Source organism: Columba livia, chromosome Z (assembly GCF_036013475.1).
Source record: "Columba livia isolate bColLiv1 breed racing homer chromosome Z, bColLiv1.pat.W.v2, whole genome shotgun sequence".
Lineage (NCBI taxonomy): Eukaryota > Metazoa > Chordata > Aves > Columbiformes > Columbidae > Columba > Columba livia.
Genome location: NC_088642.1, coordinates 33615353 through 33687441, shown reverse-complemented (window position 1 = coordinate 33687441; position 72089 = coordinate 33615353).

Here is a 72089-nt window from a genome sequence, read left to right as displayed (position 1 = left end):
CAGGAGTGTACAGCATTGTTTTCATCTATTAATGTCTCAGTTGTTAGGGGAGAATGATAATTAACTTTTTCAGGCAACATCTCTCCTCTTCTAGTGAGAGAAAGAATTTAGATGATATCTTTTTATATTAGGATTTTTTGGTGTGTTTTCAAATCAAAATACGATTCTAATGAGTAACTTAGGATCTAATGGGATCTCTCAAAACTTAGAAATCTACTATGCTCAGAATGAGCCAAATTTCAGGACAGGTCTGTGAATTGTATTTTACTTCACTTACTTCCTTTGGAATTCACCTTACATTTTGCAGTTAGAAGATGAGGACTGCCTTGCTCACCATGAGAAGTTTTCCTCATCAAATTCTCCCTGTAGAAGAGAACTCTCTGAACTACTCTTGAAAGATGCTTGACCATATTCTTTAAATTCAAAAGAGAGGATATTGAAACTCTTGTCATGAAGCTATTAATAGGTACTAGACTCTCTGAAGCTTGGAGATGGAGAAATTGGTTCAGTGGGTAGCTGGAGCCTGAGTGTTCTCACCTCCCTGTGCTGGTTTGTATGGATGCTTGCTGCTCTTCCAGAACAGGTTGTGAAGGCAGAAAGTGGCAACAGTCCACAACATTAAGCTTGCTGAAGTCCTTCAAAGGTAGAAAGGACTACAGGTAGCCGGGAACTCTGGGGAAAGTGCAGTTCCCTGCTTTAATATTTGAACACCACAAAAAGATAGCAGAAGGTCCTGGCACGGGAAAAACAGAATGAGTGGTCCAGCTGTCAGCATCTAGGAGTACAGGGTAGTCTAATGTACAGGTGTGTATCACCATGGAAGTGTGAGATTTTTAGTTTGCCGCTAACTATGAAGAAACTGCTGTAGGACAATATGTCACATGTATTGTGTAGCTAGTTGAGATGTGTTTTGTAATGCACATTTTTGGAAAGAAGATTAATTCCTAATGTAATATTTAAACAACATAGATCTTCTGTGAAGCTTTTCACATAGTAATAAAAGGAAGAAGACGTGCCAGATGGAACAAGTGTAAGTGACATCCATTAAAAATCTGTGTTTAGACTATACTTTATTCTAAAGGCACAGTAAAATTTAGTTCCGTACACATCATGTTTTGAAACTATGTATGCAGATCTTGTATTCATTTAGATATAACCTATTGTTATAAGTATTGTTTTAGCATGTTTCACAACTACTTGACTTTACAACTAAAATTATATAATAGGAATGCAGTTAACATGATTTCAGAGTCTGGATACACTCACTCAAGGCATTCTTGTTAAAGTAAAAATATATTTTACAAACTCTTTCTATATGAATATTGTTGTTATTCTGAATTCTTTTAAGGGCTTTTAAAACTACTTTATGTTTGAATTTTATTTTTTTTTTTTTAATTTAAACAACTGAACTGAGAGGGGGAAAGATGACTTTGTTGGGCTATTACATGCTTCAAAATCCATGGTAAAAGGAAAAAAGTTTTAGCATTAGGTAATTTAAGTCTAGAATTGAAAAAATTAGGCTGATTAAGAGCATTTATTTTACTTTTGTTGAGTGCATATTCTGAGTAATCTAAGTAATAACTGTTCAACTCACACTAAACCTGGCAGTCACATGATGTCCATTTTCTAGGCTGCATAGAAAGTGCCTCCTTTAGATGCTCCAACATGGTTCACAGTGAAAATGAGCTGGTGTCAAAGAGAGAACAAGGAATGGGCTGCCCAGAGCACATTATTTTTCAGTTTATAGTCTATAGGCATGCAAGAATTGAGAACGATTGTTTATGAGCACTAGAATTTGTGTAAACTCATGAAGGTAAAATCTAAATCTTTATGTGCAAGATTTTCAGTATTACATAGTAATAATCTTCAAACAAGACACACAGTATGCACAAAACCACCTTTGTGTGGCTCATTATGATTAGTAGAGTTCACAAACTCAAAAATTAATGACGACAGTGGCCAAATGAATTTAATCAGCATTTGCAAACTGATACTTCTCAATTTAGAAGATTTAGCTAGACAGTGGTACAATTATAGCGTTCAAATTGGCTGTGATTTTTTTTTTAAGTGCTGTAATTAAAACTCAGTGCTTTAGCTAACAGTATTTTAATCTATATATTGAGATTCATCTACTCAGAAGTGATACATGCAGAGTAAAGTAAACATATATTGTTCAGCCAGGATGGAAGCTAAGATTTAGGTGGAAAGCTCTATGGCTGCTTGAACAATTGTTTCCTTATAGTCACTTGAAATTTAAGAGCAAATGAAAGCACAAGTTACTGTGAACTCTGTCTTTATGGGAACAACAGGTGCTAGGAAATGAAGAAATGTATGAGTAGAAGCAGCATGCCAATATCTAGTCTGAGGTACCTTTCCAGCTAGTGAAACTCAAAGGCTGAAGGTTTTTCTCATAGAAGTAAGTATTAAATTTAATTTACTTGAAATGAAAGTTAAACTGTGGTATCATTAAAGGTGTTCTTCAATTTTTATTAATGGAACACCTGGGGAACCTTCGTGTATGAGCAAAGCACCCACCAACAGGTATTATGTATTGTTTATACCATGCCCCTTTCAATGTTAGGACATATTTATGCAGCCCAGCAGAAGATGACACACAAAGCTCTCAGGTGCTGAGATCTGAGCTAATTCACTTCTGGAAGCCATATACCTGATTGTCAGTGTGGCACTGACTCTGAAATACCAGCTTGGACATCAATGCAAGTGGTGATATGTCACCAGTAAGCAGCAAAGGGATTCTTGACCATGATTTCTTCCCTAGTGTTAGGGCCTAAGCCCTCTTTCAAAGCAGTGAAGTAGTTGGAACATTTGCTTGGGATATAAGAAACAAAATGAAACTAGTCAGGGAGCCTATGACAGCTCAACAAACAGGCTTACATGATGGAAAAAGAAATTTTCAGCTGCAGCTTTTAGCCCACACAGAGAAGAGCAAGTCTGTAACTCAAAACCTTTCAAAGTATCGTGGGCTGAAAGCACCTCTCAGGCAGGATGAGGCTTAAAATACATTTGCCCAGTTCTCAATGATGATAGTTCTGGTACATGCTGGAAAAACAAAGAAGCACAGACACTTGGCATGGTGGAGACCAACTTGAAAGCACTACTGAGACCTGAACCCTATCTACTGTGTTTCAGAGGTTTAAGAATGCCAGGAAAAGAAACAGAGAAGCACCGTTATTGGGGCAGAAGGCAGAAGGCAGTAGTGCCTCAGGTAACAACTGCTAACTGGCTTTAGATATGGAGAAGGTCAAAGACACTGGCCTGAAGCTAGGTGATTATTGGTGGTTTGTGTGGACCTTCTTCGTTTGAAAGCAGGAAACAGTGAAAATACTGACAACAAGGGCCTCCCAGGGGGAATGTATCCAGAGATGTTAAGCACCTCATGGGAGGCAGAGCCCAAGGTGAAGGGGGTGCGTGTAAGCCATCTGCCAGCCTGGATGTGTACAAGGTTTCCTGAGGGTGCCTGTCTCGTGCTGTGCGCCTCTGGTGCGGTCTTGACCTGGCAGTGGGACACGGGATGTGGCTGATGCAAGTGTGTCTGCACAGACTGTGCAAGGGTATCAGAACAAAAGCCATGACCCACTTGTTTTGCCCATCCCACTTAGCAAACAACCTCCTGCTTTCTCTCCGAGTGGTGTGGTTCTGTTCCTGTGGCTGCCCCACCCCAAGATGCTGGAAGGCAGTCCCCTGGCTCTGTGACAACATTCTGTAGCTGCTAACAAAGATGAATTAGTTATTTTTCTAAAAGAAAAATGATCTTATTATGATGTTAGTTTTATGTGAAGCAAACACTTATCATTCAAGATGCATTTTGAAGGTTCAACAAGTCGTCTAAAAAGACAGGTGTGCACTATTTTAGTGTGCTATTTTAGATACATAGTTCATAAAGTAAACTTACTACAAAAGGTAGATTTTAGTCTTTGTTTTCTTTCCATTATCTTTAGGTTTGGCCTGGCTTTAGCTTTTACATTTACTTTCCTTGCCCTTTTCTTTGCCCTTTACCCATTGGAGAGTGCTGAATTAAACAAGAAGAAAAATCAAAACCAAAACCAGAGGTTTTCTTACATAGCACTCTGTTATGCATGTAAAGTTTTGTTTTTTCCCCTCTCCCCATAAACCTCATTTGCTTGTAATTAATATCATGAGAACATAAACCTTCCTGCAATAAAATAAATTGCAGTTGTAATAATTTGAAGTGGTAAGACAGATAACATTAACATTGAGATAATTTTTATCTTTAGAAGGAAGAACATTTTAAACTCAGTATGTTCTAGATATGTAGCAGATTTTGAGTATGCTTGAAATGCTGTGTGACATCTTCTATTCAGTTTCTCTATCTCTACTTATATTTTTTTTTACACTTTTTTTTTTTTTTGACATTTCATTTTCTTGATGAGCTTGAGAAGAGCAGAACTCCATTTTGCATCAAGCATTTAGTGGAATTTGCTTTTCCCTATACACTCCTATGTTTCGTCCTAGAAGCACCCTAAAAATGAGAGATCTTGGGAAACCTTTCACCTCTGAGTTCCCGATCACCCTTTTCTTTCGGTGATGAAAAGTAGTTCACTGTAGACAGAGAGCCAAATTTGCCTTCCAGAAGTGTGCCAAGATAAAAGAGGGGAGGATGAATGGAAAGAGGGTATCGAATGATTATCACATGCTTACATGTCACACTTTATATCATGATAATTGACTGTATTTTTTAACTGCAACGTAGCTCTTGCTATATACAGGCTATACCAGTGTGCCGAAAGGCTAGCCGGCGGGGTAGACAACCGGCTTGGCTAAACAGGGAGATTCTGAATGAAATCAGAAATAAAAAGAGACTTTACCGACTGTGGAAAAAAGGGCTGGCTACTTATGAAGAATTTATGGAAATAGCTAGATCATGCAGAAAAAAGATCAGGGAAACAAAAGTGCAATTTGAAGTTAATTTGGCCAATTCTGTCAGGGATAATAAAAAGTCCTTCTTCAAATATGTTAATAACAAAAGGAGGGCCAAGGAAAACCTCCATTCTCTGTTGGACTCTGAGGGAAATATAGTTAACAAAGATGAGGAGAAAGCTGAGGTACTTAATACCTACTTTGCCTCAGTTTTTACCAGTAAGACAGGTGGCCCTCAGGACAACTCATCTCTGGAGGTGGTTGACAGAGATAGGAAGCCAAATAGGGCCCTTGTATTCCAGGAGGAAATAGCTGGTGATTTACTGAGCCATCTGGATCCTCACAAGTCTATGGGACCAGATGGGATCCATCCTAGGGTGATGAGGGAGCTAGCAGAAGAACTTGCCAAGCCGCTCTCCATCATCTTCCAACAGTCCTGGCTCACTGGGGAGGTCCCATATGATTGGAAATTGGCCAATGTTACCCCAGTCCACAAAAAGGGCTGCAGAGCTGACCCTGGCAACTACAGGCCTGTCAGCCTGACCTCAGTGCCTGGCAGGGTTATGGAGCAGATCATCCTGAATGGAATCACACAGCACCTTCAGGATGAACAAGGGATCAGACCCAGCCAGCATGGGTTTAGGAGGGGCAGGTCCTGTCTGACCAACCTGATCTCCTTTTATGATCAGGTGACCCAGCTGGTGGATGAGGGGAAAGCCGTGGATGTGGTCTATCTGGACTTCAGCAAGGCCTTTGACACTGTCTCCCATAACATACTCTTGCAAAAGCTGGTAGCCCATGGCTTGGACAAGTGTACTCTACGCTGGGTTAAGAACTGGCTGGAGGGCCGGGCCCAGAGAGTGCTGGTGAATGGGGCTGCATCCAGCTGGCGGCCAGTCACTAGTGGTGTTCCCCAGGGGTCAGTGTTGGGTCCAGTCCTGTTTAACATCTTTATTGATGATTTAGATGAGGGGATTGAGACCATCATCAGCAAATTTGCTGATGACACCAAGTTGGGAGGGAGTGTCGACCTGCTGGAAGGCAGGAGGGCTCTGCAGAGGGATCTGGATAGACTGGAAAAATGGGCTGATTCCAATGGGATGAAGTTCAATAAGGCCAAATGCCGGGTGCTGCACTTTGGTCACAACAACCCCCTGCAGCACTACAGGCTGGGCGCAGAGTGGCTGGAGAGCAGTCAGACAGAAAGGGACCTGGGGGTACTAATTGACAGGAAGCTCAACATGAGCCAACAGTGTGCCCAGGTGGCCAAGAAGGCCAACAGTATCCTGTCCTGTATCAAAAATAGCGTGGTCAGCAGGACAAGGGAAGTGATCCTTCCCCTGTACTCTGCATTGGTGAGGCCACACCTGGAGTATTGTGTTCAGTTCTGGGCCCCTCAGTTCAGGAAAGACATTGAAGTGCTGGAGCGGGTCCAGAGAAGAGCAACACGACTGGTGAAGGGACTTGAACATAAGACCTATGGGCAGAGGCTGAGAGAGCTAGGGTTGTTTAGTCTAGAGAAGAGGAGGCTTAGAGGTGACCTCATCACTCTCTATGACTACCTGAAGGGAAGTTATAGCCAGGTGGGGTTTGGTCTCTTCTCCCAGGCAGTTAGCAACAGGACAAGGGGGCATGAGCTTAAACTCTACCAGGGGAAACTGAGGCTGGATATTAGAAAGAAATTCTTTACAGAGAGAGTGGTCAGGCATTGGAATGGCCTGCCCAGGGAGGTAGTGGACTCGCCATCCCTGGAGGTTTTTAAACTGAGATTGGACATGGCACTTAGTGCCATGATCTAGTAAACGGACTAGAGTTGGACCAAGGGTTGGACTCGATGATCTCTGAGGTCTTTTCCAACCCAGTCGATTCTGTGATTCTGTGATATTTACAAACAGGAACTTAAGCTAAAATACTGAGACAAAGTATGAATATACTGGGGAACCTGATAGCATTTTGTGAGAAGTAACAAACCTCTACTATTTTTGCAGAGTTTTGACAGAGAAGGCAATTTGAGATGCTTTTCAAATTACTTAGTTTGTGGCTCCTGTGTGATTATATCATTGTGTAGTGACCACTGTCAGTATAGTCATGCTTCTCACTTACATGTTGTTCATCTTTTTTTGAATTATTTTGATGATCACTAGGGCTAGCATTTTGCATTCTGCAGATTGAGAAAGGCTGTCCAAGAACCTGAGCATGACTTGGAAGAGACATATTTACTTCACAGTCCAGGTATCTATCTTTCATTTACAGTTTAAAATAGGGACAGAATAAATCTCTACAACAGCCCAGGTATGAAGGAAGTCAAGTTTGCTAAAGCAGTACACTATGTAGCATTTTTGTAAGAGACAATTCTATACATTCTATATAATTCTATACAATTCTATATATGTGTGGACACACATGTGGATCCTTTTGCTTTGTAAATGCATATACTTGCACTTTATTTACAAAGCTTAGGCTAAAAATCACTATTATATGGATAGCTGTGTAGTATTACTATACCCGTCTGTGGATGAAGTTCACTGTTCTTTAGCAGAAGATATTTGTTTTACTTTCAACAGGACTTCAATCAGAAACATGATTATTGCTACTTTCATATAGTTGTTGTTGCATCAGTATCCAACGTAACTTAATTTTCCAGGTTTTTTTCTTCCTATTTAAGGTGGACGACAGAGTACATAACTCAATACTTGACTGGTCATTTTGGAACGTGGGCTTTAGCAACCTTGAGATTATTGTATTCCATTTGAGGTTGAAATACTGTGGTATTACAAAACATTAACCTTGTGTACTGACCATAAAATATGATCTACTGAATGTTTAAAAATGTTTATGGGTTTGAGTTTGAATACTAAGGCCTTATTCTATCTCCTGTTGTGTCCATTGAGCTGACATGCTGGTATACATGAGAGCCAAGTGGGATACTGTCCTTCTATTCTGTTCAGCTGAATTTTAAAGACTAAACAAGCAAAAAAAGTGTATCTATAGAGCATGTGGACCAGCAGTATTTTGCATCGGGCAGACCTGCAAGCTCTATCCATTGTTACTTTTTATAGTTGTAAGTTTTACATCAGCATAAATGCACTAAGTTTCCCTCAGCTGAAACTAGAAGGATGAACACATAGGTGAAGTACCAGGCATTTAAGACACATTAACCTGTCAGTGTCTTAACAAGAGAATATATAGTTTCTAGCATTAGCCACATCTTATGTAGCAAAGATAGATACTTGAAGTTTTGATCTGAAAGCATTTACATACATTAAAGCCTTACTAATTTGCACTTTTAAAATCTATGTGTCTTGTAATTTGTGCACAAAACCCAATGGCCTCTCTTCACATCTCTACAAGGATACAAATGAAGAAAGTTGTATTTTGATATCATTACAGATCACTAATACTAGTAATATTTTACATAACATTTTAATACAGTTTGAAGTTTTATTATAATCAATGAAACTAAAACTTACTTGACCCTCACAGATGGTGCATGTAGAATGCACTGTTGTTATATGTCTTTTTGCATTATTTCTTCCTCAAATAAGCAATTTTCAGTAGCTTTCCCTGTCTCAATTGTAGCAAGTGAGAATATAGGTAGAAGTTCACTGGTACTGTGCTCACTGTTGAAGAAGGAGGGTTCATCAGGGAGCCAGTTATGGCAAATTTCAGGAGGTGCTTAGAGCAGCCAGAGCCATCCTGCTGACAAATCAAGACTAGAGTTTGAATTTGCTGTGTAGGGGGTAGAGCTTCAGTTTAATGTCTCTTCCAGCACACTCTTTTGAGCCAACAATTACTTTGAACAACATACTGTCTGCAAACCCTGTTGCCTTATATTGTTCTATTTGCCCATTTCAGTCTCTTTGACACTTACCATTCTGAAGAGCTAATTTCTTCCTTAAATAAGGATGGAAACTAAAACAAGCAAACAAAAATACAAACCTGATTTCTTGTTAACTACTGGTGGTCTGTTCAGGCACACAGGAGTGAATGCTGATTACTAATAACTTTTTCTCACAGGGAATTTCTATAGCAGAAGGCAGACACCTAGTACTGATAATGCAGTACAAAGAAGAACAGATGAAAGGAAGTGCAATGTGATAAATTTTCCTCAACAGTGAATCTGAGTATGCCTAATTTCTGAAATGCAGTCCTTCAAGTAGTTTGGAATCTCTGGATATGAATTCTATTATTTTGTGAGTAGGATTTTTTTCTTTTATCAGGCTTTGCAGATGTGGAACATGATGCTAGAAATATTTGCTCTTAAACTTGTTAAACCCATGATTGCAGTGATGGAAAAAAAATTGTAAGGGGGCTCTCTCTCATGTATACTTTGACCAATGTTTTTATATTACCAAAAAAAAAAAAAAAAAAGGAAAAAAGAAAAAAAGAAAAGGATTTGCTTATACAGAGCTTAAAGTAGAGATTACTGTTCAGCATTTTTTTTTACTTCTGCCACTGAAATATGTAATTTTGTTTTCCAGTCATGGACATCTAAACATGCTATGGTTAAAGTGCACAATTTATGTAGTCTGATCATTCTATTTCCTATAAAGTTAAGTATCACTCACTGGAAACAACTAAATCCTGAATGGTGATTCACCACAGGGGTGAATTACTGCACTTGGATACATGGTGGCCAAGGTAGGTTGTCAAAGAAAAGGACGAAAACAGAACGAACAGATGAGTCATAGCTTTGCCAGAAAGACTCAAAAATCATTCAGAGTTTCGTGATCAGTTTAACAACCATTCTTGTGAGAAAACAAAACAGAGTTTCAATGCTATTCTGCTTTTTCCTTGCCTCTATTCTAATAATGTCTAAAATTGTAAATAAAGTTTTAGTCCCCATTGAATGAGCATATAGCTAGACAAAATTGCTACCCCGAGGAACTTAAATCTAATTTTAAGTTGTAGCAAATGAGTGAAGTGTATAGTGGGCAGGATGAGTGGAAAATTAAGCCAGCAAAATCATATAAGAAACTGTATGCACCCAGAAAAATCAAACAGAAGTATTATACAAACAGCTCTCTTCATAAGCAACAACAAATTTTTACACACATTACAGCAGAACATAGTTTCATTTTGACACTGGGAAGAGGAAGTGTTAACCTGGGACTTCAGTTTGCATAAATGTTCCTGGTCGTTGGGAGTGTGCCATAAGGCTGAGAAATGCTTTTGAGAACATCCCAGTAACAGCCTGTGAAAGCTGGTGTTACTGGGGCAGCATAAGGGACAGTGTCTGATCTGACACGATTTAAGAAGAAATATACCAGATCAAGCAGAGCTGGAGATGCCCCATAGGTGAGGATCGAAATCCAGAGTCAGTTGTGAGAAAGGGAAGCTGACAGGGTAGAGTAATATTTTTTTTATTTTTTAAAGAAAAAGTGGGTGATCTTGACAACCACAATGTTGCTATCAACAAAAACCTTGCAAGAATAGCTTATGTATGTGACATGTATGCCTATACACTTGTATTTTTTGCATGTTTTTCTGCAGTGATGGCATTTACAGCAGGAATAGTAATATCTCTGCTAGAACTTTGAGAGAAAAGATATCTGTGGAAAGCTTTTCATTCCAGTTTTACATTGTCTATGATAAATCATGAATTGCTTCCTGCGTTGCAATTGTTAAACATTTATATCACTTTAAAGTTATGTTTCCAAAAGCTGTCTATATTTTTAAACTAGTTTGGACTGATGAAAATATTGCTACAACTCAGACCTGTCTCTGAAGTTTACAGTGAAAGATAATTATATTAGCATTTCAAATATAAAAAATATCAATGCTGATCTTAGGCTACAGGTAGGTCTTCTCCTCTGTAAAAACCTGTATTACTACAGAAAAAGTTGAGTGGATGTTGGCATAACAGCTCTTGTCCTCCAAAAACGTCTATGCAGATGCCTGTGAGAGTTTCAGAACTTAGTTATGTTACTTGATCTCTGCTCCTCTGGAAAAAATAAATAACAGAAGTGTCTGAATGTGGATGTCAACCCAATATTTGCAGATGACCAAAGATTATTCTGGTCTTGCACAGGTAAAGTAAATGTTAATGAGCCAAGTAGCCATTCTGTTCCTCACTAACACACAGCAAAAGTACTTACGAATTGCATCATGCTGCCTGCATCCATTTTAATCTCAGTGTGTGAAAACATTTGCCAAGTTCATAACCAGTGTTACAGATTGACTTTCCTAAGAACTTGTTCTTGCATAACTCTGTGTGTGTATGTGTATGATTGCTTTGACTTCTAAAAGATCACCAGGAAGAGTTACAAGTTTTGATAAAGCCACAAAAGCAGAACATGTAGACCCACTCATGATGTTGTCAGCTGTCCCTTGATAGGTTTAATGAATGAAAAGGTACGTGTTGCAGATTCCAAAACCCCAACCAAAATGCAAATTTGTGTAGACATAGCTAACACAGATAAGCCTTGTTCTCCTGTATGAAATGGGAATAAGTTTCATGCTTAGAATTAAAGTATTTTTACAGATAATAGTATAGGAAATAATAAATTGAGCAAAGCCTTACGTAAAGTACTGTTCATATCTTACAGATCCTATCCTGATACTCCTATAAAGTTAAGCAGATACCCACTATGAATAAAAGGATCAAACTGAATGGCGAAAATGGCCCAATCCATCTTTGTAGTAGTGTAGCTAAGATTTCTATGCAAACATCATGTCATTTAATTAGCAACTTAGTCACTACAATAATTGCCAAATCAGTGATAAGTATTGGTTAGTGCAATCTACATACCTTTTATCATAAAACATTCTAATATATGTTTTTGACTATAAACACATAGATCATTCTTCTCTTGAGAAAATGAACAGTTTTCAAACAGCTGTAATTAACCATGTTTTATTTAAAGCTATTGATAGAACACTGTTTAATTATGGTAAAACATGCTGGGGTTTTTACTGCTTACAGTACAAAAAGCTTTTCATAGCTGATGCTCTCAGTAAATGTTTCTAATAATTCATTCAGATATAGAAAGAAGAGAGAATTTACTGGATTTTTAAATTAATCAAGAATACCTTTTCTAAGTGAATATGGAAAGTACATATTCCAGTGTTTTATTCTCTTGTTGCTGTGAATTTTCTCATGAAGATATCTAGTCTGAATAATTTCAAAATAAGGTTAACCGACTTGGCACTCAGTGCGAAGGTAAAATATAACAGGAAATTTCAGATATCATTATGTCCTTTGTATGATCAGGTTTTCAACAGCAGTAGACCAAATTAGGTAGGGCAGAGTTTTTGGTTTAGGAATAGAAATGCTGTACTAAAATGGGGCATCTAAGATTGCCTCTTGGCAATTGCAAGAGATGCAGGTTTGAACGTGTTGTGCTGAAAACTTTTTATTTTTAGGCTAAAATTCTCTTGGCTTCCTACATACATTGGTGAGTGTAGTGGGGAAACTCAAAGAGGTTTTATGTTGTGGTGAGATTTTTACCAGAACCACGTGCACTAGCTGAGGATTCTGCTGTGTGCATAGAAGTGCATATCCTTGCCATTTGTGTTGGAGTAGTCTCTCACTAGAAGGCAGTTGGTAAGAATCAGAGATACTGCCTCTGACATCTGACAGAGACACCTTTCTAGTTTCTTTATGGTGTCGATGACTTCTTTGGACTTGGGATTTCCTATTGGGAGCTCCTTGCAAATACAATCTATTTGAGGTGTTGACTTTCAGACTTATTTTTATTCTAAATGAAGATTGTGGGTTGCTTTGATGTGATATTAAAACATGATAGTAGAATTCCAATAATTTATTTGTGAGATCAGCTTATGATTACCACAAGAAGCCAATGTGATATTCATTGTTAAGATTCTCTATTCCCCAAGAAATTAAAATTATCTTGTTTTTTGAAGTTTACTTAAGCAAACTTATTTTTAATTGTACAAAACTGCTTTTACCCAGGTTTTTGTTAAATACGTTACAGATGTATTTTTTCAACTTATTTGCATGCTACATTAGCTAAATCAAATGGTGATCATTAGAGACTGTAGTGAAGACCAAAAGAATTATTGTTGTGGTTATCTGATACTTGCCTTTTGCAAAATGAGTCATGGAACAGCTAATAAAATTATAAAAACCTGGAAGAAATGAAGCTGTAATTGTGCCATGTAACATATGTCATCTATTTACAGTGTGTTACTAAACACCAGAAAGAACAGAAGGATGCAATCAGTGTTGTATCTTTGCACAGGGCTCAACTATTGGTGTTATCCTAGCAGTCAACAAAGATGATGACCTGCTGAGCTGGCCTGGTTGGCAGGACAGTGCTGCTCTGTACGAGGACTGTGATGTCAGTGTTCCTCGGTGTAGAATGAAGACTTTGACTGCTGGGCCTCCAGATATGGTCTCTAGTTTAACAATCTTCTTCTGAACATCAAATAAGTTAATTAGAAACATGGAAGTAGAAATTTCTCTATGCTAGATTAAATTACTCATCCATGAAACCCATTGTGTCCTTCGTTTTGATTTCCAAAGCAAAGAGCAGTCCCTTTTTCCCTGTTTCAGCCATAGTCAAACGTGTCTTCACCATCCTGAAGACATCATATCTAGAAATGGTTTGAAGTTTGACCTTATTTCTCTGACGCCATACTGTGAGCAGTTAGCTGTGGGGATGCTTGCTGTCTGGTGTTGTCCTATCTATTGCTTGATTCATGAGAAGTCACATCCCTTACAGTACCCTTGTATTGTGTATTTTGCACAGAAAAGTTTACATTTAGGCACACATACATGGATAGAGAAAAGCACATTTGTGTGCATATACTGAAGTGCTTGTGCCATAAACTTGTGCACAATCAACTAGCCAGGAAATGAGCGACTTACATATTTACTAACAGCTACAGTCTGTTTGAACTACTGTTTGCATTAGAACGTGAGCAGAAAATGAGTCTCAAGAGGTCTGTAGAGATCCAAAGAAGTGTGAAACTAAAGGATGGTCAGACACTCTTGAGTAATAAAGAATCAGAGCAAACCGTCATTTGTGTACAGATAATAACATGTGAACAAAACAAAAAAAAAAGGAAAAAAAAAGGGCGAACCTCACTGGATACACTATTAATAGTAATTTAATCTCACAGTTACATTTTTCAGCAAGACAAACATTAGCCACAGTATGGTCTGAAAGGTCAGTTTTAACTAAAAGCTAATTTCTAAACATATTTCATGGTTTCTAACTGGTAAGAAGTGCTTATCAATTTGTAACCTTTTTAGACAACCATTTTTAAACTAAAATGAACGTGGCTCTTTTCATTCTGATTTTTTAATTTGTGAAGTAATTTGAACATTAGCACAACTTTCTGAAAGTGAACGGAATTACTCTGTTGTGAGGGTATGACAGAGAAAGGAATCTGCACATCTTAGGGAAAAAAAAATATTACTGCCTCTCACTTTCTCCCCCTATACTACATCTACTGATAGTATGTAGAGTCGTGTTCTGATAAAAGCTCATTTCCAGGGCTAGCTTGAGCTTCTTTAGGTTTTGATGTTGTATAATACAAAAATAATTGAGAAATAATTTAGAGAATGCATGTTAGGCAATTTTGAAAAGTCCCAAAACACTAAGATTCTTGAAAACATTTGCACTATGTCTTCTTTGTCTTCCTATTTCCAGGGTAAGTGGTTGAGCAGGAAGGCAAATGACATTTCCAAACAACCACTGAAAGCTAATTCCTCTCTTGTGTTCCCAGCATTAAAAGTTCTGCAAAATACCCTGGGCTATTAGGCCTATTCACTCTCTTTGCTGGCACTGTTCCTCTGAATATCGAGTTGGAAATATCTGTAGAACTGAACAATTATGAATTCTGCTAGTGTTCAGTGCGATGCACATTTCAAAATCTATTAAGCATGACCTTTCACAATCCTGACCTTAGCTATGCCATGCTGAGCGCAGGAGCTGTGCAAAGATGTTTTGCTTCAGGTCAAATAGGGAGACACACATATAAAGGCTGCCAGAGCTCCCAGGCAGAAGAAAGTGTCCTAGTGTTTCTCCTTTCTGTGAGATGCAGTTAAGTACTGCTGCCAGCTAGCTCTCTGTTGCCCATTTTAGGGCATTTTCTGTAGCAGTTTCATGCTTTATGCGAGCATGGGGTAGGAACTCTTTCCCTTCAATCTCTATTCTTGCACCATGGTGCCTCCAGGCTGTGCCCAATCCAGGTCTCCTGATGCAAATTTCTCACTGTCTACATGATATCCTGTAGCATGCCAATGCAGCACTGCACTTCAAATACAGACACTCAGACTCTTTCCCTGCAAGACCTTTCTTGCCAAGCCAACATTACCTTACTCTTGTCAGCTCAAACCTCAGAGGGATTTAGAGCTGAAGTTGATTAGGATTGATGAGCCTTGGTTCTGCAATAACCCCAAAGGTTATTTGTACCTTTCAAATGATGGGTATAAAATGTCACATGATTTCCTTCCTGCAGTCTTCTTTGGTTTTGCAGATAGATGAGAAAAACAGTTTTCACTGATATGACTCATTCTGACCAAGACTGTTTGAAACAATTTGTATTTTTAATATATGTGCCAACAACCTATTGATTAACTTTCACTAAACTAGATTAAAAATTAAATTAATTTTAGCATAAATTGTTATTGATGTTTAGGCAGTGTTCTCCTCCAAGGTTTCAGGTGACTACTTGTGTATCAAACCTTTCATTTACTACAAGGAAAAAAATCAGTAACAAAAAGAGACAAGTACTACATTTAATGCTCTTTGTCACAGTCTGACTCCGAAGAGCATAGAGTTTGTTACTTTTTCTGATAAGGAAGACTGTAAGTTTTTAAGCAACTGACTAATTCTTTTTATGGTTTCCTAGGATGGTTGAGGAGGTTACTTTTGTCCCAAAGTGTAATATTTTCATTTTACTCATTGGAGTGCTATGGAATGACACTTTTTTTTTTTTTTTTTTTTTTTTAAATAACATAGCTTACTGAAGGTTGTAAGAAAAGTAGTACAATGGAGCAATAGAGTAATGAGCCATCAGAGAGTATGACTTTCTTCTGTGTTTGCAGCCATTAGTGACGAAAGAGGAGTAGGCACAAACTGATAAGATATTAAAGTTGTGGGTTAGAACTGTGGCTGCATAGTTGAGACTGCTGATAAAAACATGAAAAACTGGAGGATTACTTGCTTTGGGGCACCACTTAAAGACCAGTAACACATTTTTCTTCCTTTCCTTTTCTTATTAGCTTCTACAATGTAAGGGTTTGTTTGGAAATTATTTTAACTCCAATAGCTGTTAACAGTTAGTTAAAGCAATTTCAAAGAATGAAAATGATATATTTCTCTATGAATAAAGGAAAGCAATTCCTATGAAAGACATTTTCTGATAAACTATTGTTTTAGCTGGAGTGAGCAAATGCATTTTCTGGATTTCAATCAACTCAATACTGGCACTGTTCTGTTGTAGCAATTACATTAAAGAGTCATTTGTATCATCATAGGATATTAGTTTTGATGGAACTGTGTTTTCTTCCAGGTGAAGAGGCGATTTACTTCAATGTTTTATTGTTCATAATGACCACATTTATTATCTGTAATCTAGGTATGGCCATACCACGTTGATTTCTTATTTTCTGTGCTTTGTTGTATTGATTCTTAGTAGAGGTCAACCATACCTTGGTCATGAACCCATTCTAGCTCCTGAGTGCTTTCATATTAAAGCTGCCACACTGGGAATTTTTGCCACTTTGCTTGCATTATTATTCATCTAAGCTGCACATTATATAGTTAAATTAGTAATATCTATAGCAAATGAAACCTATCACTAGCAAATAGCTACATTTTCATGTAGATTGGAGAAAATGTAGTGACTCTTCGAGGTTCCTTAGTTCTGAGTCACTTGTAATCACTTGTTAGAAAAAGAAACCTGCTCAATGACAGTCTCAGGTCAAACAGCTGAAACTGAGAGACTGGGTGAAGAAAAAGAATAGAACTCTTCTGTCCTTATGTACTTCAAAGATGAGTTATATTCTCATTTTTTAAAACTTTTTTATGCTGGACAAATTGATTTGCAGGTGAAAATGAACTTAAAAAATATTTCATTGCAGTTACTCAAGGAATCTAAAATTCATTCCTGCTCCATATCAGACTCTTGTATGTTCCAGAGTACGTGGAAGATTTAAACACAGAAAGTTCTACTTAACTGAAAATAATGGTAAGTACAACTAGTAGCAATGAAAAAGCTTTGCTATGATCATGTTACAGTGGTTCTTATAACTTTCTTTAGTGCTGGAGACCATTAAAGCGTGACAGTAGACCAAAAATTGCTGTCAGCTCTATAGTAGTCCTGGACTCTTTGAAGAGCTTCACCCAGTTGTGTCTCACTTCCTTGTATTTCCCACTTTGCAAACAAGAAACTTACATGCTACTGTGTGGTTTTATAAACACCGTCCGCTGGTGTGGTTTCTGCTTGCTACTTAGTAAAGGTCTGTACCATCGATGATCCCTCTCATAAGTCAGGATCTTGAATACATCCCAGGGGTGCTTCTAGTTTGCAAATAAAGTTCTTTTTAGGTATTTGATGAATCACCTCTGGGGACCTTCTTGTATATTAGAAATTACTATACCTGCTGGATGTTGCATTGAGTTGCAAAAAGTCTCAGCTTTCCACCAAAAGTGTTCACAGTGTAACTAACTAATCTATATAATGTGCTTCACAGGGGAAAAATTTGTGCAAGTGTTAACTTTCATTTTCATTGTTTGGGCCATATCTTGAATTGTTTAGCCATTAGTGACATAAAATTCACATCAATGATATTAATATTTTGCTTAGGTAAAGAATGATTAAAAAGCACAACGTCTGGCCTTTTTTCAAAATCTCTCTTTGATGGGGCTTTTAATTAATAGTGTTGCAATTTGATTTGATATGCTACTCTCTTTTTGTGCTATAAGGCACTACAGAGTTCTTGGATTAAAGGCTATATAAACTAAAATGATGGTCACATAAAACATCCAAACATTTTCTTCAGTTTAATGTACCAAAACATTGTGCACCCAAAGAAGTAATGGAAAACTAACACTGAAGCTTAGCTATTGACCATGCCACTTCTTTAGTGATTGCTATTATGCAACTTCAGAAATATAACTCCCCTCCTAGGGGAATTATTTCTTGTTATTCTACACACTGTGTAATACTTTCTGTACATAAAGCATTTCTTCTGGTGACATCAGCAAGTACTTTGATGCACAGGTCACACTAGGCCAAGGCCATCTTTCATGGGCTCAAATTGTATATTTATATTTTCTTATTTTGGAGGTGGGGCTGATATCACAGCCTGTCTTCTCTTCATCATCTATAGCAGTTAGTCTGGGATATCCTAGAAAATGGAAAAGATATCTACAGGATGCTTGGGAGAGGATGATGTGGAGATGTTTGATTTGTGGAATGGAGGACGACCTCAGCTGGTTGCTGCAAAACTGCATAACTGCCCTTGAAGGGCTGCCTCCATCAGTCAAGAGCCCAGCAGGGTAGGAGCCGCTGGAGTGGTGGCTGCATGTTACCCAGCTCTTCAAAGCCTCTTGCAAGCCTCTGCTGCTTGAAGGCCTTCTACTTCTCTGCAGTGGTTTACCCTGCAGCACCTTGTCCCACATTCTCTCTCTTCTATCCTACCTTTGCTGAGGGAAATAAATGATTTTCTGCAGCTACTTGGGTTTCAGTGTGCCCCTGAGGACCTATTCTCTTGACATTTTCTTTTTACTTTCTCACTTTTTTCTTCTTCCCCTTCATAGTCTTCAAGTTCCACCTCCCCCTTCTCTGCAGATGATCTCACATGAAATTCTCTCATTTAGTCTCAATTCCAGATTCCCTTGTGCTTCTTTAAATACTTCTTTATTGCCAGTTCTGGTGTTGATCCTCTCCCTCTCTGTAGACTGCACAGCCGATGTGTTTGCTATCCCACTGATAGATCCAGCATCTCTGAATCTCTTTTTTTAACTTCTGCTTCACTATGGAAGTATCTTACAGTGAACTCTGCCTTCTCTGCAGATCCTGCCTGTCTATAAAATAGACAACTGTGGGTTGGGAGATCTTTAGACTGCAGTACTGTTTGTTTTCTTCTCTGTTCTTCTCTCTTTTGGCAGTATTTGGTATCACTGAACAACACTGGCAACATGGCTTGTCACAGAAATGTAACTTTCCTGTCTGTTATGTAGTATTTGAAAAACTAATCACATGAACAGGTACAGAAATCGCATTAGTAGTCAGCAATATGAAAGGGAAGGAAAGGAAATACGTACATAGATGTTCAAAGAGGCTGCAATTATCAGCTAGGGCAAACAATTTGCATAACTTCCCTATACTTATAACAAACCTGAAATTCCCAGCATTGTTCACATGTCATTTGGCACACTAGGATTAAAATGGCCTTTCATGTATTTTGTGGCTGGCTTAACATATTTTCCCTTTCCTTCTCTCAAAATATATGAACAGAAAATAACATGGTTAACTATGGAAATCCTTGATTTTTTCTCTCTGCTGCTATTGGTTTTGTCTTCTTTTAATTAATTTTTGCTCTACTTCAATTATGGTATTTTATCCTGAGCCTGCTCCTCTGCAGTCACGAAGGAGGTATACTTTGTCATTTAAATCATGCTCTAGTTTCAGTCTGAAAAATATTATAAGATATTGTTCAGGGTAGATAATCATTTTAGTTACTTACTGAACGGTGCCCAATAGACTGAACATTCAGACAGTATGTGAACTCTTAGCACATAATATTAAAATTAAGTTTTTTGACTATTGCATTTGGGAATTCTGTATGAGGAAGAAAAAGTAAATTTTCAAGAAGCAGTCAAAGCTTGATGATGCAACATTTGGGTGGCCAAGCCTTCCTTATAATTTATAATATATACTAGCAGCCTCAATGTGAATGTCAGTCTTCATACAGAGTTCTACTCTACTGTATTTGTCTTCTGTAGCCTGTCAGTGTGTGTTAAGTAGGCATCTAGTCTTATGCTTACTATAATTAATTTATTTTTCACTGATTCCAATAAGTATTTTAATAGATATTCTGCTGTAATTTGTCTCTATTACTAAATTTGATGAGCTGATAGGAAATTGCAAAATGTGACACGACAGTAGAGTTTCTCCTTTCAGCTATATTGTATTAAATATTTTTTATTTGTTTGAATATTTAATCTTACTTTGATTTATAATGTTTGCAGAATACTACGTTAGGATTCAAATGAACTTTGCATTTTTCTGCCTAAGCAAATGTGATAACTCTTTTAACATCAAAATGAAATCTAATTATTTGCTTTATGGCTTAATTACATGGAATAGTGCTTTTGCTGTTTCTTTCCATTATGTTTAACATATTGTTAAATTAAGTTCTGAAGTATATTCTGTCACTGGAAAAGAAGCTGTAAATATGGAATAGAAATCTCCTAATTTGGGAAGACTATTTCAATGTAAACTTCAGACACCATGTGGAATGATTTGAATGTAACTGTTAACAATGCCCAGTGATAACAAGCCATTTATGATTAAGGTGAAACTTCTCTGTGTCCCATACAAGTGTCTGTGGAAAGAAATTAAAATAGGAGGAGAAAAAACACAGTTCTTCTGAACTGTTTTTAACAGCAGGTACAAGATGCTAGAACTTGAGGATATATTTGGAACAGTTTTTTAAGAAAAGTTTTAAAGAGACCTATGAAAGGACATGTTTTACCAGCCTGTCCTTTCAGATGCAAAACTGATAGCTAAAGATACAGCAGTCTACAGCAGTCCTGCCTCACATTAAATAAAAAGTATTAAATGTCTTTGATATGGTGAGTTACTCTGCTGGTCAAAACTGTAGCATCAGTCTAAACCAAACATACATGTTTGAGGTCTCAGCCATTAGATGACTTCATAGAAATCATGAAGGAAGTATTTGAGTGCTCTGTGGGTGCCCATGCTGGAAGCCAGGAACACCTGGAGACTGTGACGGTGTAGAAAGGCATAATGAAGGTCCTTGATAATTCCTGTAATAAAGAAATAGAAAGTGCTTCCTAAAAGCTTAGGAAAGCATAGGCAAAAGCAGTAGAAAGTATGCTGGGACTTCTGTACAATAAAGAGAAGGAGGAAAAAAGGTGAAAAGGTTCTGAAAAGTGAAATAACACCAGGTTTCCTCCATTTACAAACAATGGTGAAACCATGAGAGAACTTCAGCTTTGGTTGAAGATAAGAGTAAGGAGAGTAAATGTAATTTGAAAGGCTAGTAGACAGATCAGAATAGCTTTGTTTTATTAATAATGGCATAGAAAACCACTTGAGGTTGTCTTAGGCTGAGGAAGATAATTCTAGAAGCATCTTTTTATGAAAGGCAGATTTTGACAAAACTTAGTTTATACCTCTGAGGTTTTTTTGTATCTCTACATTTAGTCTTAGAGAAGACTTTTGTACGTTCTGTGGTCTGTGTATTTCCTATTACTCACATTTCTCTGATTATAAGCTATCTTTCCCTAGTGGCATATATGATTTCTTAAAAGATGAAGAAAAATTGTGCAGATTTTGAAGTCTGTGATGGCTGAAGTGCAAATCTTACATTATTAAATGCTGTACAAAAAAGATCTTAGATACAGTGCCATGGCAGTAAGACTTTTTCACGTTAGTCTGAAGATGAAACGAATATGATAAGAGAATGGTCAAAGTTGTAGATGACTTGCCTAAGATTTAGAATTGAGGTTGAATTAATAAACCCGTATTTCAGTTGGTGTCTAAACCCTCACCCCCCACAGACAAAAATCTGTAGAAGAGATTCTCCTACGAAATAATGTTCTCATCAAAAGTGGAGTCTCATATTTAAAATTATTGCTTTTTTCTTCCTGTGTGTGTTCAGGAGACAGTTTCCAGAGCAGTACTTTTCCTCCTGCTCTTAGTCAGTGAGGTTTCCCACCCTGGTTGTTAGGGATGTTCTTTTAAGACACCTCTATCCTCCCAGCACCAAAATTCCAAGCTGAACTCTTTTGCACTTAAAAATTTCTGAAGAGCCAGGTTTGGGCTGCTGCAGAATTAGGATAGTTATCACATACCCACATTAGAGCCTTTCTTAGCTGGTCACTGTGTTAACTCCACAAGAAAAAGGCAGAATTGACTGCAACTAAAGCTTTAAGCTAAAGCATAAAAATTCTGTCAATTACACCAGTTCTTGCCTTTCTTGCTGTTATGGTATAACTCCAATTTGGACATGTTTTAACCTTGCATCTATATTTAATGACAAGCACTACTTTTTAGCTGCTTACTACCCTATTGGTAAACTGGACCAGTTCAGTCATGGAATTAATAGGCATCTCTGGAAGTGCTTAAGCACTCTGCATTTAGATTGGAAGTGTTTCCTTCAAAAGGTGGAAATCTAAATTTACCAAAGTGCAGCAAGACAGAGTAAGAGTGTGAAAATCAAATCCTGAGAAGTGTTTTCCCTAGTGTTGGAAAGTTAATTGTGTCACATTCAGTGAGCCAAAGTGAGAGACTGGTACAAGGGTGGAAAGCTCTATGGTTTTAAACTAAATAACTTAATGTTTTCTAGACAGTATTGGCCAAGTCATTGGGTTTTATAGATATGTATTTAAATAGAAATCTCAAAAACTTCAAAGGGAATTTGAATGGTTTTACTCTTCTTGCAAACCTACAGGATCTTGGCTATTTAAAGGCCATCTCAAAACAGAAATTAGTCTAGCCACAGTACATTAAAGGCATTCAGAGCTGTAGTTTATTTTCAGTGGCCTTCCCCCCACGCAATGAGCTATCAACCTTTACATAAGGCAAAATGCATTAGGCTCATTGTATGAATCTGAATGTTTCTGAGTCTAAAAAATGGCAAGAGATCATTTTGAAGTAAAAAGAGTGCAGATCTGAGGCACAAAAATTCTACTTTAATCAGTTACTGCAAACAGGAAACTGAGAAATTATAACCTCTTTAAAAAATACATTTATCTATCTGGCGCTTAATACTGTCAGCAGCTTATATAATCATCAGACATTTTCCCTGAAAAATGGATGAAGTTAAATGAACCCTTCCTTGGAGTCTGACATCCTTCACTGGCATACTACTGATAGAGTGTATTAGCTATAGATTGAAAGTGATGTACTGCACTGCAAACAACATAAGTTTCTTAGTTAGTTCTTTTGAAAGAAAAATTAAGACAGATGAATATTCTAGCAGTCTATGAAAAAGACATAAACTTTGAAAGTGTCTGAAGCGCGGACAAAAGACAGCATATACTACCTTCATTCTAGCACCAGATAGGGAGGTCTTTGCACTGTGAAATAACTTTATTTTTAAATACAGTTTTTTATTCATCATAGATAAAATACCATATTTTCCCCTCCTGGCTTCATGACATTTATTATGTTTCCAAAGAAACCTCAAATTCTTTCTTCTGGATTTGTGAAGAGTAGAACACTAAGAGAAAAATTAAGGAAAAAAAAGACAAAGATTTAGAATTCAGGTTGAATTTACCAACCTCTATTAATAAAGCCAGTGGGTTTTTAGGCATTTGACTTCCCTTCATTTTAATGGAATTTAACAGATGTTGGCACTGAAAGCATCCATGTGCTTTAGTGTTCCCAAAAATTAATAATACTGAATTTGTATTGATGGTGTCTTGTGGATTGTACATTACTCAGTGTGCAACAAAAATTAGTATTGTGCCTGAGGGTTTTACAGGAAACTGGAAGCATAACAGTAGTCTTGAGCTTCTGCATATTTGACTGAGAAACACTGTCACAGCAAGAAGGCAGATGGCAAATTAGGCAAGAAATTAAAGTATGAGAAAATACATAAGATGGTACAACATTTGGGACAGCGATGGAAGATACAATTGTCAGGATAAAAGTATGAAGTCTTTGCTGTCACACAGATGTCCATGCTAGACTAGGGGCTTTATTGACCTGTGAATATACATCTGTTTCTGTATTATATTTTACTCCATCTGAATAAAGTCATTGTCAGCAAAAAACGTTACAAGAAACCTTGTAAAAAGGACATACTTGCAGGTGATTTTTTGAGAAATGAACTGTAAAAGTGGCCATTATTAGCTCATATGTTGTACATCTCTCTTATGTTCTCTGCAGTACTTAATGGTCACTTGGCACAAATGTTATTGGCACAAGTACTTTCTATTAAACAGTTTCTTCTCCTGTGCTGTGTTCTCAAGTGTCCCCAGTTCCACTCTTCTAGTTTGAACCCTTTTCCTGGCAGCCAGCATGGGTGGGTCAAACTTTCAACCTCTAAAGAAAAAGACAAGCTTGGCAGCATTTAAAAAAGGGGTTTCTATGTGATGGTGCTGCATTATGAGTCTTGCTAGAGACTGTACAAATATTACTGTTAAATGTGAACTGCCATTATAGTATGGTATATTTTACTGCCAAAGAAAAAAATGGTGCAATCTTCACTACTCTAATTGCATCACAAATCCATAGTGAAAGACCAAAGCCTATGTCATATGACGAGATTTTCCTAGGCAATCTCTGTGTGAATAAAAGGCTCGTGTAATAATTCTACCCTGAGAAAGAAAGACTCTAAGTAGCATCAAATGAATTTACATTTTATTACATAAGCTAATCATGACAACTAGAAAACAATCAATATGCTGATTGCAATTTTATTTTGGACTGCATCGGTTAGGTTTATTATCCTCTCTAAATCTCCTACCATCCATGAACTTATTGATAAAGAAAAATAATGTAGACCTTGTGTGTTTCTGGGTTTTATAGTATTGACAAAAGGGAGGTTATGCAGTGTACTTACATGGTGCATGATGTTTATGTATTAAAAATGTTTATAATCATAAATGCCTCATAAAACTTCTGTTACATGCTTTTATAATTTGGAGGATGGTTTCTGACACATTCATCCTTAGTTCATGTTTGCAGAGAAAAACATGATAAAATGGACAAAAATAAAATTGTAAGATACAGTTTTACTGAGAATTCTGTGGTAAAAGTCAGCTTGAATTCAGAGGGGATTCAGAATTTTGTGTTTTTTGTAGAACTGTTTTGATTCAGAAAGCAAAAAAATGATGTATTTGGGTGAAAAATATTTTAATAGTTGCTTCTAGAGGTTTCTAACATTAAAGTTTGCATTCAAAGAAATATGATTATGAACCTGTTCTGCACTATTTGACTTCCATTGATGCATATGCTAGTTAACATGAAAATACTTCGTTAAATTTTAATCTACAGTACTATGAAGGAAGATGTATGCAAAATGTTTTCTTCTAACAGACGAGATTTTTAATGAACCTTTCAATACATATATATATACATTTTAAGGCAGAATGCTTCAGATTTATACTACTAGATTTTAAAACCATACTTAAACAGATGAAAAACTCTGTACTCCTGTTTAAGTATTTGTGCTTATTTTTTCTGTTCTAGAACATAGTTTTTGTTCAAGTTAATCTCTTCACATTAGGTATTTTCTGTATATGCCCATACTCTCAAATTTTCTCTACCTGTTCTCTTTCTCTTTTTTGTGTGTATGTGTGTGGTTGTGTTTTGTGTGTTTGTTTTTGTTTGTTTGTTTGTTTGTTTTGTTTTGTTTTGTTTTCAAAGGTATGTTTTTTGCTTTCCTTTGGCTCTTTCATTTCTTTTGCTTCTTACTTTCCTGTGAATGTAAATATTAGGTTTCACAGAAACATCTAATTATGTTGAAGAGGTACTTGCCTTTCTGTCAAAGAGATATAGTTCTGTCTTTTTCATTGAGCCTAAATGTATCCTTTGGAAGTTCACTTTTTAAAAGTAATTTTGGACTTTTCCCTGATTAAGTGACTTATATTACTTAATTGCTTCCTTTTGTCTGTCTGTCTGTCTATCTATCTATCTATCTATTTATCTATCTGTCTATCTAGCTATCTATCCATCCAACCATCTATTTTCTGCTGTATCCTGATCTCTAAATAAGATTTGTTAAAAAGTTGCTGTCACTGAGATCATTCTGTATCATAGCTGGCCCAGAACCAGCAGTGCTTGGATTTTTCTCTAAAAGACTACTGCAAGCAAATTCTGCACTGTGCAGGGCTTTGGGGAAGTGGCTACTCTTTGCCCTGAAATATCAGCAATGATGATAACCCATTTTTTTAAGGCCTAGGATAAATCTCAGATGCTGTGAGGCAACTGTGCTGTTTCTGCTGTTGTAGCTTACATAATATTTTAGATTTCCTAACACATCTACTAGTCCTTTTCCCTAGCAATTAAGGTGTAAAAGGAAATTACTGGTATCCAAAAGGCGAGATGCATGCATATCCTCTGTGTCCCAAGAGCATCTTCTGTGGCAGCAGGCATGGGGTTAGTAAAAGCTGCGTACGCCTTTCTTCTGGATTGAAGCAACACTCAGAATGACAACAGCCAGCTTCGTTGTCTCCCCAGTGGCACATCAGAGAGCTAGAGAGCTGGAAGAATAAGTCACTGTCATATTTAAGGGTCCTTGGCCAGAAAGCCTTGGAAAATCTCTGTCATCATGTCACTGTTGCTTTTTGTCACCGTTTAATTGCAAGGCGACAATAAACTGTGGCAGATGCTCTGTTAACCCCTTCCCTTTGCTCCCCCTCAGCCCTCCACACCAAGGAAAGGCAATAGGAGGGAAAAGATAGGCAAAGAGAGAGAGGACTTGCATGTTGGAAAAAGTTAAAAGTGTTTTAGTAGTGCTACTAATAAAATAGAGGAAAGAATACAAAATATATAAAACCAGTCTTGAAATTCCTGGCACAGCTCAGCTCTGGCTGCTCTGGCAGCTGCAGGGCAGGCACCTGGAAGTCCTGGGCTGGACTCTGCAGGAAACTGGAAATTAATTCACAGATTCAGGATCTGTCATTAGGCCTCAAATTGCAGGGATGGCAGACAGGGTCCTCCCCAGATGCCAGCCATAGTCAAAGAGAGAGCGAGACCATTGTGATTGCCCACCTTTATATGATGTATGACGTGGATGGGATAGAATACTTAGTTGCTCAGTTTTAGTCACCTATTCAATTTATCCCTCCTTGCAAATATGCCCCTCTCACTTATGGGATGTGCATTCTTATCAGAAACCTTGCATTCCATTGCTATGTCTGTTAACAAAAATATGTAGTCCACTTCAGAAAAGTGCAGTTACTCAGAAGAGCTTAGCAGAAAGGAAAATTCACTAAAAGAAAAACTGATCTTGTTTTTAGCAAAACCAGGACACTCCACCCCTTATTCCATGCCATTTATGGCATGCGTAGGCCTTATCAATCAATTCTAGCTAATTACTACTACCATATTTATATATACATATGTACATATACATACATATGTAATTCATAATTCTCTTAGTCTATGGGCCATTCTTTTGAAAAGTTTGTTAAGTTCATTTAGTTAATAACTTTAAGCTCCATTTATCACAACATTCTCCCAGGGCAGGGAAAATGATATATTTCATGCATCTCATGCCCACAGTTTGTGGGTTAAAGACATCTGCTTTGAAGAAATTATCAGGTGCCTCTCCAAGAAGATAGCTCTGGTTTCATCGCCACTGTCTTGATCTGAAAAACACTTATTGAACACTGTTAGTATGGCATATAGCATCATATAGCAATTTACATCATGCAGTTCAGTATTGAATATTCTTACCTAAAATCAAATCCCCTTGAGGTACACACCAAACTTCTCCATCCTTAAGCATCACCCACTAGGTGCTGCCAGGTCCCTGGGCAAAAACAATCCCACGAATGGGCTTGCCTTTGCCTGAGGAAGGAGTAACCCAGACTGCCTTTTCTAACATATTTTTTATGTGTACTACAGGGACTTTATCTCCTTCTACAGTACGTAGAATTTCTGATTGGGCAGACCCAAATTTATTGGTTGATCCTCTAGTGTTAGTGTTGTTTATTATATGATGGTGCTTCTTCAGCATGTGTTACTTCCTCCTTATCTGGAGACATCCCAAAGTCTTTACTTTCTGGTCAGTTGGTAATCACTTCTAAGATCTCTGGGCGATTGGGATTCCCTATTTGAGCTCTGTTGTGTGATCAGTGCAATCCACTTACTCCACATAACATCAGTTGCATGATGCATAGAGGGAACCTTCCCTTCCAGTCGAGGTGCCAGGAGCTGTGCTTCAGTACCAATTACTTCTGAAGCAGCTTGGACTGATTTGTATGCTGCTAATATCTCTTTTTCAGTTGGAGTATAGTTGGCCTCAGATCCTTTGTATCCTTGACTCCAAAAACCTAAGGGTCGACCTCAGGTTTCTCCTGATGCTTTCTGCCAGAGGCTTCAGGTAGGGCCTTTATGTCTGGCTGCAGTGTAGAGCACATTTTTAACATCTAGTCCAATCCAAACTGGCCACTGCATGGGTTATCTTGCACTTCATTTGTTCAAAGGCTTGTAGTTATTCAGGGCCCCACTCAAAATGGTTCTTTTTCCAATTCACATCCATTGGGATCTGATGACACCCATCTTGCCCTTTTATTCCCAAAAACTGGATCTCTCATTCAGGTCCCTTGACCTTGCTTTGTTTTATGGCAAAATCAGCATTTGAAAGAATCTGAATTATTCTCTCACCTTTCTTGAAAACTTCTTTCCCTGTGTCACCCCATATGATGATGTCATCATTATATTGCAGGTGTTCTGGAGCTTTACCTTGCTCCAGCGTGTTTTGAATCAGTCCATGCCAGATAGTAGGACTGTGTTTCCACCACTGTGGTAGCAATTGGCACCTGCTGATTGTCAACCATCAGCAGTCCTACAACAGAAGGGTCATCTGAGAGACCTGGCGAGGTAGACCGCTGTTTAATATTCTCAGTGTCCACAGCTGCTATGCCAAATGCCCACCGATACCCTTTTGGATCCTTAAAATACCCTCTCCTGGGGTAGTCTATGCCAAGGATGCACGGAGCATCTGGGCCAGTCACAATGGGATGATTTTGCCAGTATTTCCCAGTTATGCTCATTTCAGCCTCTACTACAATCAGTTCCTGGGGTCCCCCAGTCACTCAAAAAATATTGATGGATTGTGTTCCTTTACAGTTTGAGGAAATTATTGTGCACTGAGCATCAGTGTCAAAAGCTTTGTACTCTTGGGGGTGTGTAGTACCAGGCCATCGTATCTGCATAGTTCAATAAACTCTGTTGTCCATTTCCTCTGCCTGGCTGGAGGCAAGGCTTCTCTAATTTGTGTTTTGCACAGTCTCTGGATATGAATTAGAGGTGATTTCAAGAGGATCAGAATCTCTTCTTTTACAGCCTCAAACAGTGTCCTATGAATAACTTAAAGTAAGGGAATATGTTCACATTTTCTGTATTCTCCTTAGAGAGAATTATCTTCTGTATTCTTATAACATCTCTTTCCTTTTTTATGACCCTGTTGTCCAGGAGGCTTGTGGATCAGCTGTGGTTATCTGTGTAGTTGGAGGCACCTGGGCTTTTCTGTTTTGGTAAATCACTTTATGTTATAAGTGTGCATGCCATTTCCCTCTCACATAGCAGCCACAACAGAGTGAACTGCAGCTGCTCATCTGTAACCAGACCAATTCCAAATCAAAACTCAGCTTTATATTCAGTTGTGGTATTGGAAATGGTTGTCTTCTTCACACCTGGGAAAACATTCTGTGACAAGAATGTCCAGTGTATGCCTGAAGGGGCAGGAGCACTTCAGCTGAGGTGGGCTTTCCCAACATTGTTCCTGTCATTGGACTCATATATTGTATTCTGTTTATGCTTAATTCATTCTACTGCTGTAGTAAATTCTTAAGAGACACCGGACTTCTAGTTTTAGTTTAGGGAAGGCTTATTTCTTGCTCCTGATCCTGGCTAAGTTGTGTCTGATACTTGTGTCATACACAGGTTGTCATTAGCAGTTTTTACCCTTAATTAATTATCTCAATTTTTTATCTGCACCCCTGGAAAGACAAATTTTAAACAAGCTGCATTCTTTATCCTATCTTAGGTACACGCACAAACAACAGCACTTTCATGAATTACTGTTTTCATTTAAAAATAGATGTTAGAAAAGGCTCAAATTCTATTTTTTCCACTTGTAAACTATTTTTTGTCTGCTGTTAGGTGCATGATACGAGATTATGTACATTCTGCAAGCTTAATAATTTTCAGAAAGGAATACATTACATTTTAAAAGAAATTAGGTGGTCTATTCTTTCTTAAATTTGAGAATGGTCTTGATATGAAAGTGAATACTTCCATGCCATCTGATGGTATACACTACTAAAACTCCTGTGTATTCACAGAATCACAGAACAGTTGAGACTGAGAGGGACAGCTGGTGGTCATCTGGTTCAAACCTCCTGCTCAAGCAAGGTTATCTAGAGCACGTTACCCAGAACCACGTCCAGACAGCTTTTGAACATGTCGTAGGAGGGGTACTCCATCACCTCTGTGGGCAACCTGTGCCAGTGCTCAGTCACCCTTGCAATGAAGAAGTGTTTCCTGATGTTCAGAGGATGCCTTCTGCATTTCAGTTTGCGTCCATCGCCTTTGGTCCTGTCACTGGGCACCACTGAAAAGAGCCTGGCTCTATCCTCCTTGCACCCTCCCTTCAGGTATCTATACACATTGATACGATCCCCCTGATCCTTCTTTTCTTAAGGCTGAACAGTCCCAGATGTCTCAGCCTTTCCCCACTGAAGCAAAGCTTGAGTGCCTACCACATCTTCGTGGACCTTCATGGAACTCCAAGCAGTGTATCCACGTCTCTCGTACTGAGGAACCCAGAAATGGACACAGTACTCTAGGTTTGGCCTCACCAACACAGAATAAGGGAAAACACCTGCAGACAACACTCTGTCTAATGCAAACCTAGACACCACTAGTTGTTGTTACTGCAAGTGTACATTGACGGCTCATGTTCAACTTTGTGTTCTTTTCTGCAAAGCTGCTTTCCAGCTGGGTTGCCCTCAGCATGTACTGGTGTCTGGATTTGTTCCTCCCCACCTGCAGGACTTTGCACTTCCCCTTTTTGGACCTCATGAAGCATTTGCCAGCCCATTTCTTCAGCCTGTTGAGGTCCCTCTGGCTGGGACAACCTTTTTGTGTCTTCTGCAAACTTTCTGAGGATACACACTGTCCCATCATCCAGATAATTAATGAAAGTGTTAAACAGGATTGGACCAAGTACTGATGACTAGACTTCAACGCTAGTTACTGGGATAGTGCTTCACAGTGGTACACGAATACACAACATCTATTTACACTGGCTAGTAAATGTTAGTTAGCTTATTTCCACGAGGTAGAGATGTCTTCATAGGATATATGAAAACTACCAAACAAAATAGCACTTTGCCAAAGGTTAAAATTTTTCAAAGCTTTGTTTTGAAGGGTTGATGATAGCTGCTATTTAAAACCACAAATTTCTTCAAGCTTACAAAAGAACTTAGTTAAGTTAAATCTCATTGCTTTACAGCTAAGATTCTTCCACCTAAAATGAACCTTAAAGTAAATTGCATTCCTCAACTTCCGTCCACGCAATAAAGTCCTTCTAATTCATGCTCTCTGTAAAGAAAAAGTGAATAAACATGTAAATATCGCCTGTTTAATCTTGAATTAAGGTCTGACAAAGCGTATTCAAATAATGCCAGTCTTGATTCACCTTGAGATATCTAAGCTGATCTTGAAACAAAGATATTTTGTGGCTATCAATCAAACCTATGTCAACCTAAATTTGCTTTGTGTGTATAACAGTTGCTCCAAGCAAGAAAATTTGTCGTCCTCTGACTGTTTGGGCAGAAAATATAATTCATTTGGTTATAAAAACCATCAGAGTACCATATCGTGTATTTCTTGGATAAATATGTGCTGTTGATTTAACTTTTAAAAAGAGTTAAAGATCAAGGAATTAAACATGCAGAAGTTCTAAATTACATCACAACTGAACTGTCTGCAAGTTTTCTACTTCTCTGAAGTTTATGTAATGATGAAAGGCAATGTATCTGCAGCTCAGATATTTGAAAATAGATTTCCTGTACTAATGTTTATAAAGTATACTATCATTGTTTAAATACTAAAAGTATCTGATTTTAAAATGGTAAACATGCATTAATAAACATACTTTTGGCTACCTTTTGAATTTCAAAATTCTTAAGGTGTACGCTTGACCATTTAGTTGTTCTTCTCTTCTCAGGACTGCTATTGTAATTTCAAATTCTGTTGAAATTACAAGGGATATCATGCACTGTTGATGCTGCAGAGCAGAGCTCTGAAAGACCAGTGCTGTGGCAGATGTTGAAAGGACAGGTTCCATATGGGTGATCTCTCCTCTTGGATTAGCAAGAGATTAATTCAATTAACCCCTTCAAGACATTTTATTTTGGTTGGCATATACAAAAATTTATTCAGTCAAAAATCTATAATAAAACAAAGGTAGAGAGACACCTGGGGTTCTGAGCATCACTTGTTATATAACCCTCAGGGATAATGTAATTTTTAACTGCCTGCTGTGATTCGTATTACATCCCTGAAATGCCTGTTTCAAGAAGAATCTCTAAGAAAGTCAACATTGCACAGAACACAAGTTCCCAAAATGCATCAAGGGCGAGGAAATTTCTTATAAAAATTTACTGTTGATTATGGGTGTATTAAAATAACTATCTTGGCATGAAATTGTTTGGGGGATGTGTAATAGCTAACAGAAGTTAACAAATTTATAATCTATTTCTTCGTCTAGCTGTTAATCTTCAAGAAATGGAAAATATCCCAATGTTAGTTATAACTTCAGTAAAATTTTAGTGTCAAGGATCAACAGTATGCTGTTATGAAGCCAGAATGTTACAAGTAAGAACTGAGAAGTACAAATTTACAAAAATCTTGAAGGAACTGAGTACATTGCAGGTGATAAAAACAATTTTTCCTAGCAACCAGCCCAGATTAAAAAATATTGTAATCAAACTTTTGAAAATACTTTAAAATTGTCTAAGGCTTTTTTAAAAAATCAAAATAGAATTAGTTTTCTGCTTTTCAGAATATACCTAATTGCAAACTAACTGGTGAACTGCATATTTTAACTCCTTATTTTATTGTGTTTGACACTCAAATCCATTGTCTGTTGCTAGACAAAGACAATGTTTGTTGAAGAAATAGAAAACAAGTTACTATTTCTGTTGATGCATGTCCCAGGATGAAATGCCCTTCACTCCTCCAAGATATTCTGAGGTGTTGCAGCATTGTTAAAGATCATATTTTAGAGCTTTTTTTGGATTCTTTTGGTCGCTTAGAGATTACAGGTTTTGTTTTCATCTGAGCATTCTTCCTCTTAGCATCTTGAAACCAGATTGCATGCTTGTTCTGCTTTTGACAGATCTAAATAAATTTAAAACTGCAATGAATTCAGTGGCTCTCACACTTAGCTTAACATTTCATTGCAGATCTATATTAGAAATTAGAATCTGTGTATGCAGTGCTAGTATTGACAATATTTAATGGGATAAGACCATCACACTTGAAAGTCACTCACCATGGCATATTGCTGTATATAATGTGTGCAGTGTCACTTAGACTAGGAATTTTCTTATCCTCTTACTCTTATCTCTCTTTGTGAAGTTCTTTGCTTTGGGATGTTCCTATATTTCCGAGATCCACAGCAACTGAAAACTTGCTGAATTCAGGGAATGCTGCAAAGCATATGTTAAGAGAGCTGAAAGAGTGTTAAAGATAATGAGGCCTCTAGTCTGGAAGTTCACTTACTTGAGGTTTGGTCCTGCTCTGATGAAAATAAAGTTTTAAGCACAAGAATACCAAGAAGGTGAAGTGTGTACCTACCGTTATTGCTTCATCACAGCGCTATCAGAGGATTTTGGGTGTTAAATCTGGCAAGGCAGATGGGAATTTCACTTGGATTTCTTCTAACTGTGCTGGTCGGTGAATCAGTAGCATTCCGGAGAACAGGGAACTTTGCCAATCCAGTTTGGCAAATTAAACTCAGGCTTTTTTGGATGCAAGTAGGGACTGCTGCTACAAATAACCAAGCCACATTATTCAACGAAGAACATATTTACTTAGCAATAGCCAACTCTACTTGTTTTATTGATTCATAATAGTAACATAATGCTGGAGGTTTACAGTGTTCAGGTTAGTACCTCTTTGTATTAACTGTGTTTAGCCTAAATGAAAATCAAAGGCACAAAAAGTATGGAAAAAGAGCTCAAAAATCTGTGTTTGTTTCAATACAGAGGCTGGGAATTTTTAAGTAGGTTTCCCAACTATTGCACTTGTATGATAAAAAGACATAGCATATTAAAATGTAAATTTTTCATTAATGTAGAACGGGGGATACACTTCATTTGAACTCTAGAGTTCTCTTATTTTTATTAATTTCTAAGTGTCTCATGTTTCCTGCATGAAAAGCTTAGCACTGAGTAAAGGACAATCTGTGTTGGTGAAATTCTCATGCAGTTTAACCAGAGAAAGTGGGAGATGTACTGTATATTGTCTGCCTCATGTTTCAGAGATTATCCTGTGCTCTTCACATATGTTAATGCAATGGGATTCCCGATATTCAAAGAACTGTCTCAAATAATGCCATCTTAAGGCAGAAAGGTAACACCAGGGCTACTTGTTAGTGTTAAGAATTGGTTTTACTTTTTTAAGCTCTTTCATACTACTCAGGGAAAATAAAAGGGTCCTTTTACCTTCTTTATTTCTGTTTCTCCCTGAAGATACTTTGCCCTTTACATCCCTACATGCATTTCTTTTTCCATAGTTCATTCCTTTTATCTTTCCATCTGTTCTGTTCTCTGAGATTTTTCCCCACGTGTCATGTTGTAAAACTCAAAAGTAGGAAGAAATGACTTACATAGTTGGGCAAACAACATAGTGAAAGATTTGATGCTTGGGTGGCATTTTCCACATATTTGTAGAGACTTTTATAGTAGTTTACAGTAATCCTGAAATTGGTTGTAGGCAGAATTGCTTATCCTTGTTTTCTTGTGTGTGAAAGCAAGGAAGAGTCAATGTATTTTAACACATTTGAACTTCATTAATTTAAGGAATCTGAGATCTACTTGTAAACATTCCTGCTATACTGCAATATCTTGTGATTACAAGTGTTCCTCAGGTAGTTGTAGCTGGCTGTTGGGTATCACACATTCCTAGTGTAGGAGAAAAGGTATAAAATCTTACTATACCTTCAGTACTGTTTTCCCACTTCTTTGAGGGCTACCTATTCCTGGTTCTACTAGTAGCTGGTAGGGGAGCCCGATCTTGCACACCAGAAATTGGTATCTGCCTCCTGGATGGTGGGCAATCTGCTTGCATCCATGTGTGCATGTGTTAGGAAAAGGGGAGACAAAGATACATAAAAGTCTTTGCTAGATTCCCATGTTGGAAGTAATATCTTTTCTAGGTTCACATCTAACTAGCCATTGAATAATTTCAGTGCTGGACTGTCAATTTAATGACAGGCAATTCTCAAGTTCTTGCCTGATGTTGCTTCTCTCCAGTGGCCTTCTTCACCTGGTAAGCCTTGACACTGCCTGCTCTGGCTGCCTCTGGATGTGGCACCTAATTAATCTTTAACTGAGGAAGTCCCAAACATCTGGAAAAAATTAGTACATTACCTTTATGTGTGTGTGTGTACTGTATTTGTTACACCTTTAACATATTCCTCACCCCTAAAAAAGGCAAGTTTCTTTTAGGGGGGAAAAATAAAAGTGGGCAATAGTTACCTTTTCCTCCTGACAGTCGTTTACTTGTGCAGATTTAAAGGATGTTGTACTGGTAAGTGTTACCTAAGATATGACAGATTTTAAAGGTATTTGTTCAACAAAATGTAGCAAATATTTCCTGAAATTTTTCTATTCACAAAAATTTGAGACTCAGCTGGAAACTTAGTAAAAGAAACAAGTTTCTTAAAGTAAGGCTGCAGTGACTGATTCAATCACAGTATGTTTGCAGACTTTTTTTCATTACTTTTTATCTTACAGAAACTAGCAGGAAGATTACAGAAAGAGAAAAACCTGTATAGTTGAACTCAAAGCCAATTTTAAGTCTCAAAAATAAAATTGATGTATATAGAAAGCATATATGTCCATATCTATTTATCTATAGTGTGTTGGTACTAGTTAACCTTCATTTATTTACTTATTTATTTGTCTTTTCTGGATTTTATGACACAGAACCTTTTGAAAAAGGTGGCCTTTGGTCACAAAATTTTAGAGTACTTCTATATGGATTGCACTTTCAGAGGGAGTTCAGGCTGGCATCACAATATGTATCCCAGATTTGTATGGGAGAAAATGACTCATGGTTGGCAGGTGAACTTTGGGTGTTTGCATGACCGAGCACTGCCTGCAGAAATAGAAGATATTTCCTGAATTGTCTCAATTGCTTTTAATCACACAATACAATCTTGTTTCCTACCTTGCAAGGTGTTGGACTGCCCTCCCAATGGAGTGTATGGTCCAGTTTTTCTGGAGTACTGCTCAAACACTGGCCATAGCTCCTGCTTTGAACTGCTGTCTAGGGAAGCCTCTCATTTCATTGGCAAAGCCTGCACATGATTTCAGACAGTTGGAGAAAGATGACTTTTTTACCTTGTCCTTTACGGAAAGTTTTGGCAGTAGAGATGGATCCAGTTTGGGCTAAGTCATCTAGAAAGAATCTGAATGCAAGGCAATGTGTTCTGATAAAGTATTGCAGATTTTCCTCTGAAAGTAAACCTGAGGTTTTTATGTAGTTCTTGACAGTTGTCCAAATTATTTTGTCTTGTTTGTGTTGTACTGCTCTGAATTTTAGCTAGAATCAAAGTGTTGTTAGAAAGGGCAGTCTGATTTTGTTCTTGGCTTGCCTACAGACAGGTCATCTTGGAAACGTAGTTTGACAGCCAGTTTTTTCCATTAAACCACACACATGACAAATGTTTGGATCATTTGGACAGGTGTTCATCGGATCTATCAACACTTCTCTTCAGTTATTAGACCTAAAGGCTGCATGGTATTAGAAATCTGGATATTAGTAAAAATTGCAAATAGTTCTTCTAAAACTGGTTTTTAATTTTAATATGCAGGTTTGTTTGTTTGTTTTTTTAATCCACTAACCAACCAACCAAACAAACTCCAAAATAAATTAACAAAATATGAATGCACACAAATAATTATAGCTTGCTTCAAATAGGTGTGAGAAGATGAGATGAAAACTTTTAGACAAATTTTGACAGTATTTTTTTATTTATCAAACAACTTGGCAAGTTTGAAACAGTTTTCAATCCCTAAAGTTGTTTCTAGGTTTACTATTTGTGTAGTATACTGTAAGTAATTTTTAAACCCTCATTTTGTTCTGTAATGTATTAAATTATTACTGAACGGGGCAGAAAAATAGTGTCATACAGCAGTAAAAAAAAAAATACTTAAATTGTTTTTTGCACTGATTTTTCATATGTGTCTTTTTTGACATTTTGGACTTTAGAGAAAGTTCTTTCATTTTCTTGCATACTAGAGAAGATAAGAAAAATACGAAACAATGCCAAGAAGCCTGTTGGTTAAACATGTCATGCTTTCAGTCTTTCCTTGTTCACATGGATTTGGTTCATACAGAACAGAACAGTTAATGACCTGGAAGAAATCTCAGCCACCTTTAAATGAAAAATTTGTCTTCTATTTTCCCAGTTTAATTGGTATTGGACTTCCAGATTCATTACTACATAAAAAAATGGTATGTGTGAGAATGGTTTGTGGCTTTATGTGATCTCTGTGTAGCAATGCTTTTTAATGTAATCCTTCATTCAGTTGCTAAAGCTTGAGTTCTTCTGTTGTGGTTCGGACAGCACTGCTCACTTTTTGTTAATGATCTGGCTTCCTCTTTTGACGGCCTAGATTATTGCTACTCATCTGTGGCCATTGATGATGGCCACAAAGGAATTAAGGCTTCTCACCAGGAAAAGGTGGTGGAATCAATGGCTCAACTGAAGTGCATGTATATTGAATGCACATAGCAGGGGCAACAAACAGGAGAAGCTGGAAACCGTTGTGAGGCAGAAAAGCTATGATATAATTGCCATCACACAAACACGGTGGGATGACTGTCATAACTGGAATGCTGCATTAGATGGCTATAAACTCTTCAGAAGGGATAGGTGACGAAGGAAGTGGGATAGCCATGTATGTTGGGGAGTGTTTGGATTATCTGGAACTTGATGAGGGTGATGTTGAGGGTTGATGGAACTCGATGAGGTTGAGTCCCTAGTAGATGAGGGAAAGGCTGTGCATGTTGTGTAATTAGATTTCAGTAAGGCCTTTGATACCGTATCCCACAGCATTCTCCTGGAAAAGCTGGCAGCTCGTGGTCTGGATGGGTGCACTCTGTGACGGATAAAGAAGTGGCTGGATGGCCAGGCCCAAAGAGTTGTGGTGAACGGAGCCAAACCCAGTTGGTGGCTGATCACAAGTGTTTTTCCCCAGGGCTCAGTATTGGAACCAGTTCTGTCTAATCTCTTTATCAATAATCCGGGTGAGGGGATTGTGTGCACCCTTAGTAAATTTGCAGACGACACCAAATTGGGTGAAAGTGTTGATCTGCTGGAGGGTAGGATGGCCTTACAGAGGGATCTGAACTGGCTGGATTGCTGGGTTGAGGCCAATTGTATAAGGTTCAAGAAGACCAAGTTCTGGGTCCTGTACTTAAGTCACAACAGCCCCAGGCAGCGCCATAGTCTCGGGCAAGAGTGACTGGAAAGCTGCCTGGCAGAAAAGGATGTGGGAGCAGATTGACAGATTGGCAGCCAGCTGAATATGAGCCAGCAGTGTGCCCAGGTGCAAAAAAGGCCACCAGCACCCTGGCTTTTGTCAGGAATAGTGTGGCCAGCAGGACTAGAGAAGTGATTGCGCCACTGTACTTGGCACTGATGAGGACCCACCTTGAATACTGTGTTCAGTTTTAGGCCACTCGTCTAAGAAAGACATTGAAGTGCTGGAAAGAGTTCAGAGGAGGGTGACAAAGCTGGTGAGAGGCCTGGAGCACAAGTCTGATGAGGAGCTGTTGAGGCAACTGGGGCTGTTTAACCTGGAGAAAAGGAGGCTGAGGGGAGACTTTATTTTGTCTACAACTGCCTGAAAGGAGGTTGTAGCATGGAGGGTTTTGGTCTCTTCTCGCAAGTAGCAAGTGATAGGACAAGAGGAAATGGCCTCAGTTTGCCCCAGGGAAGGTTCAGATTGGATATTAGGAAAAAATTATTCACAGAAAGGGTTGTCAGGCATTGGAACAGGCTGCCCAGGGAAGTGGTAGAGTCACCATCCCTGAAGGTGTTTAAAAGGCACTTAGATGAGGTTCTTAGGGACATGGTTTAGTGCTAGTGTTAGGTTATGGTTGGACTTGATGATGCTGAGGGTCTCTTACAGCTGAATTTATTTTATGATTCTGAGATCTATTTTTCTATGCCTACTTGCTATACAGTCAACACCATCATACAGGAATATATGAGGTGGAGAAATGGAATATGTTGATGTTTTGCTGATTGAAACAAACAAAACTGCTTTCATTTACAGCAGATATTTTACAATAAGCTTTTATTTTGATTTTTATTAAGAAGCAATTAGGTGTCTATTAGTTGCCTGAAATTACTATCAAGATGTTTTGTAGCCTTGCCCATACTGTCACTGTGAGATTTGCTAACGCAAATGCTAACAGCTGTCAGAGAAGAAGCAGGGAAAACTCCCAGTTGCACTGATTGGCAAAATCATAGAATCATAGAATTTTAAATTGTTTAAAAAGAGAAGTCAGAAAGGAAATTATGCTGCAAGTATTCATGCTTTGGATTGTGATATTTCTGTTCTGCATATGACACTTATAAAAACATTCGTTTTTAGAAATCCGACAAGCAGCCTAGCTAAGAGGCCTGTTACTTTCTACATGTTCATGTAGACAGGCCTCTAGCATCTGTAGAGTAGCCCATCTTTCTCTTTATGATAGCAATTACAAATGTATACATCATATCATATATATTCCATTTAGTTTCCCTGATATTGGAGAATTCTAATACATTTCAGCAGACTATCCTTTCCGAATCAAAAAGTTGATTAAACAAGTTCTTTGTGAAAACCCATGTGGGTACTTTACCTTCTATGGATTCTCAGTCAAGCTGTTTGATTCCTATGAGCACTAGATTATTGATCCTTGGAGGGACTCTGACTTGTCTTATTAAAGCACTTTTTCACCAAGAAGAGAAAGATTACTTTTGTTAGCATGTTTCTACATAGGCCTGTATACAACTCAGTGATGCTAAGTGCTGTACAGGAGATTGAAACTGGCACTCAATATGCTCAAAAGAGCAATGTTCTCTGTTCTCAGTGATTTTTTTATTTTGTTTTTTCTCCAGATCTGTTTATTTTCATCCTTTGTTTTTTCATTGCACTTTGCTTGTGAAGGTCTCCCATACTATCTGTTCATCCTGGGACACAGTTTTTGAAAATTTAATGAATATTATATATAAATATACCTAAAGTATAAGCATGCATATAAATAAAATGTATATGTGAATTGTCTATATATGCTATAGGGTTATGTGAATAAATAAGATGGGTTTTTTTGGTGATGTTTAGTTGCTTAATGGGATAATTTCCCCAACTCACGGGCATTTTCTAACAAAGGGAATATATTTCCTCAAAGGACAAAATCATCATACAGTAGAACAATCCTTGCCTTTTGCTGTGATACTGTGGGTATTGTTACCTGCATTGGTATGCTAGTACCCTGACTTCAGACGTCTTCTGTCTCTCTTGGGTTGTAAAGCAGTTTCCTACCACCTAAGGATCTTCATAACACAAGGAATAAAAATGTGCTTGGAAAAATGGCTGCCACTTTCGATTCTTAACCTGGTCCTACCTGCTATAAAAGCCTGTTTTATTTATTGGTGCTGGGACTGAATCTGTGTCTCCCAGATAATACTGTAACAATCAGGCTTTTAAGTGAGTGAACACAGTCAAAGCTTTAGCCTGCTTGTTGAAAGGTTGCTATTTCTAAAACTGTTTTTAGCTGTGGGTTTGATTCTGTGGAACTGAAAGATGCTATGATTCAAAAATATTTCTCTCTCAGAATATACTTTGATTTGCGTGTTTAATTAAAAATAACAAAAAATATCCTTAGAAGGTTTGAAGTATACCATGTTATAAATTGGGAGGTATTTAAAATGTCTTGTATCCTGGGGTTTGGCTCTTTAACATCTGTCGATTATTGAGTAAAAAGCTAAATAGAAATGTTTCTGATCTGGTGTGTATGTGCTGCATGACACATAATGTTTCTTGCTTTGTTAATTAAAACAGTGCTTTTGTTTGTCGTTGTGAAACAGATTTCAGAGGAGGAAAATAAAGAAACAAAAGTAAAATAAATAAGAAAGTTAAAGATGAATACTTTGAATGTGTAATGATCTGTGGAAAAAAGTGTATATCAAGACAGTGAAAAACAGAACAATAACTCTGACCCCATAGAGTCCATAAAACTGTTTGATAGAAAATCTCAGAATTTTATGTCTTTTCCTGAATCTCCTCTGTAAGTCCCTTTTAGCTATTTTTGCCTTTTGAATAATGTGAATATTTTCTGAGTTAGACAATAAGGTATTTTTGGAGGAGGAACTTTGGAGTCAGTTGGCACAGCCAAGCTGTAACCTTACAGAAATATTGGTTTATTTATCATACAGCCACATAAATCAGTAAAAGACATCTGAGTATTTCACTCTCATATTCTAGCCTCATGACAATTTTATTTCTTCCATATCCTGCTATTAAATCTTAACTATATATTAAGAGAATTGTCACCGAGACCCTATATTTTCCCATTCTCTCTCTGTCTTCTTTCTTAGCTTGATTTTTCTTTGACAAGAAATGAACAAATTAAAACTTGACAACTTGACACTAAAGAAGATGCAGCCTAGCTGTTTGTGTTTGTTTTATTATTATTATTATTATTATTTTTTTTTTTAATATGAACTGTCCTCCTGCTGTAAAAAATATCCCTGCAGTACCTGGGTGCAATGTTAAATCTTGCTTGCAGATATAGTGGCATTTATTTTTGCCCTGTCTAGTACTTTCTTTATGCAGAAAGAAGTAAAAATTGATTTCGGCCAAAATATATATGATCCTAGTAAAACGATATCAATGTTAGAAAGCCAGCTAAGCCTGTTCCTTATGGTGTTCTGAATCTGTACACTACATTAAGGTTTTACCTCTTGTAACTGTGCCTCTTTCTGAGGAGAAAACAGAATGAAGATCTTTTGTGCCCTGTCTTTCTGGTACAAAGAAATTTGCATTCTTTGCTTCCCAGTATTACCTGCAGACCATTGGAAGTAACTTAGTCTATAAATATCCAAGGTTATTTGGGCAGTCTCAATCCATTGGCTCAAGTCCTATGACCATCTTTTCAGAAAAAGAACCATGTAGAGCTTCTTTTTTTTCTTTCTGTTGCACAATTTCACAGTTGAGCAGAGAGAAGTACCCCGAAGGGTGAGAAAGAAGTAAAAAATATGCATATGTATACACACATGTATTTATATATAAAACAGGTTTTCCAAAAAAGTTGAAACATGGTTAAGTAATAGCATACAAGTTCCTGTACCATTCTGATTCTGTTGTCTATACATATATCATCGCTCGACTCTAGGCCACCTCCCCAAGGCAGCCAGCTTTAAAGAATTAACTCTGTCTAGACCTTAATATGCCCTTAGTTTTGTTTTGTTTTCTGGCTCCATTGCTTACTTTACAGCTCCAGAAACAAAGGAAATGATTATGCTAACAATGTATTCCATTTTAACAATGCAAAAATCATTTAACTTGAGTCAACGCTTGGGTCACTGACTATTAAACTGACAAACAGAAGTCACACACTGAAATCTTCATATCCAACAAAAGACAGAATTTTGTTTTGTCACCAGTCTGCCCAGTTGTCTCTTACAGCCATCAGAAACCTAACTGGACACTAAAAAAAAAAACAGCTGGTGGGAATGCTCATAAGACCTCATGAAAGCAGTAAACATTTTAATACAAAGGTTCACAAACTGTACTTGAACATATTACCTTGATAAGAAATGCAAAAAACCCACCCCTGATATAATTCTAATAAAATAATACATAGAATTGTAATTACTGATACAACCGTAATATACAATTACTGACAGAATTATAATAAAAGTTTTAGTCACTACTACCAATGTGTTGTCTTTTCCAAAGCACAACACTGTTGTATTTAGTTTCTAAATACCTGATATACACTAAAGACCAACAAATGTGAGCTAACTCCAATACACTAGGAAAACACATATGCACAAAATACAGTTGAAAACAACATGTTCTTCAGTTTGCTCATAGAAACTATAACATATTTTTTGCTGGCTGTGTTCACTGAAGGAGCTGAATAAAGTATTTTCAGAAAACTTAGACGTAGGCCATGTGAAAAGGAATAGGCAAAGTTTTAGATAGGAAAAAAATGAAACAAGATGATATAATAGATTGAAATAGATTTAAAGCGAATCAGAAGTTTCCTACCTGGAAAGAAAAATTATTTATCTTGTCAGCTATGGCTTAAGATGAGAAAGAACTAAACTTCCTTGATTATAAACATGGCCCTCCTGTTCTATCATATAAAATATCTTAAAGCGTAACGGTGTGCAGACTCAGTTTTCTTGACAGCCTCTGCCTAAATAAAAAACAGCCATGATGCAAACAATCTTTTATATTGATTTAGAGTGTTCCCAACAAAGAAGCCAATCTCTTGGAAAAGCTGGTAAATCCTCTTAGCCTCAAAAACAGGGTGGATGAGCAGCAGCTGTCTACTGTGAATAGCTGCTGGGACATTTAACTCCCAAATCATACTCATAAATTATTTTGTGGTGTGCTAGTTGTCACAAACAAAAGTATACCAGGTACCGAACAAACATTAGTAAATAAAAATGCATTCCAGCACTTGAAAATGTTCCTGAACATTGTTTAATATGCTACTATGCACTTAGTATTAGATGCTTTTTCTCCACAAGACCTCAACAGTGGGACCCCTTATAGGATGTTATATATAAACTGACTGTTTTCAGACAATTTGTGCTATCAAATTGTTGAGAGATGAAAACAATATCCTCATTAAAATGAAGGAAAACATTTTTTAATGTTCACAAAAGAAGGATGAATATTACAGACATGTGAAGCTTTACTAAGGCATTAAACAAAACCAGCTAATGTAAAACATATGTTCATACACAAGATTTTATTACAAAACACGGGGTCCATGATTTTCTGCTTTAAAGACAGAGGAAATTACATTTGATTTAAAAAAATTAAATAGACAAATATGTCCAGTTATTAGCCTATATAGTCTTCTAAATCTTGTGTAGGAGATAGAAAAATCTGGAAATACTTCAGTGGAGGATTCTGTTATGTCAACAGGAACTAATGAGAAAACGGCAGTCACGTCACTAGAAAAATGAGCTATAACCAACATAGCTTCTTCCTTCCTGTCTTCACACTGTGCTTAAATTTCAAAAGTAGGCATGCATTTATAAAGAAATGTTTTGTTTTCAAGAAGAAGGCAAAAGAAGGAAGTAAAAAATGGGAAATTGTGTGCTTCTGAGAAGCATCAAAACCAAATATTTTCTTTTCACAAAAGCTTCATCTTCTACAACTGTATAAATAGATATGTGCATATTAAAAAAAATGTTGATTATTCTAACTGACTGAGATTTCTTTTTTCACCTTGATGCAAAATTGTCCCTGCATGAGAAACTGTAATTCATGGTAGGAGATAGGTGAGTGTCAACAGCTGCTGCCTGAAACCTGTGACATTCAAATAATTTGTCAGGGTTGGGCAGGAAATGGTTTCACAGAAAACTGAGGCTTTAAGAGGCTCAGAAAAATTGTTCATCAGAGTCCAGTATTAAACAGTGTTTAGGAATCAGCTTGGACTAGTTCTGTCACTCATGACTAGAAGGAGCTGACTAACAACTCCCTCTCTGGTGGCAAGCGTTGCAGCTAATTTTTTGAGGTCAGGAACAGGTCCTGGGCTTGGTACTCATACCCAATGCAGATAACTGAAAAGCCTGTGAAATATTAGGCTATTATTATTGCTGTACATGGATGAAAACTAATTCGAATTATTAATCTCTTCCTCAATAAAGTTTTGGAAATGTTGACCAGGATTGTTCCCTCTTCGTTCTTGTATTCATTTGATTTCTGTAAACTATTAACAATGTACAGCATTGCAATGTATGTAACAACATCAAGGAATGACAGCCTTTCTTTTTCTTCTGAGAAATTACTCTAAATCATCAGTCAATTCAAACAGTCAATAGAATTATTTGAATTTACTATTGCACATGCAAAACTAGTATTAGGCAACAAAAGATAAAAATCAGCTCCCTTCCCTTCCCTTCCCTTCCCTTCCCTTCCCTTCCCTTCCCTTCCCTTCCCTTCCCTTCCCTTCCCTTCCCTTCCCTTCCCTTCCCTTCCCTTCCCTTCCCTTCCCTTCCCTTCCCTTCCCTTCCCTTCCCTTCCCTTCCCTTCCCTTCCCTTCCCTTCCCTTCCCTTCCCTTCCCTTCCCTTCCCTTCCCTTCCCTTCCCTTCCCTTCCCTTCCCTTCCCTTCCCTTCCCCTTTCCCTTTCCCTTTCCCTTTCCCTTTCCCTTCCCTTCCCTTCCCCCTTCCCTTCCCCCTTCCCTTCCCCCTTCCTTCCCCCTTCCCTTTCGTCCTTTTTCTTATAATGTAGAATGGAAAAAAAAAAAAAAAAAAGAAAAAAAAAAAGAAGAATGTTAAAGCCAGTGAAGCAGATTTGGTCTTTTGTAAAGACAGTTGAAATGTCAGGATATTGCCATAAATACACTAAATCTATCTGTCACAATGGACACTAATGATTATGGGTGCTAAATTTTCACTTTGTTTCAAGTACTGCTACTCTCATTTATATTTTTATTATAAATAACTGTTTTCTAAAAATTCTCAAATGTAAAAAGGACTAATGATATTATTAGTTCTAAATGTGGTGCAGTATATACTGAGATAAACTTTGGCCCTGAAATAAATCTTCATCACTTTGAGAAAGTTTTAGAGAAAAATTTTACATGGTCTTGAATAGCATTGTGTTGCACATTTTTAAAGTGGAGGTACTGTAAGATGCTTTGCAACAAACAGAACAGGGAAATCACAAAGCCCACAGTTCTTGACATCTGCTTAACACAGACAGTGAAAGCTAATTAAACTGAAGTGAAAAAACATAATAAAAAGTTAATGAAACAGCACAATTTGCATTTACCTCTAGCTATTTTAGCAGAACTTGTTGTCTATGCTATCATGCACATGACAGACACGTGCAAGATTATTGTACAGATTACTGAACAACACCAACAACAAATTAATGAAACTAATCTGTTTCCTACAAGCTTTTGTTAAAAGTATGCAGCAAACCACAGAGCAGTTTGAATTGTCAAAGTAATTACCAGGCTGGACTTTTGTCTTTGTTTCATCTCTTTTACATCACGAGAAACATCACCTTGAAGTTTCCTGAACTTTAAGACTTTACTCTTATTTACTATCTCTGTAAGACCATGCAAAGCTGACAAGACTTGCTGAGGGATTTAGGGACTTGGTATTCTCAAACAGATTTTGGAAAAGGCCTTAGATTTATAGATCTTCATGGTTGTTTTAAAATAAGATTTTAATATAAGGGGATGTTATTATTCATTAATTCACATTAAGATCAACCAGCAAAGTACAACTTGTATATTACATGTTGAGGAACTGGATATATAATTTCTCATTTCTGAACTCCACCAGGGATGCATCTGATCTGCTGTCACCATTTAGTGCAGGGTGACAATAAACTGTGGCAAGTGCTCTCTATTAACCCCCCAGCCTCCTCACTAATGAAAGGTAATAGGAGGAAAAGGGAGAGAGTCTTACAAACTGGAAAGTTAAAAAGGCTTTACTAATGCTACTAATAAATAGAGAAAATAATACAAAATATACAAAACCACTCTTCAATTTCCCAGGGCAGCGTTTCCAGCAGAAGAGCTGGTGTTGCTCCAGTGGCTGCAGGGTAGGCACGTGGAAGTCCTGGGCTGGACTCCCAGTATACCAGAACTGGATTCAGGGATGCATGGTCTGGAACTAGGTCTAGGATCACAAGCAGAACTGGCAGGCTCCTCTTCAGATGCTGGTCATGGTCAAAGAGAGCGAGACCCTTGTGATCTCCTACTTTTATAGGCTGTATGATGTGGATGGGATGGAATACTTGTTCGATTTTGGCCACCTGTTTTGTACCCACTTTTTGCAAATACGCACCTCTCACTTATGGGACATGCAAAATTTGTCAGTAACTTTGGCCGCTCCAGAATGAGCAGCATTTGAAAAAACATGCAGCTAAATTCAGAAAAGTGCAGTTACTTAGAAGAACTTAGCTGAAAGGAAAATTCACTAAAAGATAACTAGTCTTGTTTTAAACAAAACTGGGACATCTGCAATCAGAGAAATTCCTGTTTAGTGGAAGGCCCACATGAAGTCTAAACATTTTCAATAAGTTGAGGAGCAACTTAAATTTTGGATTAGGTATGGACAGCATATGACTGAAATTCTTCCAGTACAGATTTATGTATTTGAAGAAAAATGCATGTTGCGTCCTTTTCTTGTTCTTTTAAAGTTAGGTTAATTCACACCATAACAAGACCAGAATTTAGTACAACAACTTTGAATTCTAATATATTAATTGTGACAATCTATGCAGTAAGAGAAAAGTAACATAAATTGGCAATTTGTCATACAACTTTAGTGTTTATTGCATACAACCAAGTTTGAAATCTGAAAGATCTGGCATGTCCCTGTTTTGTGATAAAAGTCCAGACAGGAAGGGCAGAAGGGAGCAGTATGTGTGTTTGTGTTTTCCAAGTGATGTGACTGCAGGTAATTACCATGGTCTTCTCGTAAGTTTCAAATCCACTGAACTAATCCTTACTCATTCAAGTTAGTATAGTGTTTACATATAGAATAATTTAAGGGTTTGTGGTACATTGTGTGGATAATTTACCTCCAAATTCTGACCCAAGCTACATAATGAAATCCTAGGGAGACAAAGCAGAAGCTATCTTCAGGTTGGTCCTTTAAGACTCAGAAAAAATCCAATGCCCCGATAATTATGCTAGGGGGACATTTAATTACTGTCAGGTTTTGTTTGTTTGTTTGCTTTTAATTTCTCCTTTTCCTACAGCACTCATCTTCCCCAGAGAGACAGATTTTTGTTTTCTAAGCATTTGGAGACAGGCATTATTTTGTTAGCCCTGGTCTGATTTTTTATCACTTTGGCTTGTGTTTCAATAATCTTGTTATCCAGAGCTTCATGTTATTTGAGAAAATCCATTATCTTTCCCTTCTGGCTGATATAATCCATATAGAATAAGTTATTCAAGATCATTCAGTTCTTTGTAGTATCTGCTGGTATATAACAGGCTCCCTTAGGAACTCAGAACTATCAAAAATCTTGTCCTCCAAGTGAGCTCCTGCTTGGCAGGTATCCTATTCTTCTCTAGGTTAGTTTTACAGCACATGATTCTGCGTACTACAGTTATCCTCTGTAACTCCATTTGTATTCTGAGTTGTCTCATTGATTTTGAAATACTGTGTGGAAGCCACAGTCTGGATCTTGTACAGTTACCGAAGAGGTAAAGACAGTTCATGATTTTTGTATGAGTAGCTCTACTATTATAAACAGGAGGCAGTAAATCAGATACAAAGATGAGACTTCAGGTTTCTTGTGAGAATAAAGTATGAATCCTGTGGCATTTGATATTGGTACATTTCCAATTTCTCTTTTTCTTCTCATAAACACCTCCAATATGAGCAAGTGCATCAGACCTAACATTGAATTGAAAGGTACGCTTGAAAGAAAAAGAGAAAACTGGTCACTTTGCTGAGACCCTGTTGATATAGTTTGCAAAATGCCCTTACAAGTATTTAGGCAGGGTCCTGTTCATTTTGATGGTTAAATCATGACTGTGGTGTTGTGTTTCCTACTGTTGATAGTGTTTGTTACAAAAGAGCTTTTTATAACATGTTTTTAGCAAGCAATTTTGTGTTTTATACAAATATAGGGGATGATGCCTTTTCCCTGATTTCATCGTCATGGTTTTGATGCACATATGTACTGACTACAAGTAAGATTTTAAGAAGCTCCATTGTTATTTGGTTTTGATAGGAGGTTGATATGTTACCACTTGGAACCTCCGAGCATTCTCCATACCTCCACCTTAGTCTTCAGGTGACTAAATAACTTTGAAAATCTAGCAAGATTTTTATTTGCAGTGGCAGAATAATTTCATCACCACAGCTGTTTTACAGCTTTTGTGTTTGTGTTTTCTGTTTTGTGTTGGAATTAATTCTTTGAGAAAATATTAGTTTACTGAAACTCACAAGCCTCCTTATCTATCCCAAGGGGAAATTTTTGCATGGCTTTGTGTTCATAGCTTTATTTTTTATAAACAGCTCAGGTTACTGTTAATTGCTTACCCTTCTGCTATCTCACTGACAGTGTTTGAGTTCTCATTTATAGACACATAGTGAAAAAGGGATAGAAATGCGTACACAGTGAAGACACCAGAGCAGACAGGGAAGCGTCTTTGAGAAAGGCTGTGAAATACAGTATAGTGAAGGGTGTGAAATAACTGTCCCATATCCAACGTATCTGGCTTTTAAGGAAAAAATCCTTAAAGATGTACATGATGAATTTCACTGCCACTTCCAGCCTTTAGGCACTCATTAATCATCATTGCTTCAACTTTTGCTGACAGAACAAGTTTAGATCTTCTCAGCAAAGGTCAGCTAACTGGCACAGAAGGAGGGATGGAGCTTTTGACTTTTTACTAAAGCCCTGGTGCTTAGTGATTATAGGAATAAAGGAAAATTGTCTGGAAAATAAAAAGGCATTTTCCATAGCAGCTGCCTTTAATCTCACATAGAGGGTCTGCTGATGTGTCTTGGTTTTGATATTCCAGCATTGAACTTGTACTCTTTTACACATAGTTGGTGCCCTGTTCAAGGTGTGTACTCCTTAGTGCTCTCTTGCTGATGAGCTTGGGAATGACAAACTGCCATTCTGAGCTAAGCTGATCTGAGGAATATAGCACAGTTTGACAAAGCAAACTGTCACTTCCTTTGAAGTTTAGAATACTGTGGGTTTGGGCTGCCATGTATCGTGGGTTCAGGCTGATCCTGAACTTTTCACCTTTCTTCTGACAGTGTGGTTAAATCAGATTCATTTGGGGACTCATTTTGCAGATTTGATGTATCTATTTCTACAATAAAGCTTAATCCTGGAAGTGTTTTTCTGGTTGTTGTTCTTTTCTTTTCTTTTCTTTTCTTTTCTTTTCTTTTCTTTTCTTTTCTTTTCTTTTCTTTTCTTTTCTTTTCTTTTCTTTTCTTTTCTTTTCTTTTCTTTTCTTTTCTTTTCTTTTCTTTTCTTTTCTTTTCTTTTCTTTTCTTTTCTTTTCTTTTCTTTTCTTTTCTTTTCTTTTCTTTTCTTTTCTTTTCTTTTCTTTTCTTTTCTTTTCTTTTCTTTTCTTTTCTTTTCTTTTCTTTTCTTTTCTTTTCTTTTCTTTTCTTTTCTTTTCTTTTCTTTTCTTTCTTTTCTTTTCTTCTTTCTTTTCTTTCCCCTTTCCTTTCCCCTTTCCTTTCCCCTTTCTTTTCCCCTTTCCCCTTTCCCCTTTCCCCTTTCCCCTTTCCCCTTTCCCCTTTCCCCTTTCCCCTTTCCCCTTTCCCCTTTCCCCTTTCCCCTTTCCCCTTTCCCCTTTCCCCTCTCCTTTCCCCTCTCCTTTCCCCTCCTCTCCTCCCCTCCCCTCCCCTCCTCTCCTCTCCTCTCCTCTCCTCTCCTCTCCTCTCCTCTCCTCTCCTCTCCTCTCCTCTCCTCTCCTCTCCTCTCCTCTCCTCTCCTCTCCTCTCCTCTCCTCTCCTCTCCTCTCCTCTCCTCTCCTCTCCTCTCCTCTCCTCTCCTCTCCTCTCCCTCTCCCTCTCCCTCTCCCTCTCCCTCTCCCTCTCCCTCTCCCTCTCCCTCTCCCTCTCCCTCTCCCTCTCCCTCTCCCTCTCCCTCTCCCTCTCCCTCTCCCTCTCCCTCTCCATCTTCCTCTTCCTACCATCACCTCCCAGGTTGATTCTGTAAAGAAAATAGTTCACAAAACAGTGAGGTGGAGGAATCAACAAATGACTATAGTATCTTTCATAATCACCTGCATTGTGGATTGAAATATGAACCTAAACTCACATTTTATTCAGAACCAGGATGTAAACTGTAAAAGTGCAGTAATGGAAGATTAGTATGTTTTGAAGGAGTCACTTTCCTAATTTTGTGAATCTGGACAAATTGCTAAAAATATTGAGAATTTATCAAGATGTGTAAAAGATTCTAAAAACAAAAACAAAAACAAAAACAAACCCAAAGAAAAAAGAAAATTAAAGACCTGAATGGAGCCAAGCCAAAAATTTTCGTTTTCACTTGTTAAAGCATATCACTATGAAAACAGTACTGATCAGCACATCACTATCAGTGCTACCAGCCGGTTTGAAAGGTGAAAGCAGGAAGCTCCCACTAGTGAAACATCTGATGTATTGTGATTTCATTTGGGTATCAGAGGCTGAGATTGGAGGCCTCTTCTTGAAATGCCCCTTACATTCCCTGCTCCCATTTCTGCTTGATACCAAAAGAAATCAAGAAGCCCAAAATGGGAGTAGTACTGCAGAGAAAAGCTACGGGGCTCCAGGGTTAAATTAATCACTCAAAACTTCTGTCTATCCAGGCAACATGGGAGTGAGAGGGCAATAACAGATCCTATGTAGATGTGGCCTGGTTTCAGATCATTCCCTCAGCTGGTGCCCCATTTCATTGAAAACATCAGATACGTATTTATAGGAAAGACAAGGTGGATAGTTTCATCACATCAAGACTAGAGCATATTTTTTTAGGCAATTAAGGAGGGCACCTTCTAGGATCCAGCCATAATCTTTGTCCTCGTTGTAAAATTTGCTGTCACCTGTTGCTCTTACCAGCCCAAAAGATACAGAATAACACAGTGCTGCTATCAGTACATAATTTACTGAAATGATTTACTATGCAAGACCATTAAGGTTGCCAAGGTAGGCTAAGATAGAAGTAGCAGATTCGTCTTTAAATTAAGACTTCAAAGATGCAGACATACATTAGATCTGCTCTTCCCATTGTTTCCTTAGTCTGCAGTTTGTATTTTATTTATACAATTGAATCCTGTCTTGAGATTGTGTGCTGGAATAACTGATGATGTGTAAAATTTTGCGGTTTTTATGAGATACTACCATGCGACGTTGTATAATTTTGTACAGTTTGTATGAAATGGTGATGTGTGAATATGGTAAATCTTAATCTAGCATATTTTTCAGAATGATTTCCATATGTTTTGTTTACTTTTATTAGAAAACTTTAGAATGTTTTTTGATAACAGATATTTCATAAATATATTGCTATGACTATAATGTAAAAAGACTATAATTATTTATATCTGTTTCTTTCCATGTATTAAGGAAAATTATTCCCCTGGGATAGGTTACACTCATTAGAGTCCTAAATTCAATAAAAAATTGTTTATTGGGTGACAAATCATTAATGGCAGGAGCAAGTAAGGCTCTGCATTGTTGAAAATTGTATGCAGTAAAATTAATTAAAATTAGGGCTTCCATGTCCTTGATTTTTTTTTTTGTCATTTGTGCATAAATTCATGTTGCTTACGGTGAAATGTTCAGAAGGGTTTATATCCAGGTAACACTTGCTTTCATGTATGTAGGATGCTGCTTTCATTCATAGAGGTACTTCCTGTCATAAAAAAATCTGGTCCTGTTCAACAGCATATAGTGAGCCATCTGGCAATTAAGTGGAGTGTGTGACCTTGAAAGTTGTTGTCTTTACGCAGCCCTCAAGTTACACACATGGGTAGACACAGGGATAACTGATTTATGTGCAGCTACAGTTGGAGACACTTCAGAGTACAATTGAACACACATATATATATATATACAAGACAAATCTTGCCACTGGGGCAGAATCTAGCTAAGGTATAGGTGTGTTTTCCTCCTTCCCCAAATATTTTGACTTTTCATTGGAACACCTGAAGCTTCATTATGTTGCTGGAAACAAAAAAGATATTTTCATTGAGGATTCAGGACAAAATAATGCTGTATTCACATTTTGAAGGATATTGGCAATATCACTCACTACTGAAGAACATGGCCTTATCCTGCAACACCAGTATTTATTTAGCAACAAATAATATTTATAAATAATGGAAAATAAGAGGTTATAGTGTTACTTTTGTATAGTTTCAAATGTGCTTACATTAGGGATGTTATAAGTAATGCCCGTGTTTAAACAAAAACACATGGAAAATTTAAAGGAGCTCAGCAACTGAAAAACGGGAAAAGATGTTATTTTGAATCAGCTGAGAGAGTCATGTGATGTGTTGAAACTGTTCAACAGGATGTAAAAAAAGAAAAGAAATTGGTTTTGCTTGGAAACTCTTATTTTGGGCTCTCTCCTTCAAAAGACAATATTTTAGTCTTCACTATTTCATGATGTTTTCTTTACTGATTATATTTTTCTATTGAAAGTTTAAAGGAAAGTTTCCTGCAGCTGCAGAAAGTATATTTGCAACAAGTCTTTTAGTCGCAAAAAATACTACATCACTTCAAAATCACACTACAGTAGTTATCACTATTGTGGTTCACTTCTAAAAAGTCTGCAGGCACTTTTAAAACGCATTTGTTGAGATCACATACTTCACATACTGTCATACAGTTTCCAGGTGCACTATAAACAGTTTTTGTAATGTGCTTCACAATAAACTCTACATGAAAGTCCGCTATCTTTTTTTTTTTTCGTTTTGCTGTGACAATTTAGTTACTTCAAAATCAACAATCAACATTTGTTGCAGTAATTTACTTTGTACTTTACAAAGTTACTTTGTTTCAATTCAGAAAGTTTTAGTATTTACAAAATAGACTTTACATAAACAAAAAATTAAATGTATCTTAATTGGATGACAATTAATTCTTTAGTGACAATCCAGACTGATTTTAAGTCAGTTTTGTTTTTTATACTAAATGAACACATTGAAAGAACAACTTCTCTTTAAAGAGAAGTAAATCTGTAAATGATAAATTAAGCAGTTAAAACAGATGATCTTAACTTCACCTAACTATTATTTCTGAAATGTTTTTATTGTATGGACCATGACAGAAAATTCCACAAGTAGAATTAGCACATAAAAAATCTCAACATATCTGTCATTGGAAAGAATGACTAAAGTTGTGATAAAGCTGAAGAAAGGAATATATCTGTTTATACTACATGCACCAGCTGAAATATGGTGTGTTCAGTCTGACCTAAATCACATGAATAAGAAAAACAGGACTGTTTTAGACTCTTCACACATAGGAAACTATACCAAGACTTCTAAATCATCACGACACCATAGCTTTGGATGAAATGGTTCTACTTTGTATGCAAATTAAATGAAAGTGTTGTGTCTTTTAATTTTTGTCAGTGCAAATGGCAAATTGGAAGACAGACAAGAAAGTCAAGTGTATAAATAGTGATTAACGCTCACTGTTCATTGAGAATTTCTGAATACAAGAACCACAGTCACATTCCAGTTATGAAACTCAACAATAAATAACAAACATGCATTTTCCTATGCCTGATGAATTGATTTTTTTCCTCTATTATTACGGATGCTGTAAAGTTTATCATATTGCTATGGCACCTCAGCAAAAGACTGATTGCCCCATATTCTTGAATAATAACCATGCGTATTTAGCATGAAAAATATAGAGTGCTCCAAAATCACAGGTCTCCTCAGTCAGCAAAGAAGAGTATAATCTAAGAACAGTTAAAACTAGACTTTCTTTTAGCCTTGTGGGCAGGTACAGGTCATAATAATCGCGAGCACTTCGTCTTCTTTAAGTCATCACAGTAGGAGACTACTGTGCACACCACATGCAAACACACACACGCAGAGGCTGGGTTATTAAATAGAAGTATTCTGAGGTGAAGCTTATGTTGTGCTAATTTTTTTTTTCTTTTTATAAATCAGTATTTCTACTGCAATTTAAACCTCTCTGGAGGAAAATAAGAGGCAGTCTAGTGATAAGAAAAGTGGTTTTTGCATAGCATTTGAGTTGATTAAAAGCTGTTGAAAGCTTTTTCAGTCAATTACATTACAATTGGGGATTGTTTCTGAACTGAGTTTCAGATTGGCCTGTGTAGAGTATTACAAGAGGACAGTAAGCTCATTCAAGGTGAAAAGCTAGCAACAGAAAGATAAATTTGCTAGAAAAGCACACAAAAATATAGAGAAATAAAGGGTACACTGTTGTATGGCAGGTACTCTCTTTTCTCTCCTTTCTGCAGGTTGTTTTGACCCAAACAGCCAGTTTCAACTAGTTTTGACTCTGAGTCTCATGTTGTTCCTACACATTTTATGGAAGTAGGTGGCTGAGCAGAAAGGAGATTTTTCTGTTGTGCTTCCTAAAATAAATCACACAATAGCACTGACATTTTTATCAAATCCATATGAGAGAGAGAGATGATTTGCTATCAAATCATCTAGCTTAATGTATAGTCCTGATTCCTCTCTCAGTTTTACTATTTTTATATCCAAGTAATACCTTTGACTTAAGGATATGTTCACTGACTACACCAGTGAGAGGGGAGTCTACTGTCAATACTTTTAATTCACATACTTACAGCTAAAGAAGAATACCTTCATTTTTATTTCATTACATTTTGTAGGAACTGTCAGGCTCTAGAAACAGTGACTTAGAATTAAAAAAAACCCTGATAATGCGAAAAGCCTTATTCCAGAGTTGGCCTCATTTTCTTAATGTCACTGAAGCTATGTTGTTTTGTTCTTCAGATTGAGTAATCTGCTTTTGATATGCTGGTTGTAAAGCATGGTAAACATCCTTTTGAGACCGTACCAGTGAAACCTGCCTCATGCCCAGCCATTTCACCACTTCTCACCATATCATATGTTATCCATGTATCCTCTTAGTACAAGTCTATTGTCACAGGGGCACCAAAAAGTCAATTTTAGGTGGACAATAAGCTCCAAAACAGACTTTATTCTAGCGAGAAAAGTGTAGCAAATAAACCAACTAGAAACAGGGTTTGTACAATTATTTAGCACTCTGACAATGTAAAATACAGGTTCAGATATCAGATGAGGAGATTATTGGGGTAGGATAACATAAGAATAACGAGGATCCACAACACACATGCATACACTCACAAGAAACAAAAATAGAGGCCTCTCCCTCATGGCTACCCAGAAGAAATAATCACTTGCCTGGGTTAGGCGAGGGCTTATTCAAGGATATATCCAGCAGATAATAACCACTCACCATAGTGAGGCTCTTTCAGTTCCCGGAAATTTCCTTAGATGGCATCCCATTCTGCTGCTCTGAGAAGACCTCTCAAAGGAGGTCTTCGGTAGGGACCCCATTTTATAGCCTATTCAGGTGTGGCTGTGGGCATTACAATATGGTCCAGAAGCTTCTGAGCTTCTCTGGGCACCTCCACTGTTGAGGACCCTGTCAATTAACTGAGGGTTAACCCCTCCTGCCTCCCCAGGTTGGGGAGGATGTGACTGTCAGCACCACCCTAGGTGTGTACATGAGCACAGGCACAGTGAGGCACAAAAGGTGCTACAGAACCATCAACTGCCCTATTGAAAGCTCTGGATCTCAAAGGTATGAGCAACTGCCACATCTATATAGATGAGTTTCTTTGACATTCCTTCTTTCTTAGTTTCTCGCTCAAGATGAAGTAACAGTACAAGGTTTTCTTTCCAAATCAATTTTCTTTGGAGAATGAAATACAGAGTGGAGCAGTGCTGAATAGGCTCTGCAATCATATAAGTACTTTGAAAAACTGTGGTCTTTTTTTTTTTTTTTGTAACATCACCGATAATGTGACCTGGAGTTTCTTCTACATCAAATTTGGTTATAATGGAATAACAGATTGAACAAGATTTTAGCTTACATTGCATTGGCTATGAGAAGGATTCATTCCCCTTAGCATCTTGTAACTATATAACTTACAAAAGCTGGTATTCAAATGAACTACACGGTTTTGCAGATTCTTTTGTGGGCTTCTACTTCACTATTTCTTTTTCCAATTAAAAGACACATGCAATTTTTCCTGCCTCGTACCCTTTGCGAAGATGAGAGTTTAAGTGAAATGATCCATAAGAATTCATTTGCAGTTAAAAAAAATAAAGAAAACAAACTTTAAAAGAGTGTTGGTGTGTGTGCATTTGATCAAGCAGATGGTGCAGGGCCTCTCAGTAACCTCCTAGCTTGCTAACTCCCCCCATGCACTCAGTTTCATTTTCAGTAGAAAAGAATTGTGTGGGAGTGAAAGGGAATAATTTAATTTGAAGAGACCCATTTATTTTGTTCAGATGTCATGAAGTATCTGAGCAAGGATACCAAAAGGGTGGAGTCAGATTTCACCATTATGTAGTCCTCAGAAGTTTTCCTTCTGCTTTGTTTAATGTTTCTATCAATGGTTTGTAAGAAAAGTCACCCTTTTAATCTCTTGTACTGGATGAAGCCTAGGAAAAAGCAACAAATAGTACTACTCTCTATTTTCTAAATCTTCATTTCCATGCTGTGCAGGACACTTGTATTTTTATTGCAATTACTGTTATTGTTTTCTATAGTAGGATCGTTGACAATGGAATTTTAATTTGGGTGTTTAGCACTGAAAATCTTTTCATCAGATCTAAGGCAGAAATTTCTGGGTGAAGGAAGATCAAAAGTTTTGTGAGAACACTTGTTCACTCTCCCATGAACATTTTCCTTGCTGTGCCTGTTTATAGCCGTGATGACTGAAAATAAAAAGTAGCTTCAAAAATGATCACTGTACAAAAATTCTCTTCCTTAAGAGGGAATTTCATTTGCTTTTACTATGAGGGTCCTGACTTTAGAATAAAGGAAAAGGAAGAAGTGGTATCTTTCTACAGCTATTACGGTGCCTTGTTCTCAGACAAGGTTTCCAAGTATTCTTCCTCAATTTCCTTCTGTTTTTGGCATGACAGTGATTTATACTGAGGTCTTTCAAAATTTTTTATCCAATTTGTTATATAGATGTGCAAATGTAAGGTATTATCAGCTAAAAATGTTCCAGCTTTTGAGAAAAAGAATAATATAGCCATTTATGCAGAGATAACAAATTACAGTGACTAAGCTCAAGAATAAGAAAAAACACAGGGGAGGTACAATGACCATTTAATTATGCAAAGTAGGATAGTAAATAGAGAAGATCTTGCTATTAAAGAGAGGATTCAAAAGTCTCAGTAGAGCTGAGTTCAATATAGTCCTACCCAGTAATATTATCTAACCCCAAGCTCTAGGATAAAGCTAGAAAAGCCCAACCCAACCCAGGAAAAACTCTCCCCACATATTTGCACAGCTTTGTTGTGCACCTTTTTACTTATTCTTGGGCATGTTGTGAGTTTCTCTGGTGATGTTTTTCATAGTTACAAAGAAGTATGTATTCTACTTTGTCTTCAATGTCTTTAGAGGCATAATTTCAGGGAACAGAATTACTGCTACACACAATCCATAGCTGTAATATGAAACAAAGTTCATTTTAAGATTTCTGTCTTTCTTTGCAAGATATTTGTGCATGGAAAATGGGGAGCATCCATATTGTTTTAAGGCAACGCTGATACAGCTGAAGTTAACAACAGTTTCCAAGTGCCCTTCTTGTCGATGTCTTCCTCTTCAGAAACCAGAAATGTTTTTTCATTTGCCTTTGGTTAATTTCTAACATCAGGGTAGTACGTAGGAAAAAAATTTTTTGAGACTTCTATCATGTTTGAGCTCTCACTTGTAGGCTTCTCCTTCCCTAGTTCTAGTGCTTTCTTCAGGTCACCTTAAAAAATAATTGTATACATTCTTTGATACCTGTGTCTCTGACACATTTGAGTTTAAAACATAATAATGGTAGCAAATCCTAGCTAGACTAAATACATAAATTATTTGAGTAAACTAGAAATCAGGCTGCCTTTACTCATATCTTAATGGAAATAGTGATTTAGAATTGTAGTAAGAAGAGACATCCAAGAGCTTGTATTCTTATAAAGTGAGCTCCGTACTAATCAGTCAACAAAAATCATCATCAAACTGTCTTTCTCTTAATATTTAAGCAATCTGCTGCAAAAAATATTAACCACATATTTCTCAGTAGTGGAAAAAAAGTTTGATTTTAAAAGCTATATTTTTAATTTACCTTAAGATACATTTGTGATCAATAATCCCAATGGGTTTTCTGTTTTCATTTGGCTTAAAAAAGAATTACTATTCTTTTACCAAAGATTCATACTGATGGGTGATTATTGACTGTCTTAACCATATATGAATCTCTACTTGTGCTCACCCAGACCATGGAGGCTATGATTGCTGGGTCTGCAATCTGATTGCAGCATAACATATTTTTTGAAGTACAAAATTGTCTTATTTTAGTCGACTTAGCAGATTGCTAACTGACTGGTAAATAAAATACAAAAAAGGATGAAACGAAAAGGATGCCAGTAACTTCTCTTTTGGTTCTAACAAAAGTTGCACTGAGACTAACATTTTAGGCTGAATGGGTTGAAGTGTCTTCAGAGGAGAAAAAAAAAAAGAGGAAAGCGTACTTAACAAGTGCAGAAATCTGAATGAAAACAAAAATGCTTGACATTTTTCAGGTAGCTTAGTTCTGTGTTATGAAAAGCACCATGATGTTTAAAACAGCAGGAAGTGCTATAGAACATCATTTAGGTACAATACTGCAGTGAAATGGTGAAGGCTGGAAATTAATGTGGAAACTTAACAAATTCCATTTATAATATCTTGCATGAAAATTGCAACGACTCGAAATGAGCCAGGAAAAGTCAGTGATGGGTAATTTCTTAAGCTCTGAAGAGGTTCAAGAGGGATCAAATTAAAAACCGTGGGTCAACATGTATCAATAGGTACATAGAAAAGTGAGATTGATTTCCCTGTCCCCTTACTTAACTCTTTAATTGTTCATACATGCTTCAAACTGCCTGTTCAAAAAGCTTACAAGCTTGTTGGTTTGTTGTTGCTGTTCATGTTCAAACAGAATCAGAAGTAACTATTCCGCAGGTATCTGAAAGTGGTAGAAGGTAGACTAAGAAAAAAGCAGTTTCCTGAGGAATGAGGGATGATGCTGATATTTAGCTACATGAACACAGAAGCAGCTACATTAGATTATCATTACCTAAAAATAATTAGACCAGAAAACAAATTCTCTGCTCTACCCCCTCCCAGAGGTAGTCAAAGTTCCTCTAGAAGAAGAATTGGTGATTCACCTGTTGCTGGCTCCCTGACAGTCTGACTTCAGAATGAGATACAGTTCTTCATATTTTCTCAGGAACCAATGTTTTTGCGGTGGGGCTTCCACCCATGCAGACTGAGCAGGGCATCTACGTCAGACCCTTGCACTGCATGGGTGCTGCGACTGCCACCACATTGTGTTAAGCAGGGTGCATCGCAAACAGCTGAACAAGCCTAAATTATCCTGCATACAAGGTCAACACAGGTCAACACAGCTGCTTTGGTGCTTTGGATCTTTCCTTAAAACCTGGTAATAACTCATTAATTGGACAAATCAGAAAGAGGATATAGAGGAAAAAGCAGGAGACTAAGGAAAGTACCCAGACTGAACAGAACAGAGTCACCTCTCCTCCTCTTAATGGACATGTACCTGTCACTGTTGACTGAGAGAGAACGTATATGATTGCATTTGAAACAAAAGATAATATCCAGTCTATTTTTCCAGGAATCTAAATTTCCATTGAGTTTGCAGTTAAGTTAGATTACCACATTAAGAGCAGTGTGTGCTAGATGTGGTTCTTTTGTGTTCTTGATTTGTATGTGTTGACACGGTAATGTGAAAAAACTGTGCAGATAATCTGTCCCATGAGAAATCATTGCAAAATGATTGAGTAAATGAACATTTTGGTGCATGATAATATTAGTCTATAAATCGGGAACCTTCTTGGTCTTTGATGAGGTAAATAATCTAGGGAGTCTAATCTACGTCTGTACCTCATAATTGTTTGCCACTTGTGAATGATAACCAGCCTGTCCTTCAGAAAGAGGCAGGTACCCAGCACTGTGTAAGGGTGGTGCAGCATGTTTTTCATTGCATATTTACTAATGTAAAGCCTTTTCTTCTGTTTCTGAACTGTTTGTCACAAACTTGTGACTTTGTGTTGTTTATTAATACTATTTATTGGCTCATAGATACAATAAAGACAAGTGTAAGTATCCTTGCTATGGCTTCTTTAGCAGGTATTTTCTCCAAGAATCTGGCTCTGAAATGTTTTTAGTAAATAATTTAGCAAACAGCTCCCTCTGATATTAAAATTTCTATTACATTTGATCTGGTATTAGTGTATCAGTATTTCCTTTACTCAAGTATTTATCTGTAAAACTCTGAAAAGAAATATCAGAATGAGTGAATTTATTGTTGAAGTTACATAATTTGCTAATATTGCATATAATAAACAATTTCTGCAAGTTCTCACTGCCTATAAACACTTTTCCTTTGATTTTCTTAGAAAAAATGATACTTATTACACGTATTTTTAAAGGCTGATCAACTAAGTGTGTGGAAAGTGTGGGATAATTGCGAATTCTATGAAAAACTGTGGGGTATTTCCCATGGTTATAATCAGATATGGTTCCCCAAGACAAAACCACCTGAGGCAGTTACCAGGAGTAGGCTGAAATGAACTGACACAAGTGGAAAAGATTTTCATTGTGACTGAGAATTTCCTGAGGACTACCCTTGCTGTTTAGACATAGCTTCCATGTCTTGTTGTTTGTGGTTCTGTGGTTAGGCTACTTTCTTGTGAAAGAATAAGCATATTCTCAAGATCTGAGTTCAAAGTGAAGGTAGAGGTGATGAATCCAGAAAACTCCGATAGTTTCAGTGAAAGTTTCCTTCTGAACAAACCTCCTGTAAGTGGGTAGCAGGAGTTTTTCTGTTTCCTTCTTTGTTGTGATATTTAAAAAAACCCGGGAAATATTATCTACAAAGTGACGATCAACTATAGGCAGAAGATGTGCATCCCCTTGCACAATTTCGAAAAGCACCCTCTGAGTTTATGTAGACTGAACAGGGTTTTGGAATAACCACAATTTCATTACCTGAATGTCAGGTTCTGTATTGGGAAAGGCCGTTCGCAGACAATTATTCATTCAATAGAATATTTTTCTTTCTCTCACTGAATAAAGCATTTTTTTTCTCTCCTGCATTCTTGAGCAGCCATTTACTTGATAAAAGAAGTCCTAGATTATATCATAGAAATTGAGAAGCACGCTGTTAACACATCAAGCATAGCTTGTATTTTTCAAGCAAATGAACTAATTAAAGGTGGAGAGCTCATTGCATGAAAGATGAGTAACTGTTTCGTGTGCTTGAACTTTTATACCAAGTTAGTATTTGTTTGGCGAAAAACACTAACTTATGACAGATTTAAAACATTTTTAAACATTTTTTCTCTTTCAACTAACTAAGGCAGATTAAAATGAAGAGGAACCAGTCGAGCATATCAGTATGGAAGAAAACTTTCTTCATGAACAGACTTTTTCCCTGTTGAACCTAGTTTTCCTATTCAGAATTTGGACAGATGCACATTGGCAGCTGTCAACGTGCTTACATTTTTTCATATAAGAGACTGCTTGATTCTCTGTGAATGTTGCTGAACAAGGACTAAAATACAAAGAGACTACAGATTTTGTTATCTGCCAGTTGAGTTTGCTTCCCAAGGTAACATGGACTCTCACTAAATTGTGTAAAGCTATGCTTTCTCCCAGGTTAGGTGACACAGTATCACGTGGTTTATTTCCTTGACATGGACTCCAGGTACTGTGCACAAGTAATCTGAAATGGGCCACAGTTTCCCACCCAAACAAAACATGTGCTTCCTGCTACAATTTTAAGAGGATGTAGCTTTTTCCTCATGTTGCAAAGTATAACATGTTACTTAAAAAGCATTTTTAGAATTCCTGTGGTTCAGAAATAAAAATGTTTTATTAGCTTTTACCTAAATGTACAAAGGCATATTTCTCTAATAAAGTTACTCTTCACTGATTCTATTTATGCTACTCCCATGTCAACTGCCAGCTTCATTTCCACCTCCCAGTTCCCAACATGACAAGACCCAGACAACTGTCTTGTCATTTGGCATGCAGAGATCAAGCATCACCCATTCTGGCTTCACAGAAAGATAAAGATCACAAGCTTGACTAGGAAAATCCATCAAGTCTAAGGTAGATTGATACCAAAGCAATCTGGTCCAACAGCAAGCCTTCCTGCAGACACAGTCTGAAGGCAAGAATGTAGCAGGAAAAAGTTAGAAAAGAACAACTTTCATTTTGGGAAGAGGGGAGTTTTTATGTGTATAACAATGGTAGAGAAAATGAACTATTATTTTCAGTTTGTTCTCAAAGTGGCTTTGTGGAGCAGAATTCTGGGGAGATGTTGCTAATATTCAGGTTATGGTTTTGATACTGATAATTTTCCCCTCTACGAACATTTGTATTAAACACTGTGTCTTTAGGTCGCTATGTTGAAAGATACAATTTCTTCTTCACTATTTATAACCTTTCTGATTTAAAGAAATCAAACCAAATAGAATAGAATATTATTTGATTTAACATAATTATACTGATCTGGACAAAAGGTCATTTAGATCAAAATAACGTGCTATTTAGTTCCGTGGTTCTGGGTCGTAGTTTATAGACCCAGATTCTAGCCAGATGCCTACCCCATTTTAAAAGTTTGCATTTCTTCAGATTCAAATATCCTAGCTTATAGCATGGTCTTTATTGAGGAAAGTATCTCTGCTATGAAAAGCAACTGAAGTTTGAAGTATGAAGTGAAAGTAAATGAGGTCTGTCACTTTCTGTCAGGAGTAGAACCATGCAATGTATTTGTGAGCTAAAATTGAAAAATCATTCTGTCATGTGATATGGAAATGAAGATCCTTGATCTTGAGAAATTTTTAATTATTTAAACGTTTATTTTTTTCTACCAAATTAATGTCCTTTTTTGATTTGCTTAATTTTAGAATAAAGTTTTGCACAGAGAAAAATACATTGTAGTAACCAGAGACAGAATAATATTAAAATATTTCCTTTAGTTTATCAACCTATACTTAGCTATGATGAAACCATAAAATATGTTTGAGAGAAAGAACTTAAAAGAACACTTTTGTCTTGAATTGGTTATTTAGTTCAAAAGCAGATAGAGAATTGTCATTGAGTGTTTCAAATAACTGGCATTATTAAATGCAAATAGAACTAAGGTTAAGAACTTCTTCAGCAGTGTACTATTTATTTTAGTGGAATCGGTAGATTTCAACATCATAGGTATTTACAGAGATGTGTTGTAAGACTGGTAAAAAGATAAAAATATATATAAATCTTTCTTTATATTTACTTCTGAAATTTGCAATGTGAAATTATTAATTAAATATGTTTCGGGTCAAATTATCCTGTCCATAAATGCATTTAATAACATGCATTAATTCATGAACAGACATTTATTATACATTTAAACCTTTTTTTTTTAAAAAAAAAAAACCTGCTTTTTTGCCACTTCAATATTACCGAATAGGTAAGATTCCATTATATCTACTGATGTTGTAACATAAAATAAAAGCCAGATCCTATCTTAAGAGCCAGGACTCTAAATGACAGCAATGTAGGTGAAAAGCCCTTTGTGACAATGAAGAGGAAGAGAATTATGAAGGCTGATATGGGTCACACACTCTTAAGAACTAGATTACTAGAAAACAGGAATATTCAGTCTCCTTGTGCTATTTGTTTAAGACTTATGTTTTTATAATGAAGGATAGAGAATAATTATTGACTGCATTTCATTTTCTTATTGTTGAACATGCAAAGAGCAAGACTTACTTTTGTAAAGGCAAACGTATTCTTGTGAGACAGTAGAGACAAAATATTGATCTTTGCTTGGCCAGGTTCTCAACTGGAACCTGAAGGTAAAATGAAATTAACTAGAAGAAAGGTTAGATTAATCTGATATGATTGAATTTACCTCTGTGAAGTTTTTACTGTGAAATCATAAATATATTTAGGATTGAGTGGTCATAGCTATAAATGCATTTAATGACACTTTTTAATTGATGAATAAGATTTTGTTCTTATGTTGTCTTTACAGATCAAAGAATCTAAGGAGAAAAATAAATGACATTACCTGTTTGTAGTTTTTCTTTGGAGTGGATGGATACTTAAAAATTCTGTTAATAAAACTATGTATACTGTTACTGAAGTTTGTGGATGGTATGTATTTATAAACCATCTATTGGCAGATAAAGTGCACTCAGAAAGCTTTATCTTATAAAAGGAACACAGTCCATTAGGGAGGCTCTCTCTAAAATATCAGCTGACATTGCATGTGATGATAAGTACTTTCTTGTCCTGTAAATATAGAAGCTACTTTACAGGCAGGTAGACAACCTCCTCCACTGTTGTTACTGTTACATGTTTTATAACATCATAGATACTAAGTAAAGAAAATAAAATATTGGATCATATTGTCCATTTTTTAAACATTTTCAGGTTTATTTCTTGACGTTCATCCTCACAAGATTTGAAGTAATTTTATGTATAATGAAAAAAAAGTTTTTTCTCTTTCACATCACCATAACATTTTCTCATGGAATAATGTGACATTTCTATGGAGACTGAATTTATTCAAATAATGTACTAAAATACCTTCTTGTGATTTATTTGGTTTCTCCTAGCTTACTAGCATTGCTTCACTCTACACATTACTGACTTTCAAAAGTGCCTGAATTAAATGGTACTCATGGAACATTAGGCTGTCAAATGACAGCATATAAAGTTGGAAAGCAGAAGTAGCTGATTTATGCAGATAGTAGACTTAACTACACAGGATGGCTAGTTTAAAGCTCAGCTAGCAATGATGTGAGCAGCTGATGTGAAAAATGTGTTCACCTTTCACGTTTTTGCATGTAATTTTTACTGTTACGAATACTCCAGTTAAACCTCTACAATGCAGTAAAAGCCCTGTTATCCACCTGGCCAAAGAAGCAACTGATGACACAGCTGTCCTCAAAAACCAAAAAACCCCGTGGTAAGATTATAGAAGGTAACACCATCAGGTGGGTTGCCTCTTGTGTATTTCAATCATCAGCTTTTCTAGGTAACAATTCTTGGACTGTTTTTTCTTCAGAAATTATGTTCAACACTCCTTTGCCAGAAAAATCCAGGATGGATTTCAGTATATTCTTTTGATTTGCTCTTATTTGGTAAACTCTCAACAATTGTCCATACCCTTCATTTCCCATATTCTAAAAGGTAGGCCTGAATTTTTTCAATGTTGTAATATGGTTTATTTTTTGGTTCCAGAAAGAACTGCAGGTGACTTCTTCTGACAACAGGGTCTTCAGTGAACAAATTTGGGTATTCAAAAATTACTGTGTAAAATACATGACACCTTTGAAAAGATGAGGCTCAGAGATGACCGTGTCTTTATGCTTTTCCACTATTTTCTCCTTCTTACTAAATGACAGAGGATCAAATGCATTTTTTGTAATATTGATTTTGCATATAATCATAAAACACTGTTTTACTTCAGAAGCCCACCTGTGCAGAAGTTATTTCCTTATATGCAGTTGATGTTGATGTGTTGCAGGTGAAGGAGCTTTCAGCTAAATTTGTAATTGTGTTTCTTCATTCTGCATATTGAAATATCCTGCAAGTCATAAAAACAGACATTAATCAGTGGCCTCTGAAACCCCAAGTCAGTTTCCATATAACATGTTTATTCATGAATTCCAGCTGTTAGACAGGCTTCTTTGAGGCTCCTGGTAACATGTTGCTTCTCAAGGAAACACATGTGGGCTCACTTTCCAGAGCTACTGCTAAGCCCATCCAATTTTTCAGGCTTTGGAAGGAGGTTATGTAGAATGGTGTTCAGAATTAGAACTGCGTAAAAGACATAATCTTCATGTTTCTTTGCATTTATCAATCACATCAGTGTCAAGAATAAATTCATAGTTGGGCATGTTCACAGCTATATAGAATATAAACTGCGTAAAATTATGATGATGATGATGTTTGAAGCAAAATACTGTGATGAGGAAGGAAGAAGACTTTGCCATCTTCAGATGGTTGCCTTGCCTGCTATGAGATGGTATGCTTGTGCAAGCACTGGGGTTAGCAGATATCCTTGATGGCTGCTTCTCCTGTCACCTTTTGCTACAACTTACAGTATCTGTAGTTGATCAGTGTCATCCCTTCTGGTCTGCTTAAATGACTTAAGTGGGAATACATAGTTTTGAAGTAGACCTAACAGATCAAGATGAGGTTAATGTTGGAGTACCAACACTCTATAAAGAACCAGTTTTATACTTCTGTTTGTCAAGATGGAAATGACAGAGCACACGGTCCATAGCAATGGACTCATTGCCTGTGTATTAGTTATCTCCTTGATGTATTTGCTACAGACTTCTCTTGCAACTGGCCATGGTTTGGAAAAAAATATTTAAAAACCCAATTCCATTCAAATGTAGGGGGAAGCAACTTCTCTTTTTGTCTGATTGCTTTTACCTGGCAGTTTCTATTCTCTCAAAATGTTTGCCAAATGTCCTGCCTTCAAGCTATATTTCCTGCCATCTGTCCTGGTCTTTGTGGTGTGTTGCCAGTGTTGCAACTGTCACAAGCCAGAAAGAGGCATTTCTAACAGATTATCTGTTTGACAAAATATATGTGTACTTTCTGTAATTTTACTTGGGTGTGAGGATGTCTTTCATCATTCTACATTAACACCTCTGTTTCATACAGACTGAACATCCCCAATTCTGTATAGCAGTTAAACACAATATCAAGTCAATGATCTTTCCTACCATATGTATGCATAAAATATTTTTTAAATGAAAATCTTGATTGTGATGATTTTGTGTCATGCTCAGATTATTTAAATATAGAAACAGTCCTACTTATGTGTGTTTTTAAACACCTGTTGGTAGCTGTAAGAATAATTTTCTAATCTCAAGGCAAGAATTCGGACACTTTTTCTGTTATGCATATCCAGAAAAAGATAGCTCTATCTTTGAAGATTTTCAGTGCTACATGCTTATTTTCTTTTCTTGCCATAAGTAGAACCAATAAAAAAGAAATCAAACTACTCAGAGTTGGTCTTTTGCACCGCTGAAGTTAACCTTTAAATTAGAAACAGGAAATGACTGGAAGAAATAATATGAGGGGGAGATGGTAAAAAGGGAAGGGAAGGGAAGGGAAGGGAAGGGAAGGGAAGGGAAGGGAAGGGAAGGGAAGGGAAGGGAAGGGAAGGGAAGGGAAGGGAAGGGAAGGGAAGGGAAGGGAAGGGAAGGGAAGGGAAGGGAAGGGAAGGGAAGGGAAGGGAAGGGAAGGGAAGGGAAGGGAAGGGAAGGGAAGGGAAGGGAAGGGAAGGGAAGGGAAGGGAAGGGAAGGGAAGAAGACAGGACAAGACATGAGATGTGCTGCACCACCTATGTGTTTCAAATATATGACCATTTAAAAATGATCCAGAGCTGTTAGATTTACTGATTCTCAGCAGAAATGGGATTTGAGAGAATACTGTAATGAAAAAAACAGAGCTGACTTCAGGAAATAAACCTAGCTCTATATGTTGGGAATACTAGTGGTGATTTATGTCACCTATCTTCATCAGTCTTCAGGTGTTCAGTCAGAACTTGTGATTTGGAATTTCTTGGTAGATCTTGGAAAGAAATTAAAACCTCCAAAGAACAATTCCTTTTATGTTAAACTGGACATCTAGGAGAACTGGGATTAATTGACTACTGAAACTTCCCTTTTTATTTCCATTTACTATCAAGGAAATCTGCATGACTATCTTATATCAGACCCATCACTTTTAGATGTATAACACTTCATGGTCTAAAGCTTAGGTGAAGTAATTATCAGCATCTGGCAAGAGTCTGAGCTGCTCAGAAACTTTCTACAGTGAAAGAACAATAAGCAGAGCTGTAACCCCATGAAATATTACAGATCTTTAATCTCTGTTGATAATTTAATGGGACTTTTTTAGTGGGGAGAGTCTAGTTACTGCTGAGATACAAAAACAATTTTGTAATTGCCAAGCGTTGTGTTCCTTGACTACATAATAATTAACTCAGTAGTTGTGTATATATTTTTTTTCATACCTCTTGGAGGCAAGTTGTGTATGTGCAATTTGGGCTAGTCTTAGGCATTTGAAACAAAAGCTTGATATTCTACAGTCTTTTGCTCTCAGAATTTTTCTTATGTGGATCACGCATTTAACACACTGCTGGTCTGAGGAACAGACTGGAAGCAGGTGAAATGACCTCTGCTCATTTCAGACAAGTTTGATATTGTGTGTTCTAGCAAAGCTCCTTATTGTGGCATGTGATTAAACTGATTATTGTTTATGGGTAAGAAGCAACCTCAAACCCTAAACTTCAGCCACATCCATTCAAAGTGTGAGGTATTCCCTACACTGTATTTGCAAAACCAAAAGATGTAACGTGACCCACACGCTGTAGGTGTTTAGTTTACCAATGATGGCTCCAGAGCATTTCACTGTACAGAAAAATATTTCACTAGTCATTGCTATACCTCATACATAAGGAACAGGAACGGCAAGCTGTTTATAGACAATATTGACAGAGAAGTGGGCCTTAGAAGAAACTAAAAGGAAAATCCTTGTTGTTGATGCCTCCTAGCCTAATTAAAAATACCTATGGGCTCTGATAAACTGAAGCGAAGGAAGAAAATAAATTAGATTAAGAACTGTAAGCTCTTAGAAACATGTCTCCTAGCTAAATACCTACCTGTCCTGAGAACAGTTCAATGGTCACCTTTCTATATCAATAATTTTGTAACTTGGTGCCAACAGGAAAATATGCTTTTCCTAAATCAGACTGTAACTGAAATATAAAATGAAGAATCTGAGGATGGAACTAAGAAAATTAATTTTGTGGTGTGATGAAAATTAATAGCATTAAGTAGGATCAAGTCTCCAAGGAACAATTGTAGATTAGCAGTTCTTTTTATTTGCCTGCAGAATAAGAACTACTGTAGAAAGGGGGCATAGTACGAGTGATCTTCTGAAATTCTCTGTTGTCTGAAAGTTATCATTTTGGATGGATAAAGACTTAGAATGGAAGGTAAAAGGTTTGTTTCTGATCTGTCACTAACCTGCAGGCATGTAAACAAACAGGCCTCTGTGCCTAATTTTCCCATGAACATATTGATGTTTTTTTCTAAGGTGTAAGCACTTTGAGAGAGATTTTACTGTTAGGTGAAAGCTAACTAGGTTCTTTTCCTTAGAGGGATGTATAGGAGACCTTCCTGGGATTTACTTTCAAAATTTACAGAAATTTTTTTTCTTTGATGGTAAAAGAATGAAAAGAGATGATGAAACAGAGTATTCCATTTGGTTCGTTTGTCCTTCCTGGCCCTCATTCATTATTAAAAGAACAGAACTGTGCAGCTGAAAAATACTCTTTCTTGTGGGTGGTATTTTCAGTTTTCTTATGAAGATGTTGAGTAAACATAAAGCAATGCACTGTAAGTGCAAACTCCATTTATTTTCTCACTGCTGACAAGATTTAATAGTTTCTTGCTCTTTGTTCTCTTGAACAACAAAGTTAATTATTTCTAAAGAACAGCTACAGGCTGACTGTATCAGTTTATCTATAGACTAGTACATTTGAAAACAGAAAGAACTTTATTTTGATCACATTGATTTAGTTTTCAACATCCAATGAAGTGTCTGTAAAACACCCTAGCTGAGAAATAAATGTAAAAGAGTTAAAGAAAATACTTAAATTTCATGTGCATATTTGTGGCAGGGAAATGTGTTGTCATACTGACTAATCTATCAGTATTTTGTAGGTCTTGAACAACCTATGCTAGCAAGTGAGAGTGAAGTGCTCTTACTAAATTGTTTCTTTGTAAAGTTTTATCTTTTCTTCTCTCTCACGGATGTGTGGGAAGTACTCAGAGCACCTGACATAGTTACAGCTGCACTGACAGTATTGAAACAGCTGAAAGCAGTACAAATTGTTCATAATGCTCCTGAGCATGGCTGTGTTATAGCTGTGCCACCTCTACGTAGCAACATATACTATGGCTTGAATATGGCTGCATATACCATGGAAGCAGTGAGGGAAGAGGATTGTTTGGGAAGCAAGATCCATCCATTTTCAATTGTGGCTAATGAAACTATTCAGTCTGATCACTGTTAGATTAAAGAGTTTATACATTTATCTGGGAGTTCACCATTCTCAGCCCCCAGGAACACATGAAAAGTCACCATTCCCATCTGTCTAAAAACCAACAGAAAAAAAAACACAAGAGAAAGAGGAGGAAGAAAGCAAATAGGCTAACATAACCCTGGGGAAAGTAATGTTGCATGATATATTAATGTGAAATATTTGTGCCAAGAAAGCAAGTTTCTTAGGGCAGCAGAGTAATGATTCTGAAGATAACATGAGTTTTTGACTCTTCATCATCCCATTTTTACCTCTAATTTGAGAAGAAATTACTTACAGTAGAGAAGAAGGTGAGAATGCCACCTACTTGCTGCTGAATCTCAGTCTTTATGCTAACTAGGTCTCGATGCTTTATTATCCCTTTGTGTCACTTCCTCTTATCTTTTTTAATACAGGTATGATTCAGTCACTTCTACCTGGCTGATCATCCTAGCATCTCAGAAACGGCCAGGCACCAATATGAAGGAAACCAGTCTCAGAAACAACGTCCTTCTGTAGCCTAGAAGGCCACTTGTATCTTTAGCTGCATTGAAAGAAGCATAGCCGGCAGGCTGAGGAGGTGATTCTGCCCTTCTGTTCCTTTGTAGTGAAACCCCACCTGGAGTCGTGAGTTCACCTCTGGAGCCATCAGTACAGACATGGACCTGTTGAAGAGGGTCCAGAGGAGGCCACCAAGATGATAAGAGGGCTGGAACACCTCTCCTATGAGGACAGGATAAGAGAGTTGGGATTGTTCAGCCTGGAGAAGAGAAGGCTCCAGGGAGACCTTATTGTGGTCTTTCAGTACTTAAAAGGAGCCTGTAAGAAAGATGGGAACAGACTTTTTAGAAGGCTGTGTTATGATAGGACAAGGAGTAACTGTTTTGAAGTAAAGGAGGGGAGATTCAGGCTAGACAT